Source organism: Populus trichocarpa, chromosome 5 (assembly GCF_000002775.5).
Source record: "Populus trichocarpa isolate Nisqually-1 chromosome 5, P.trichocarpa_v4.1, whole genome shotgun sequence".
Taxonomy (NCBI): domain Eukaryota; kingdom Viridiplantae; phylum Streptophyta; class Magnoliopsida; order Malpighiales; family Salicaceae; genus Populus; species Populus trichocarpa.
Genome location: NC_037289.2, coordinates 815,044 through 875,991, shown reverse-complemented (window position 1 = coordinate 875,991; position 60,948 = coordinate 815,044). Strand labels below are relative to the sequence as shown.

General features: G+C 36.0%; 3 protein-coding genes and 1 pseudogene across 8 annotated transcripts in view; 3 read left to right on the top strand and 1 right to left on the bottom strand.

Moving 5' to 3' along the window:
• Nucleotides 1-618: 618 nt before the first annotated feature.
• LOC18098552 (helicase protein MOM1) lies at nt 619-8,423 on the bottom strand. 4 transcript variants are annotated; one of them, XM_052453031.1, is made up of 7 exons: nt 8,194-8,421; nt 6,761-7,579; nt 6,361-6,605; nt 5,364-5,468; nt 2,004-4,169; nt 1,700-1,913; nt 619-1,568 (listed from the first exon to the last, which is right to left on the bottom strand). In XM_052453031.1, the coding sequence occupies exons 2-7, from the start codon at nt 7,569-7,571 to the stop codon at nt 796-798; spliced, it is 4,314 nt and encodes a 1,437-aa protein (XP_052308991.1). In that variant the 5' UTR covers nt 7,572-7,579; nt 8,194-8,421; the 3' UTR covers nt 619-795. The 4 variants fall into 4 exon arrangements, with proteins under 4 accessions (XP_052308991.1, XP_006382355.3, XP_024457261.2 ...); XM_006382293.3 differs by having other exon boundaries at nt 8,199-8,421; XM_024601493.2 differs by having other exon boundaries at nt 8,224-8,421.
• Nucleotides 8,424-21,471: 13,048 nt separating this feature from the next.
• On the top strand, nt 21,472-28,515 carry LOC18098540 (receptor-like protein 13). 3 transcript variants are annotated; one of them, XM_024602111.2, is made up of 10 exons: nt 21,472-21,904; nt 22,041-22,184; nt 22,310-22,456; nt 22,582-22,728; nt 22,854-23,015; nt 24,291-24,449; nt 24,815-24,952; nt 25,313-25,447; nt 25,519-25,665; nt 26,068-28,515. In XM_024602111.2, the coding sequence occupies exons 1-10, from the start codon at nt 21,541-21,543 to the stop codon at nt 28,290-28,292; spliced, it is 3,768 nt and encodes a 1,255-aa protein (XP_024457879.1). In that variant the 5' UTR covers nt 21,472-21,540; the 3' UTR covers nt 28,293-28,515. The 3 variants fall into 3 exon arrangements, with proteins under 3 accessions (XP_024457879.1, XP_052309085.1, XP_024457880.1); XM_052453125.1 differs by lacking the exon at nt 22,582-22,728 and having other exon boundaries at nt 21,473-21,904; XM_024602112.2 differs by lacking the exon at nt 24,815-24,952 and having other exon boundaries at nt 21,473-21,904.
• Nucleotides 28,516-41,150: 12,635 nt separating this feature from the next.
• On the top strand, nt 41,151-43,933 carry LOC127905351 (disease resistance protein RPM1-like; annotated as a pseudogene).
• A 16,430-nt stretch (nt 43,934-60,363) lies between these two features.
• Nucleotides 60,364-60,948, top strand: part of LOC18098533 (receptor-like protein 15) — a 5,320-nt gene continuing 4,735 nt past the window's right edge. Inside the window, exons 1-2 of the mRNA XM_024602115.2 lie at nt 60,364-60,773; nt 60,906-60,948. The exon at nt 60,906-60,948 is cut by the window's right edge and continues 119 nt beyond it. Of these exons, the coding sequence (XP_024457883.1) occupies nt 60,398-60,773; nt 60,906-60,948 (419 nt within the window). The 5' untranslated portion in view covers nt 60,364-60,397. The remainder of the gene's footprint in view (nt 60,774-60,905) is intronic.

The window sequence follows — 60,948 nt, the reverse complement described above, 5'->3', positions numbered from 1 at the left end:
TTTTCATACTACAATCACAAAAACTACTGTAATACCAATTACAGTATGTGTTTGTAATAAATGTGTGATTAGCTTTTTTATTAAAAATACAATCCTTTAAAGCACAAATCACACCTCACAGAAATAAAGAATACATACATGCTTCTTTATATAGATTCCACAAAATAAAAACTAACTACACCTCGACTGACCCAGAGCCCATCGGTATCTGACCGAAACACCTCTATGATCATAAAGACAGAAACGGTGTCTCTATTCCAAGTAATAACCAATCGCTACCACCATGTTCATGTTCAACTCGACTATTGAAAACACTTGGAAACATTTCTAAACAATCTATCATAATACTTGCAATGAACTTCCCTGAGAACCAATCATAACTATTTCTTGTAGAGATGACTTCCATAACAATTTTCGAAATCTTCGGTAAAATTTCAACTTTGGATAAAAAGTTACACTGATGAAATCAAAAAATGATTAATTCCACACTCAATGCAAAGTCATTTTGATTAGCATCTTAGAAGCAAAACCAGTCAAGGTAGTGCACAGATGATAAGCCTACAAGCATTATAGAAAGAAAAAAATAAAAAATAAAAACCTGAAAAAACTCAAACAGCATGAGAATGCGAATGATATGAACTTGCACATAACCTAGGAGAAGCATTCAACTATGTACAGCCACAAATTCTGCAGCAAAAAGGTTAGCAACACAATGAGGACTCTCGGAAGTAGTGCTCCAAAAAACAAAACTACACATTATGATCTACACTACGAAGATGAAACTAACCGACCACATCAATCATCATCTGATAAACAAACAACCTCACTTTCTTGAACCAATGGGTTTATGTTATAATTCAAATCTGTTAGCGGGGGAAAACTGCAGGGCTGAGTTGCATCTGTACTTGTTTGATTATCTACATCCAATAACGATTCTGGTCTGGAGAGGGATGTTCTAGAAGGAAAAATTCCCATGCTTTCAAGCAAATTTGTCATAATCTGAGGACCAGATTGTTGCACAGTTGCAGGAGCTACGGAAGGAATCTCTGTGCTCGTTTGATTATCTACATCCATTAACGATTCTGGTCTGGGGAAGGATGTTCTAGAAGGAAAAACTCCCATGCTTTTGAGCAAATTTGTCATAATCCGAGGACCAGGTTGTTGCACAGTTGCTGGAGCTAGAGAAGGAAACTCAGAAAGTGTGGGAGAAGTTGTAGGTATATGTTGAAGGATCCCACTTGGGAAGGCAGAAAGACTAGTTGCCGACATGGATGCTGAAGGTCTAAAATGTTGCAGGTGTGGAGCAGGTGCTCGAATCTCAGTACCAACTTGGAGATTGCTTGTGGTAGGAGAGATGGAGCTGATATGTGGTGGTCTGGTTGGGGTGGCTGAAAAAAGTGCAGAGCAATGAACAGCCTGTACAGGTGGGGCAGGAAGGGAAGATGTGGGAGTTGTCTGCAGACTAACTGCAGGAAGACCAGTTGAATACGGGCCAGTAACAATAGAAGGTCTCTGTGTAGAAGGTTGGGATGGCTGAAGCAGCTGCTGCATAACACCAGAGGTCATCTCTGCATGCCACCAACATTTCAACCAGGTTTAGGTTCAACCGAGACTCAAATGGATTCATAATTACATTTTCATGACTCATGTTTACCTTAGTATTATTTTAATATTTTTAATAGAAGGACATGTTACCCACCTTGCTGCCTAGATGCCCTATTATCCTTGCACTTGGTCCTGAATGCCTCAGCCAATATCTTATTCATGAGAACTTTGCTTTGATTGTCATCCATCTCTTTCTTCTTACGAAGGAATTCATATTCTAAATCCTTAAGTTTAAAATCATACGTTCTGCGAATTTGAGCGACAACTTCCTGTATCTCCTTCTCACAATCAGATTTCAGCCGCAGCTTCTGCAAAATAGAAAAGAAATTTTCACATGAAAGGCAAAACCCAAGGTGTGTTTTGAGCACAGAATACAACTAGGTCAAAAGAAAACAGACTGTATCTTCGTGGATCTTGATAATTTGGTCTGTTTCTGTGCGTATTCTATCCAATTCATTTTGCAGTGGATCTTGAGACGTGGATACAGGCATTCGAACAGCAGGTGCAGTTGCAGAATGATTGCTAATTCTAGAAGTAACAGGTTCTGTCCTCATGTTTGATATATGAGTCTGTGGTCCACCAACAGCTATCAAATCAATAGGCACATGTTGCGCAAATGAAGTTGTAAGCTGTGAACTAGTAGGGGAGTCGATGGATGGTAACAAATGCAGCGTATGCTCTCTGACAGGTGCATCATTTGGAGATTGATTGGACACTACAACAGGTTGGGATGCTGAGGCATCACTTTGTTGAAAAGCAATCCAGTTATCACAAAATTGTGCAGCTCTATCTTGCAATCTAAAGGGTTCAGTTGGTTGACTACTATCTGAGGCTACAGCAGGCATTCTGTCAATCTCTCTCGAAGTGGGGCCACTCCCCACTTCTGCAACAGTAGCAGTTTCAAAACCTCCTGATGGAAGCACTCCAGCCTGCTGATCAACTCCAGTACCACAAGCCAAGGTGGTAACACAAACTCTACTTTTCTCTTGACCAGTGGTACCACTCCCTACCACTGGAGTTTCGCAAACCCCTGATGGAACCACTTCATCCGACTGGTTGACTCTATTGTTTTCAGACACTTCTAACAGAGACTCTCCATTTTGCAGGTTGACTGCTGCTACATCACGGTGAGACTCTTGATTAAGAATACAGACTGCACCATTCTGCTTATCAACTTCAATGGCATTACCCAATTCCATACTGGCTACTCCATCTTTATCCAAAGCTGTGTTAACGGCCTCCTCAGCTTCCGGAGGGGCTGTTTCAGGCACTTCCAATAAAACTTCTCTTCCATCAATGCAAGACGTGGTTCTGGCAGAAGTTTGTCCTTCAGAAGGTGAAGGACTTAAAGCAGAATTCTCCATGCCACCGGTGGAACTGACAATCTCAGTCACTCCCAATGGAAATTCTCTATCAGGCACCATTAATGCAACTCTACCAGAACCGTCTTCAGATGATGATTTATGAATGCTGTTCTCAGGACCATCATTACAGCTGTTAGCCTCAGGTATTCCCAATGTAATCTTCAAATCAGGAATTTGTTCTTCACATGGAGATGAATTTACAGACACAACATCCTCTGAAACATCCCTCGCACTTGCAGTCTGAGGCACTTCCAAGGGAACCTCTTGGTCAAGCATGCTGGATGCAGCTCCATCGGACATTGGTTTGGAAGCAGCCATTACCCCAGGAAGTACATCCTCATTTGAACTCACAGTTTCAGTAACTTCCAGTGGAACATCTCCATCTGGCATGCTTTGGACTCGTTTGGGAGTCTGTTCTCTGGAACAAGAATTCAAAGTGACAGTGTTTTCTTGATCATATCCAGACTCATTTGCAGGTGGTTTACTTATTAATTCAGCATGTGCCCAGGACTTCACTCCTTCAATCCATTGAGCCTTCCTCTCTTGCAACTTGTTCCTTGTAGCCAGTTGCAACTTCAAAAGATTATTAAGACGCATATCCATCTGCCGTTTAAGTTTTTCGAACTCTTTTGCATACACATTATCCAGCATCTTAAGTTTATCCACTGAACTATTACTGTGTAAACGAATAACAGCTGCCTCTGTTCTTTGCTTATGTTCGAGCTCTGCCTTGTCTTGCTCATACTTCTTTTCAAACTCTTCCCTTTCTTCTTGTTGCCTCTGCAATAGCTTCCTCATCTGTTTATCACATTTCTTTTCAATGTCTTTGATACTTTTTGAGTAATCTTTTTGTGCCAATTCCAGATGAGAAAGGACCTGATTAATGGAGAACTCCTGACCAGATCTGAGGTTTTCAACCTCCATTCTCACTTTTTGCTTGTTAGATGGTGTTGACAGTGAAGATCTTCCATTTGACTGATTCTGACCGAAATCTTCTAATGAAAAACCTGAAGCTTTTGGAGAGCCAGCTACCTTACAAGTCCCAGTGCGATAAAGAAATAATTTCCTCAGACATCGCAACTTTGAGTAAACGAAATCTGCCTCGTCTTTCTTGCAGCTGAAATTCAAATGCTCTTTTGCAAGTGCAAGTGATTCTTTGTGATCAAGTTTGTGCTTTAGCATGGAAGCTGCAGTCCAACACTGCAATATGAACAGCACAAAGTAAAGCAGGCCGTCAGCAAAAGGTATTGAACATTTATGTGATCACTCACCAGCACAGTTCACAGGCAAGGAAAAAAGAAGGCATGCTCAGTAATTATCACAGATATAGAAAATGCAGAAGCACCAAAAAGCAAGGGATGAACAGAAACATGGAGAGAGAGAGACAGACCGCTGAAGTCAAGAATGTCAACACCAAATTTTTTAAATCCAATTAGTATGAAAAACAAAAGGAAAATAATCCATTGACACTGTAGTTTCCATCCTATGATAAAGATCTTACAAGTAGAGGGCAAACTAACCTGTTTTAGTTTGCTTTAGGCACTTTCCCATTAAATTATTTTCTTTCCTGGATAAATAGATAGGACCTAAGAAACAAGAATCATATCTTCCAAGTGTGATTAGAATTTCACATTTCTAATCGACTTATTTCATGTTTACAATTCTTTTTTATCCAGGTCTTCCTACTATTCTTAAATAGAGGATGTAGTAGAATATGAAAGATTTTTTTCATCTTCAAAATAATCAGATAGGATAAATTCCAACCTCAATTCAGATAAAAAACCCGCTCCATAATCCTTCATTACACTGAAACAATCACCTTATTCACAAGGAGTAAATAAATGCATTCAACAAAAAGCATACTAGAATGTTTGATATAGGTATTTTTTAAAAATACCTCCCTTCAATTTCCTCAATATGTCAGGTCATATTTTTGGCTGAAAATCTTGTATCCCTAGCGATCCCTCCTCTTTTTAATTCCTACATACTATTGCTTTAGATTGAAGGTGTAAACTGACCCCAACAGAGGATACAAAAGCTTCAACTCTGCTTGTTAGTTTTTGAAACTCAGTCAATTTACACTTCTTAAAACAACCAGTCGCATTGCAAAAATAGGAATTAACAATTTAGAAAAGGTAGATAACATGTCATGCATTTAGAGATCTCTCATATTCAAAACCAACCAGTAAGATATTAAAGCTATTGCAAATGCAATGAACATTTCAAAATATCCTCAAATTCAACAACCACGATCCAAAATGACATGAACATGGTAAAGCATCATTTTACAGTAGTGACTGACTTATTATGTTTTAATCAGAGGGTGTAAGAGTTGTGTCACAAGTAAATTAATGATCAAACAGCAGGAAAATATAGAAAAAAGAAGGTTCTAACCAAGGATATCAGAAATCCCTGCAATAAGCTAGGTGGTTCTCTACTGACATGGTGATTATTCAGTACATATTCCCGAAACTGTTCCACCATGACTTTGACATTTTCCTGAAGGGATAGTGAAACATGTCAACATAACGACATCATAGAAGAAATACTGCTGCATAATCTTGAGATCAATTATGAAAATAATGATGTTTCCTGATACATGACCCAGCAACATCCAGCAAGTTCATAAGTCCAGAGTAAACATGTTAATAAAGTAAAAGAACCCATCAAAGCAGTAAGCATATCATTTCCCTCACTTTTAATAGAGTGAAGATAGAATTTGGTTAATTGAGTCCTGGCAATGTAAGCCAACTAAGACCAGAGAGAGTTTTCTTCTATTTTTTAAGTTTTCCTTTTTCCTTTTATATTGTTACTCAGTGACCCATGAGATTTGCCTCTCACAACCCAGAGAAACACTAGAGGAGATGGAAAAAATAGCAGATCATCATTGTCAGAATGCTAAGAAACATGAAATATCAAACAAATTTTCCTATTTCAACAGATGACAAGGGAGAGGATTTGTGATGCCATTGAGAAAACAAGAAATTAACAAATAAAAATAAAATTCAAACGCGACATTTGATGGTGATGATATTCCATTTCAAATAGGAATTGAGTGAAATTGAAATTCAATAGTGCCCAATAATGCAATGCTCTCTAGGCCAAGAAATTCATAGTATCTTTATCTCATTAAGATCTAAAACAGTTATTTCAATCCAATGCCAACAGTAGGGATCATTGCAAGGTTGATGGCTTGAATGCACAAAAAGTAGGGTATTTACCAGATTTTTTCTTCTTTATTTCTATGCTTAAAATCAATTCTGAAACCAATTCAAAGTACTAAGAATAGCAGTAGATAAGCAGACCCAATACACCACATCAAAGAACCTACTGCAGCATTCATGAACAAGTGCTAGAGAAATTAACTTCTTCAGAGGGATGAGATGCATACTGGGAGTTGCAAAATTTCACAAAGTTTTGCTATCTCAGGCTTCAAAAAAAGATGGAGACTCTTCTCAGAATCATCATGCAAGTTCCTTCCTCCATTATACCCAACCATGTCGGCTTTCAGTACTTGTGATAATTTACTAGTCAACTGTGAGAAGTTGGAAACATGATTCGCATCAGTTGTGTTAAGAAGGCCAACTGAACTTGGCATGACTTGAGACATCTTATGCACTGGAGCTCCAGAAGTTCCTGCAGAAAAAGAGACATTTTATGAAGATTAATTAAAAAAATCAAGGAAATCCCACAATGTTTGCCACCTAATACTCTGAGAAGAGTACCATCTGTGCATACAGGATAAGGAACAAAACCAGAACAATTAATCAACAGTGAAACTAGCAAGTTACCTATTAAAGCAGCTTTCAGAGAAGGCGAATCAGTGTTATTGTTGGACACTTTATTGCGCTTCTTTAACCTTTGCCTTTCGGAACATGAATCCACAGAATCAGTTCTGCCGCACTCATATGGAGCTGCATCGCCATCTTCATTTGAAACCATTTCCGTAGCATCAAAATTCAAGTCGTCAATACTTCTTTTTTGTTTAGAAGACATCACTTTGCAACCACTCTTCACCTCAGTATCAACCCCAGGTGTCCTATTTACTATCAGATCTTCGCTACCTTCCAGTTTAGCTTTCTTTTGTTTCTGTTTGAACAGTTCCCTGTAAGCACGAGCATCCATTCTCTTAATTCCAACCAGGACAGTTTTGATAACAGGTTTGTCATTGTTTCCAACTTCTTCAGTTTCAAGTTGTTTCACACTCTTCTCTTTCTTGTGCTTTTCCTTCATAATTAAAGAGCCCGAGCTTTTACCACACTTCGTTGAACCAGAAGAACTAGATGACGACTGATTCTTACCCTTCTCAGGCCTTCTAGAAGGAGTCGGTAAACTTTGTTTCTCAACCAATCTCTCAGATTTCCTCGTAACAGAAGGAATTGCAGGGGGGGTCTGCTTCTCAATACGTTCAGACTTTCTACTACTTGAAGGGCTCGGAGTCAAGTTTTTCTTGAATGATGTTTCTCTAGCTGACTTTCTTAGACCAAAAGTATCATTAGCAGCACCCAAACTGCTTGATGATCTGTTACCAATGTTTCTCCCTTTTATATCATTACTTTCCTCATCCTTACCTTTACGACTAACCTTGGTATCATTTCCCATCCTGCAAGCTGTAAACCACAAACAACAACAACAACAACAACATGAGATCAAACCAGGTCAGGCTTAACATTGATGTTTCACAAGCAATTGACCAAACCAAACCGAAGTATCCCTATATTGGCAAATCAATCCCCCACTCTTCCACTTACATTCAACCCCATAAAAAAATTACTATATTTGAAGCAATCTTACAAAAACTTAGACTGGATATTCTAGGAAATTATGAACAACATTCTCATAAAGAAAAAAAAATATTAATTATTAGAATTTCCAAGTACAATATTCTCATAAAAGAAACAAAAATTGCCAAAAAAAAATTAATTCTTAGAATTTCCAAGCAAAAAGTTCTCAAAAAGAAAGAATAATAGCAAAATCAATGAAAGGCTTAGAAGACATCAACAATGTACAATCAAGGCTGCATGTTCATTTCAATCACTGCAATGCCATTCATAATCACTGAACCACAAGAACCTAACGAAAAAATCAACAGAAACTACACCAAAATTACGCTAAACAAAACCCTAAGTCACTGAAAAAATTACTTTTTTCTTTTTCAATTTCAGATTAAAAACCCTATCGGAAGGAGGGGGAGGAAAGGGGTGGATGAGATTGGAGTTCTAACTTAACGGAGAGAGAATCGTTGGGAGGTCACCGGATTTAGTCTTCCGACGGCATTTGACACTCTCCAAAGAGCTCCTTCTAGCCGGAGTCTTTAATTGCCGAGTAGAAATGAGTAAAGAGTTGATAAAACTTTACCAATGAACAGGGCCGCAGGGGAGGGGTTAATGATCAATGTCACGCTTTGTACCTGCCCGGTTGGGAGGTTACTTAGATGTTATCTTTAGTCCTACTACTTTACTTGTATTCAATTTAGTCCAACACTAGAAGGATTGGGTACCACGGTCGGACTTGGTGGCAATCATTGTTTTAAAACCTCATCTCACATTATGGTTTAATTTTTGTGATCTAAGGTCTAAACTAAGCCAGATTTTAATAAAAGTGAAAGAAGAATTGATTTGTTACGACTTGGATAAAAAGCTGATTCCTAACCTGATAAAATTCAGTAAAAATCTTTGATGTATTTTATAAATAATAATTTTATTTTTATTTTTTTATATAAAAAAATAAATTAATCAGAAATAATTTGAGTTAACATACTTGACTCCCAGTCATAAACTTGTTTTGAGTCAACCCTGAACTTTCAATTTAAAAGGGCAACTCGACAAAATAAACATAGATAAAAATTAACTCGGGAAATAGTAATATAAAAATCCATATTTAAAATCTGATTTAGAAACTTGATATTATTGAATTCATGTTATCATATGTGAAAAGCTTAAACTAAAAAATAAAAAATGAATTTTTTTAATAATATTTTCTCAATAGTCAAAGTTTTTATTGTTGACAATTGTCAATTACAAGTAAAGAGATAATTTGTCACAATTAAGAGAATTTACAAAACTCAATTAAAAAAATATGTAAAAATTATTTTACAAAAATTGCATTTCAAATTTAATTTTTTGATGAACTCCATAATATAAAACGCAGTTTGGTGTATTATCAAATACTTAACTGTATTTTTTACACCGCAAAAATTGAAGTTAAGACTAAACAAACGCACCCTTAACTACAATGTTTTTTTAATAAACTATATAACTTTAACATACATGAAAATAAAAGATAGTGGAGGTTGATAATTGATTGGATGTTAATCCACTCGACGAGTGATTCTAAACTTGCTTTGTGTCAATTGATCTGAATTAGATTTAAAAACTATAATACAAAGGTTAACTTGATAATTATAGATTGAATTAATGTTTGCATTTGCTTAAACTATATATAAAAACAAAAAATGAAAATTTTAAATAATTTTTTCATCAATAGTCAAAGTTTTAGTTGTTGACTTAACTGTCAATCACAAATGGAGACACAATTTGTCATAATTGAGGGAACAATATTTAACTACAATGTTTTTTTTTTAATATATCTTTAATATACATGAAAATGGAAGACATTGAAGGTTGACAAATGATGTTAACTCACGTACATATTTAAAATAATTATTGTTAAATCTCTTACATGTTTAAATATATGCCACATAAAATTTTAAATTTAATATTCATAAGTATAGTAATTAAAAATTAGATAAATATATACTTTGAAGATTAGCTTGTAAGGTGATTTTTTTAAATATATATCTAAATGAAAACAACAAAATAAAAATAATATGTATAAAAAAGATAAAATATAGGTGAAAAACACTTGAAACAAAAACCCTAAACATTGTAAATATTATTTTAGAAGGAAAAAAACGAGTAAATTTTTTTATTATTAATCTATAAAAAATATCAATATATCCTTAATTTAAATATAAACTAAATAACCTTATTATAATTTCTTCTTGTCCCACATCATTAATGAATATAAAATACTATGGTGTAATCTTGGGGTATAACTTAATTGGTCAGGTCCTGAATTTGCTTCTTAGAGATTATCAATTCGAGTTCTACAAACCTCAGGATCATTGGAGACTTAAATGATCGTTAACTTTAGAGCCCGTGGGATTAGTCAAAGCGTGAACAAACTAGCCCAGACACCTATAATAAACTAAAAAAAAAAACACTGTGTTGTACCTCTAATATGCTCTTGGCTTTGCAACCTTAAGTTAACATGCAAAACTACAGGAAGCAAACACATTGTAAGATGTCAGTTTACAGGAAAATATTATATATAAAACCAATTAATGACTCAATTTGATCACAACTCAAGTTTGTTTATATCTATAGAATCTGCAATTTGCTTTCCAGATCAGCTATGACCTCAGAAGTTGGCAAAAATCTGTGAAACCCCTCCAGCAAATCAGGATAGTCTGCAAACAGCTCAACCACATCCCTGTACACATCAGCCACGTCCTTGCACTTGTTTCTGTATGCACATAAAGTCATCAAAAAGTCTTTGTAGGCCTCCTTGTTGATGCGCTTCTGCACCTTCCTTACAAAACCGACAGCTTCTTCATGGTCTATAGTAACCTTCTCGGCGGCCATTGATCTTCTTAATTGATGCAATTCTGAGAAGGCTAGAAAGCCGAATAAAAGAACAGATTACCCTAATTATTATTATTATTGTTTTTGTATTAATCGGAGCACAATATTATATATATTTGTGCCCTATCAACTCTAATTAAGTCGGACTCCTATCCTGGTTATTACCTGCAGGGCATTAAGCCTATCCAATAGAGTAAGCATTAAAGAATATATATATCTGGCCCATACCCGTTAAGAAACCACCTACCTCTCAAGTCTCAACCCATGGCCCAAAGCATTTGAAGTCCTTATGTTCAAATGCTTTTCAAACTAGTTCTCTGGATCAATTTTACTATAAGTTAAAACTCTAAGAAATAAGAATATTATAAATATAGAAAGATTTTTAAAATATTTAATTTTGTTTTGATTTATTTTTATTTTTCAAAAACTTATAATAATGAATAAAATAATAATGAATAGGAAAATAAAATTAACAAAGTAAATTATTTATTTTCCTAAAAAAGTTTCTATATCAAATGTTTGTTTCTTTGTTTTTTTGCAATTAGGCTGTCAACTATAGTTATTAAATCCAACTCTACCTCTACCCAATGGTTTGACTCTTAAAATCCATGACTGGAGCAAAGTTTTGGTTTGATCTAATTTTGATATTATTCTCTAGCCAAATCCAAATAACTTTCAAATTAATATGCAACTCAATGCATATACTTATATTCAAAATTCAAATTAATGGGTCTTATCCTGATCTATTTTATTGCTCCGGAATAAATTATATTGATTTTATACCTGCTCCACGTATAATATATATTTATTTTCAGTATACTGCTCATCTATTATTTCTCATTTTGCAAAATCCTAGCCATTAACTTGAAATGTTAAGTCAAGATTTAACCAGTGTTATGTATTAGGGTATGCTTGATACGTGGGTAAAGGAGTTTTTCACCTCTTTTACTTGTGTTTATAACAATTTCAAGGGTACGGAAAAATTAATCTAAAGAAGTTTAAGATTTAATCTCAAAAGCGGAGTTAAATGGTAACTTTATGGAGGGTGGACGGGGTAAAAAAATGATTTATCAATGGGAGAGATATGGAAGTAGCTAGGTTGGAAGGGTAAAAAAATGATAATGATAAGATTTCAGAAGTAGAAAATAATGTCAATTATAATACGACATTAATTGTAATGGGTTTCTTTCAAGAGCAAAATTATGATTTTCGTGTTAGAAAAATAATATAAGAAAATAATTTTGGTAGGAGTAACTCTATATCAAATATTAGACCTAGAGTGGATTATAGTGATAAAAAAAAATGTTGTATTATCATGAAGAAGACTATATTCAGTATCACTGCGAGAAGGAGAAAGCCAATGTAGAAGAACTGAAGCTAAGGAGCAAGAAGTCTAGAGATGCTGCGATTGTACAAATTATAAAGATGTTCTCATGGTTTATGAAGGCGATGAGGTTTTGAGAAATTCATGAACTTTAGATTCTGCACTCTCTTTTCATACTTGTTTAAAGAAATAATGGTTTAATATTTATTAAAAAAAAATTATGGAAATTTTATCACACAACAATCTCGCTTGATCTATACCTGCAATTTTCTCAAATTTAAAGCAAATTGAGAGTTTGGATCTTTTTTACAACAACTTGAATGATGTTATTTCTCGGTAACTTACTGAAATTACCACACTAACAATTTTTAATATGGTGTATAATAACTTATCAGGTAAGACTCTCAAGAAAAATTATCAATTTGAGACCTTCGATGAAAATAATTATTAAAAAAAATGATGGAAAATTTATCACACAACAATCTTGCTTGATTTATATTTGCAATGCTCTTAAATTTGAAGCAGATAGAGAGTTTGAATCTTTCTTACAACAACTTGAATGATGTTATCTCTCGGCAACTCACTAGCAGTTTTTAGTGTGGCGCATAATAACTTATCAGGTAAGATTATCGAGAAAAAATATCAGTTTGAGACCTTCAATGAAAACAGTTATGAAAGAAATCTTTTTTTTGTGTGGATCTCCATTGCGAAATAATTGTAATGAAGAAGAATCACCATAGCAGCCAAAGGATAATGATGAACAAGAAGATGATGGTTTCATAGACATGAAGTTTTTCTACATCAGTTTTGATATATATTATATAGTTGTGGTGATGATGATGGTTTCATAGACATGGAGTTTTTCTACATCAGTTTTGATATATATTATATAGTTGTGGTGATGACGCTTCTAGCAATTCTTTACATCAATTCATATTAGCGACGCAGGTGGTTGTACTTCATTGAAAACTGCATAGATTCTTGCAATTATTTTGTGGTGGCTAGTTTTCGTAAGTTCTCCAACTTCAGAAGGTAAATTTGTTACTGGGGAGACGATTGTTCCTAGTTTGTGATGATTGTTTGTCCTGTATGTCTATCTAGTGCATGTTTTATAGTGTATTGTCTCTAAGCTCAGCCTTTTTATTTGATTAATTATTTTGGCTAAAAATGTAAGCTGGACTTCTCATTCCGGATCCATTAGGAAGGGAACTGATTTGCATGATTACTCTTTCAACTCTCGTGACTTGTCTAAAAATAAAATGAAAAGTGACCTGCGTCTGCATTCAATTCTCATTCTCGCAACTTCGTTAATTTGTAATTGATTTTTTTTTTCAAGGAGAGAGGACTTGATTAAGTTGTATAAAGGGAATGATAATACTGTAAATTGCCAAAATCACTACTAAGTACAAACAAAATATTCTATGCATGCGTGACAACACTTAATATCTGCATTTGTATCAAGGGCGACCCCACAGCAAGAAGATCCACCTTCTTCAACAGCATTCCTGGTCGTTTCTTCTAAGCTTCTTTGTTCTGCTCCTCATTTCCTCTGCTTCTCTACAGCTTCACTTTTAACATTATCTCCATGCACTGTAAGTCATTCCTTAACTCCAACACCAACTCCAGTTTTTAAAACATCGGTCACCAACTTTTCATTATGGAATTGCTCAGCAAAACATCAGTCACCATCCTCAATGAGTCACAAATGCACCTATTGCTTCATGATCAAGAATCAAAACTTGGAGTGCCCATCCTCTAATAATTAGGCCTTTGCCTTCCATTCTTCCCTCAAATCCTTCAGGTAAACAATCTTCCTTGTCTTCTTGACCCTTTTTGCTTCTTCTAACTACCCAGATAAATTGATGCCCAGAAGCTTTGAGACATGCTGCAATCTCCTTAAGCTGAGAGGCAGTGAAGTTTGCCATGCTTCCAAAGCAAATATAAACAACTGAATTTGGTTTCTTTGAGTCGAGTCACTTCAACTGAATTTGCCATGTTGAGCAATTGAGGCTTCTTTTCCTCTTCCTGCTTTATCTTCATTATCTCTATTGCATAGTGAAACCTGGCCCACGTTAATCCACACCCGCTTTAATTGACCTAACAAGATAATGTCCTAACCATACAGGTTCCTCTTTTACAGATTCACGGATCACTTTATGCAAAGCAGAGGCATGATTTTCTGGAAAAAGAGTGTCTTGGGAACTTACAGTAGATTTCGTTGGAACTCTTCTCTCAGGACGTAGCATAGCTTCTTGAATCTCTGTTTCTAATCGGAACAGGGTAGCAACGAGAAGCTTGGAGAGGTCGCAGGATGTCTTTCTTTTGTTCATGAGGCTGCCTGTAGAAACGCTGAAGATTTGCCAGCAACTTGTAGGAATCAAATCAAAGCCCCTTTTAAAAATTTAAGGACCAAAAGGAAGAAAATATAAAAAATCTGCCTTGTGTTTTAAAAAACACCTCCCTCCGTTTCCTCAACATGTCAGGTCACATTTTTGGTTGCAAATCTTGTATCCCTTGCGATCCCTCTTCTTTTTTAATTAATGTGTGCTATTGTTTTAGATCTGAGGTGTAAACTGACTCCAACAGAGGATACACTATGTAGTATGATGAAAATACATGATATTTCTTCTTACATACCAAAAAAATATTTATTTTCAGTACACTAACCTACTATTTCTTTAGTTTTCTTCTCTGGCATAATCACCAAGCCTGTATTCATGTACAATTAATCTAGAGCAATATGGAATTACATTGCAGGACTTTGGTTTCTTAGATCAATTTTCTTCAGAGTTCACAGCTATAACAATAAGCTACCAAAGACAAACATGTTCTTGAAAAATTTGGTAAACAAACTTAAATCATCTGTAACATTTACAGACTCTGATGACTGATCGGTGAAACTTCATTTTTTTAATCTGTTTGTTGAGCAAGTTCAAGCAAGCACTAGGATAACTTACTGGTGGAAAATATTAATCTACAATTTACACTTACTGATAACATGCATGTAGATATCTTATTGGTTGGGTTTTACAATTTACACTTTCTAATTTATAAAACCAGGAGTAAATCACATGTATCAGAGGTTTAGGTAGCTTCCTGCCCATGTGAAAACACAAGAATGACGGGTTAAATTTGACCACGTGTTATCCTATTGCAATATTACATGTGTTGTTGGACACATGCCAAGCACATTATCACATGAACAATGAATCAGCAGAAGGAATTTTTAGTAAGATATTAGTCTTAAGATTTAAAATTAAAAAAAAAATCATCATTTTTTAAATACCATATCAGCCCCCTAACTTAAAAAAATGACAAATGATAACACTGGCTATCGCATGCTATAGCTGGCTATATGTGAGGCCTTAATTTGCCTAGGGCCATATGGTCCACATAATAATTTTCTTAAATGAAAAAAACGTTATCTTTCATGCACAATGAATCAGCAGAAGGAATTGTTAATTAAGCTTGGAACCCTGTAACAAACATCTGAGATAGAAACTGCATCAAGGGTTTTTGTTTTTCCTTCAAATTTTTGGCGAAAGAAAAGAGATCAGGATTGGTGATTCTGGAGCAAGAAGCCATGGCCATGATCGCAGTGCAGGTGGTGCTCGAGAAACTGGCTTCCTTTGTAGCAGAAGAAACACGGTTCTTGGGAGGAGTTAGAGGGGGAATCGTTGAACTGCTGGATGATTTGTATAGCATGAAATCTTTCCTTCAGGATGCGGAAGAAAGGAGTGAGAGTGATCAAGGACTGAGAGCCTGGGTCAAACAAGTGAGAGATGTGGCTTATGATGCCGAGGACATTCTTGAAGAGTTCATGCTCCGGTTTGCTCCATCTCACGAGAGTGGTTTTATCCATCATCTTCGCAATTCATATCGTTCCATCCGTAAATTAAGTGCACGGCACCGGCTGGCAGTCCAGCTACAAAGCATTAAAGCAAGGGTGAAAGCCATTTCAGAGAGAAGAAATGCATTTTCTTTGAATAGGATAGATATGCCATCAACCTCCAGTGCTACCGTAGAGAAATGGCATGATCCCCGGTTAGCTGCTCTTTACTTAGATGAAGCTGATGTCGTGGGAATTGAGAACCCAAAACATCTACTGGTTTCGTGGCTTGTAGAAGGAGAAGAAAAGCTCTCCAGTATCTCTGTGGTTGGAATGGGTGGGTTGGGAAAAACAACCCTCGTAAAGAAAGTCTATGACAGCCACCCCATCAGAAGAAGCTTTGATACCCATTCTTGGGTTACAGTTTCCAAATCGTTTGCATCCACGGAGCTCCTACGAGTTGCTCTGCAGGGGTTTCTGGTGACAGCAAACGAACCTGTTCCGGATAATTTGCAATCAATGACTGACTTCCAATTAATTGATGCTCTAAGAAATTATCTATGGAGAAGGAGGTATGTCATTGTTTTGGATGATGTATGGAATGTAAACGCTTGGGAAACAATAAAGTATGCATTTCCTGATTGTAACTGTGGTAGTAGAATTATCTTCACTACACGTTTAAGTAACTTGGCTGAATCTATAGAGAACACTAGTCATGTTTATGAACTCCAAGCTTTATTAGAAAATGAAGCTTGGACCCTCTTTTGTATGAAAGCCTTCAGAGGGGAACATAAGGCTGTATGCCCTCCAGAACTGGAAGAGATGTCTCGAAATATCTTAAAGAAGTGTGAGGGACTGCCACTTGCAATTGTAGCAATAGGAGGCCTACTGTCGAAGAAGAAAAACGGAGGTTTGGAATGGAAGAAAGTCCATGACTGCCTAGCTACAGAATTGAAAAGTAACGACGACCTTGGGAGTCTACGTAGAATACTTCAACTAAGTTACGATAATCTTCCTTACTACCTCAAACAGTGTTATTTGTATTTAAGTGTTTTTCCAGAGGATTATTTGATAAAAAGAATGAAGTTGATCCGGCTATGGATAGTTGAAAGGTTTGTGGAAGAGAAGCAAGGCTTTACAATGGAGGAAGTAGCAGAGGAACACCTAGTTCTAGCATTTTCCCAATCCTCCAAACTAGGTGGCCCTATGTTTTTTTTATTCCCCTTTGAATCAACCTCCAAAAAGTAATTCACATACCTAGGTTCACTTTGACCTAACCTTACAAACACCTTTTCAAACTTTTCAGCAGCTTCTAACATAAGATAAGTTGAATTACATCGAGTTGCAACATCCAAACACAATGATTTCTTACACTTGATATGCAACTTTTCTGCACATTTCTTAAATGCAAGTAGCCTAGAGGGTGAAGATCTCACAAACCAAATTGCATTTCGAATCTTAACAACCGAAACATTCATCTCTTTCAAACCATCACATACAATGAGGTTTACAATGTGTGCACAACATCTAACATGCAAATGTTCATTTGACAATATATTAGTTGACCAATCTTTCATCACATTCTTTAAATATGAAATAGTAACACTATTAGAGCTTGCATTGTCTACTGTAATAGTTAAAAGTTTATCAATCCCCCAATCTAACAAACAATTCTCAATAACTTGACCAATTGTCTCACCCACATGATTGGAAACTTGACAAAAATTCAGAATTCTTTTATGCAAATTCCATTCATTATCAATCCAATGGGCCGTTAAGGACATATAGTTAATGTTTTGGATTGATGTTCATGTATCTGTTGTTAAACATAATCGTTGACCTTTAAGAGCTCTCTTTAATCTTTCCTTCTCTTCAACATAAAGTTTCAAACAATCTCTCATAACAGTGAAACGAGAAGGAATGTCAAATCTAGGCTGCAAGGTCCTAGAAAATAATCTAAATTCCTTACCCTCCACAAAATTAAAAGGCAACTCATCAATTATAACCATTTTCACTAGTGCCTTTCTGCATTCATCATAATCATAACCTATTGCCTTAAGAGTTCCCACACTTCGATCTCCTAATTCACCCCCTACTTTATTAGGTTCTAATACCAAATTGTTTTGCTTCTTATCAACCACAAAATGAAACTTTTTGCATACTTTCAAATGACTCCACATATTACTTGTCCCATTAATAATAGTATGACATGCATAATCCTTTTCACAATAATTACATTCAGCTCTAGGGGTTGTAGGATCACCATCAAGTTTTGTAAAATGATCCCAAATTTATGACTTTTTTTTATCATTAACATTTCTTTTTCTAGATGCAAGGACTTGAAGTTGTTTACCTTTATTTTCCGTGGTGGATACTGCAGTAGTTGGTGTTGGGTTAGTGTTTGAAGTTGGGGCATTGGTTGATGTTAGGATAGTGCCAGTGGATGAAGCATTTTGATTTTGAAGATTTTCCATATGTAATTACCAAATGCAAATATGTTCATTATCACTTGCACAATTCTTTTCAGCACTTAATAAACATAAAGATTAAAATCATGTTTAAAAATTAAAATGAAACAAATATTACAGAAGTAACATGTTAAAATAAGCTTAGAAAATGTGTCAAAACAAGCTTAGAAAATCTATCAATGAGGAAAAATAATTATAGAAGTAACAGAACAATGAATACAAGAATAACATGATTTTAATGAATACAAAATGCCAATCAAGATCATCCAAAACAGAATAATGAATACATTTTACAGAATGACAAAACAAAACCGAATAAAAAAAACCCATCAAAACAAAACTAGTTTGCAGAATCAAGTCAATCAACACAGGCTTATAAACATAATTTTAATCAAACTACTTGGTGTGACCTTATAAATCAACCAACACAGCAACAAAATCAACAATTCATCTGTTTTTAGTAATCAACCAACAAAGCAACAAAATCAACACAGCAACAGGCTATAACAACAGAATCAACACAACAACAACAACAGAAGCAACACAAGTTTACAGTAGCAGATATTGAAATTACATTTACAAAACAACAAAATAAACTGCAAAATTACATGTAAGATTATGAAATTACATGTACAAGACAACTCTAATCCTAAACTGCAAACAATTGTAAGAAGTAAGAACGACAATTTTGATTAAAAATAATCATAATCCTAAACTGCTAAATCTCTTCTATTCAAACAAAGGAAAAAAAAAATCGCTTTAATCACCCAAATAGCTCTAAATTCTAATTTAAACCTAAACCAAAATTCATCACCCAACAAAATTGATTAAAAATAACAATAAGCTTAACTGTATGAATTAATTAGAAAGGAGAAAAAAAAAAATAAAACTCACTGGTTTTGAGAGGCTGAGGAAATCAGGAAACGTCGGTCTGATGGAAACACCGAGTCACCGACAGTGTTGATCCAGTGGAGACTGAGGAAGAAACGTATAAACAATAAGCTTAACTGTATTAAAAATAACAATAACCTTAACCAAATTAATTAATTAATTAATTAGAAATGAGAAAAAAAATTTAAAACTCACTGGTTTTGAGAGGTTGAGGAAACGTCGGTATGATGGAAACACAGACTATTTTGGTCCAGTTGAGACCGAGGAAATGTCAATGGTCGATCTGTGTTTATGTTTTCTTAGTCAAAGGAGAGTGGAGAGGGAGAGGCGAAGAGGCGAGAGGAGACGGGTTGCGGGTGCTCTGGTACGGCGATGGCCTTAGCGGAGGCCGGAGAGGGCGGGGGGCGAGGGGGACGACGGGTGGCTCTGAGTAGTGAGAGGAGAGATTGTTTGAAAATTGAAATTGAAAGGTTTAGGGTTAGCGGAGAGTAAACTGGCGAGAAGAGAGGGGCGTGGCACAACTTTTTCTATTTATACTAGCCTAGCCTAGGGACCATTTTTTGAACCGGTCCGGTTAAACCGGTTTTTGCACTTCAAAACCGAAAACCGAACCGAACCGGGGTTTTTTCTACATAATCTAATCGGTTTAATTGGTTTTATTTTTCGGTTTGGATTTTTTCGAATAATTTATTGTCGGTTTTATCGGTTTACTCGGTTTCTCGATTTTTTTGAACACCCCTATAGATTGATGCAGTGGATAATTGGGAATCTTGACTTCACAGGTCTACGAAGAAGAAAAACAAGTGCTAGTGGATGATGAGATTAACAGTGTGGTTGTGTTTTTTTTAAATAATTTTTCGTGTTAAAATATATATTAATGATATTTTTTTTATTTTTTAAAAATTATTTTTGATATTAGTACATTAAAATGGTTTGAAAACACTAAAAATATATTAATTTAAAGTTAATAAAAAAATAAAAAAAATTTAATTTTTTTAAAAATACTTTTAAAATATAAAAACAAACAGAATTAAAAACTTTTAGAAAATCAAATGTTCGAACAAATGACTTCCCAAGTCTACGAAGAAAAAAACAAAGTAGCTTACACAACAAGTTGGAGGAACACCCCGTTCCACAAGCTTGAAGAAAAACATTAACAGACTAACGAAAATAATTGTGGGGCCAAGATCAAATCAATTGCTCAAACAGTAATCACAATTTATTTTAATTTTGTTAAATTTTTATGTTAAAGAGTTTATGTTGAAAAATAATTTTTAATATTAAAAGTAAGCGGGGTTTGTTTTTTATTTGACTTTAAATATATCAATTAATCATATTTTAGATAATGTTTTCATCAAATAATTCAATATTACAGGATTAAGTTTAGTTAATCAAGTAATTTAACATATAGATAAATTTAACATAAAACTTTTTTTTTTTTTTTTTGCAAGCCATTGATATTGTCTTTCGTTTTCAATTTTATTGGCCCACACGGTGTTTACGATGGTCATCTCTGCCCTAACTTTCTTCATTCAAACACATCAATAATATTTTAATCAATGCATATTTTTCTTCTTTCGTAGTTATATAAATATATTTATAAAAAAGAAAATGAATTTGTTTTGAATGGACTAATATCATTCAGATTAAGAATATTCAAACAATAATTAATATGGAAGTAAATCAGCCTAACAGATAGTTCATTGGGAATCTTGACTTCACAAGTCTACGAAGAAAAAGAAGTGCAAGTGGATGATGAAGCTACCGGGAAATCACTTCATTCCATGAAAAAAGTTGAGGAAGAATTTTTGTATTCCACAAGATCAAATCAATTGTTCAGAACACATGACTTTCCATGTCTATATATGAAGAAAAACCAAAGTAGTTTACGCAACAAGTTGGAGGAATTAACTGTCACTGACAGTGATTGTGGAGCCCTAGACTTGATGCATGCATCTATTGGATCCTCATAAATAAGAAAAAAGACAACCACTCACATGGACTTGGTGCATCTAGTACTGGAACCTAATATGTCAAAAAATAAAATAATGAATTTTCTTAATCACAAACTCACATTGACTTGGTGCATCTAGTGCTTTTTTTTTTAGTATTGTAGTTTAATCACAAATCCACGGAGTAATTTTTTTTTCATTTTTACTATGTGTCAAAGTCAATTGACTGTATGAAGAGAGCCAAAGTGGACAGTATTCACAGTCCCAAATACACATAACACTGCTTAGTTCTCGCTACTGTGCTCATTAACATTCACTATTTATTGAAAAGTTGATTTAAATTGAACAGAATTTATATGTCAAACGTAGTATAAATAGGACCTCTATGGTTGCCCGAATGCACATATGACATAACAAACAACAATATTCTACGTAGTACTTCCTAGAATTATCTATCTAAGATGATGATGAAAAAAATGGGGGCTTGGATGTTGCTAGCATTATTGACTTTGGTTGGCGACTGGTGTGGTCGTTGTTATGGGTGTTTGGAGGAAGAGAGAATTGGTCTCTTAGAGATCAAGCCTTTGTTCGACCCAAACAGCATTTACATGAGAGATTGGGTGGAGTACAGTAGTAATTGTTGTGAGTGGTATGGCATCGAGTGTGATAACACTACAAGGCGAGTGATCCACCTCTCTCTTTGGGATGCAACGGATTTCCTCTTGGGGGATTGGGTTCTCAACGCATCTTTGTTTCTGCCTTTTAAGGAATTGCAAAGTCTTGATTTGAGTTTTAATGGATTAGTTGGTTGCTCTGAGAATGAGGGTCGGTTCAATGCTTCTGTTCTTATAATCATAAAATAAATTCATATCATTGTGTGAATCTTATACTGAAATTACGCTGATGAAGTGGCTAGCTGGTGTTTAATGACAATTATCTTGCTTTGATGTTTCTCTTCCAGGCTTCGAAGTCCTACCATCAAAACTGGAGGTACTTGACCTAACTCGGAACCGATTTAATAATGATAAAGGCATTTTATCATGCTTCAATGGGATTTCCGCTCTCAAGTCTTTGGACCTGTCAGACAATCAGCTGACAGGGTCAGGTAGCTTCTATGATAACCGTTTAATTATTTAGCTTTGAAACATTTTCTTTTCTCCTTGTCATATGATTTAGCTTCTATGCGTTTATTTCCTTCCAATATGCTTAATTTTGAGAAACATCATGCAGGTCTCAAAGTCTTGTCATCAAGGTTGAAAAAGCTGGAGAACCTTCACCTGAGTGCCAATCAATGCAACGATAGCATTTTTTCATCTATAACTGGATTTTCATCTCTCAAGTCTTTGGATCTGTCATACAATGAGGTGACAGGGTCAGGTAGCTTCTATGGTGACCGTTTAATTATTTAGCTTTGAAACATTTTCTTTTCTCCTTGTCATATGATTTAGCTTCTATGCGTTTATTTCCTTCCAATATGCTTAATTTTGAGAAACATCATGCAGGTCTCAAAGTCTTGTCATCAAGGTTGCAAAAGCTGGAGAACCTTCACCTAAGTGGGAATCAGTGCAACGATAGCATTTTTTCATCTATAACTGGGTTTTCATCTCTCAAGTCTTTGGACCTGTCAGACAATCAGGTGACAGGATCAGGTAGCTTCGATGGTGACCGTTTAATTATTTAGCTTTGAAACATTTTCTTTTCTCCTTCTCATATGATTTAGCTTCTATGCGTTTATTTCCTTCCAATATGCTTAATTTTGAGAAACATCATGCAGGTCTCAAAGTCTTGTCATCAAGGTTGAAAAGGCTGGAGAACCTTGACCTAAGTGGGAATCAGTGCAACGATAGCATTTTTTCATCTCTAAGTGGGTTTTCATCCCTCAAGTATTTAAATCTATCAAAGAATCAGCTGACAGGATCATCTACTGGTATCAATAGTAAGTTGCATTCTCTTAAGAAAATTGAGGACTTTATATCTACTTAGTAATTAATGATAGCATTAATTTCATCTCTAAAGATTTATAAATTGTTTTTCTAATAAGACCGGAAGAGATCAAAATTAGGATGATTAAAAATTACTTTTTGACAATTAGGATGATTAAAGGTATTGTTACAGCTGTTATTATGGTCACTGTTAGTGCAGATTAATTACGGTAGCTGGCAGATGCATGGACACGTGTTAGAAGTTGTTAAGAGTCTGTTAGAGTTAGTTAACAATATAATAAATCGTGTAATGCATGTGGGGAAGTATATATGCACGTGTTGGATTACGCACGCAAGAAATAACAGAATCATTCCTCTCTGCTTCATTCTGTTAGTTAACAATACACAAAATGGATACTTCCACTCTATCCTTCTTGACCAAAAAACGCAATCTTAATTAAGGCATAAAATCAGTACCTAGCTTGACGTTGAAGATATCTTTTGAGGGGTTGATATAGACTTGTTTTCGGCGGCATGATGTCGTAAAATGACAGATATTTGGATTTCCTAACCAGGGCGTTTTTGTATTTTTTTTATATGATAACGTTGATACAGTAGCAATTTAGTACTTTTATAAATAAAAATATTATTTTTAAAAAATAATTGACACACGTTTTAGCATGTGAGCTGTTCCATGCAATCTGGGTAATCTGTAAAGGAGTGTTAGGCGGCTAATTATTAATTTTTATTATAATTTTTTCTTAATTTCATTTTTTTTTAAAATGAATTTGGATTTAAAACTTCACATATTGTGAGTTCAGGAGATTAATCTAGATTTAAAAAATTCAATTATAATTGCTTGATTTTTTTTTAACTTAATATTTTTTAAATTTTATCCTTTAATATTTATTTAAATAAAAGAAAAAACCCAGCTTGTGGCATAGCATTGACCAAAACTATCTGGTTTAAATTAGAACTAAAGCTTAAATTATGACGAGGAAAAAAAATGTAAGATTGTATCATGCTCGTTTCTTTTGATTTTTTTTTAATTCGATGAAAATAAAAGTCCAAAGGCCAAAGACCCATGGAGAAGCAATATGATCCAGGCCTTTTTAAGAATTAATTTATATTGGATTTCAATTTGCAAGTTGGGCTATTTTTACTCTTAAATCAATAATTCGGTATTTTTGGAACTTCGGATACTTCTGAGGAGAAGAACGGCTATTATTCATTTTTACAATACACGAAATGGATACTTCCACTCTATCCTTCTGACAATTTTCTTTCAGGTTTTCAAGTGCTAGTTTCAGGGTTGAGGAATTTGGAGGAACTTCATCTTTATTCCAATAAATTGAACAACAACATTTTATCATCTCTCAGTGGATTTTCAACTCTCAAATCTCTAGATTTATCAGACAACATGTTCACAGGATCAACTGGTCTCAATGGTAAAGTTGTAAATCATTCCTACCTTAAGATAACATTCCCTAGTAAGGTTTAATAATTACATGTGTATTAACCCTTAAGTAATTATTTGGATGAAACCTTAAAAAGGCTTTATATAATTAATTCTTTATCGAGTGAAATAATTTGAAACTTACGGACATATACACGCTATTAACTTTTGTTCAATTTCTTAATTTATTTTTAAAATAAATGAAGGTGAATATTTAATTAATAAAATTTTAATATTATATTAAACAATTATTTTAATTTAAAAACTTAAACTATGTCTTGTATATTAACTCTAACATTATAAATGATATAATTATTGTAAATAATTATTATTGATTAATTGTTCTCTCTATCACAGGTTTAAGGAATTTGGAGGAACTTTATCTGGGTTCCAATAAATTTAACGACAGCATTTTATTATCTCTCAGTGGATTTTCAACTCTCAAATCTCTAGATCTGTCAAACAATAGCTTCACGGGATCAACTGGTCTCAATGGTAAAGTTGTAAATCATTTCTACCTCAAGATAACATTCCCTAGTAAGGTTTAATAATTACATGTGTATTAACCCTTAAGTAATTGTTTGGATGAAGCCTTAAAAAGGCTTTATATAATTAATTCTTTAACGAGTGAAATAATTTGAAACTTACGTACATATACATGCTATTAACTTTTGTTCAATTTCTTAATTTATTTTTAAAATAAATGAAGGTGAATATTTAATTAATAAAATTTTAATATCACATCAAAAATTATTTTAATTTTAAAAATTAAGCTATGTCTTGTATATTAACTCTAACATTATAAATTATTTAAATATTGTAAATCATTATTATTGATTGTTCTCTCTATCACAGGTTTAAGGAATTTAGAAACGTTGTATCTGGATTCAACTGACTTCAAGGAAAGCATTTTGATAGAGTCATTGGGAGCGTTGCCATCCCTCAAGACCTTAGATGCAAGTTATAGTAATTTTACACACTTTGGGAAAGGTCAGTGACAGTTTTGGTGCCTAATACAATACGATATTTTATAATATATTGATGGATTTATTTGACCACAGGGTTGTGTAATTCGTCTAGCCTTGAAGAAGTGTTCCTCGATGATTCTTCACTCCCAGCAAGCTTTCTTAGGAACATTGGACCCTTGTCTACTCTTAAAGTCCTATCCTTGGCCGGAGTTGACTTCAATAGCACCCTACCTGCTCAAGGTAATTAAAAAATCTGATCTTTATACAATTCCATGGAAGAACAACAAATCTATTGAAGAACCAGTTGTTCATTAATATTTGACATGAACATAGATATTTGTGTTATATCTATGTTTTATTAAACTAAAAGTTTACTCCTAATGTTACGTATAGAGATTCTCAATCTCTAAAATTTCTCAATCTTAAATTATAGAAAAAACTTTCAATTAAAAAATTTATGAATATCAATAATCTAGACAATTAATCTCTAAAAAAACTAACAAACAAAGTTGTTTAAATAAAATCTAAAACCGACATAGCTATTGAAACAAAAATCAACTAAAACTTTAAAACCTCACTAAGCAATTACATAATTAATATATTCCTATTCCCTTAACATGAACATATGAATATATTCTGCAGGTTGGTGTGAACTGAAGAATCTTGAAGAGCTATATCTCTCAGGAAACAATCTAAAGGGCGTACTCCCTCCTTGTTTGGGAAATCTATCATTTCTACAAATCTTGGATTTATCTCACAATCAATTGGAGGGAAATATTGCCTTTAGTTACCTTTCCCATCTTAAGCAGCTCAGATCCCTCTCAATTAAAAATAACTACTTTCAAGTTCCAATATCATTTGGTTCATTTATGAACCTCTCCAACCTCAAGCTCATTGCATGCGATAACAATGAGCTAATAGCTGCACCCAGTTTTCAGCCTTCAGCTCCCAAGTTCCAGCTTCTTTTCTTTAGTGCTTCAAACTGTACTCCAAAACCACTCAAGGCTGGATTTACAAACTTCCTGCATAGCCAATACGATTTGATGTTTGTTGATCTATCCCACAACAAATTCGTTGGAGAACCTTTCCCATCTTGGCTGTTTGAGAATAATAGAAAGTTAAATCGACTATATTTGAGAGACACCTCAATTACAGGTCCTTTGCAGCTGCCACAACATCCAACACCCTACCTTCAGACAGTAGATATTTCTGGCAACACCATACATGGTCAAATTGCAAGGAACATATGTTCGATTTTTCCACGTTTGAAGAACTTCTTGATGGCTAACAATAGCCTCACAGGTTGCATTCCTCGTTGTTTTGGGAATATGAGCTCTCTCGAATTCTTGGATCTTTCCAACAATCACATGTCTTGTGAACTGCTTGAGCATAATTTGCCAACAGTAGGCTCGTTGTGGTCCTTACAGCTGTCCAACAACAACTTCAGTGGGCGATTACCACCATCTGTGTTCAACATGACTTACCTACTTTACCTCCTTCTAGATGGAAACAAATTTGTAGGAGAAGTACCAGGTACCTTTTCTCTTGAATCATCACTTTTGTGGTTGGATATCAGTAACAATCTTTTGTCAGGCATGCTTCCAAGGGGAATAGGGAACTCTTCAAAAAACCAACTTGATGGAATTGATTTGTCCAGAAATCATTTTGAAGGTACCATTCCAATAGAATATTTCAATTCTTCTGGGCTTGAATTTGTAGATCTTTCTGAAAACAATCTGTCTGGGTCATTACCGTTGGGCTTCCATGCATTAGATTTACGCTATGTCCACCTATACGGAAATAGATTGAGCGGTCCACTGCCATATGATTTTTATAATCTCTCTTCGTTGGTGACATTAGATCTCGGCGATAACAACTTAACTGGGCCCATTCCAAATTGGATTGATAGCCTTTCAGAATTGAGCATTTTTGTTCTCAAATCTAATCAATTCAATGGGAAACTTCCTCATCAGTTATGCTTGTTAAGGAAATTAAGCATATTGGATCTTTCAGAAAATAATTTTTCTGGTCTGTTACCCTCATGTTTGAGCAATTTAAATCTTACGGCATCAGATGAAAAAACTTCGGTTGAACCTGATTGGGGGTCACGAGATTATTGGAGCGAGGAAGAAATGTTTTCATCCATGGGGGGAAGAGGATTTTCTCCTTCTGACACAATGTTGTGGCCAGAGATCAGTGTAAAAATAGCTGTGGAGCTTACAGCAAAGAAAAATTTCTACACTTACGAAGGCGGTATCCTTCGTTACATGTCTGCTTTGGATCTTTCTTGTAACAGATTCACTGGAGAAATCCCGACAGAATGGGGAAACTTAAGTGGGATATATTCTCTAAATCTGTCACAAAATAATCTCACTGGATTGATCCCTTCATCTTTCTCCAATCTGAAGCACATAGAGAGCTTGGATCTTTCTCACAACAACTTGAATGGGAGAATTCCTGCACAACTCGTTGAACTGACCTTTCTAGCTGTTTTCAACGTGTCGTACAATAATTTGTCAGGAAGAACACCGGAGATGAAAAATCAATTTGGTACCTTTGATGAAAGCAGTTATAAAGGGAATCCTCTTCTTTGTGGACCTCCATTGCAAAACAGTTGCGACAAAACAGAATCACCATCAGCGAGAGTGCCTAATGATTGCAATGGAGATGGTGGCTTCATAGACATGTACAGTTTCTATGCCAGTTTTGGTGTGTGTTACATAATTGCGGTGTTGACAATTGCAGCAGTACTGTGCATAAATCCGCATTGGCGACGCAGGTGGTTTTACTTCATTGAAGAATGCATCGACACTTGCTTCTGCTTTTTGGCTATAAACTTTCGCAAGTTGTCCAGATTCAGAAGGTGATTGGGTCTTATCATGAGCGTGTGGGCTGCTTTCTGAATTTGTTGCAATCCTCTGTAGGGAAGCAGTCGCATTCCAAACCAATGGTTGCTCACAACATGTTTAGCAATTTGCCTGTGAGAAGTGTTCCGTCGAAGTGTCTGGTTCTTGTTGCTTAGCCTTTCTGTTTTGACATGACTTGTGTTTGTCCTTGTGCTTATATCCATATTTGTTTGTTTCGTTGTTATGTCTTAATTATGTTGCGTTTTGGTCTTAGATAAGCAACCAACCAATATTTCTTGGCTTCTTGTGATTTCTATATCCCTAATAATATTGGAATTTATTCACAATTGTAATAGTTTACAGTATCGTATTTTCTCAATTAAAAAAATAATTGATAGAACCGAAGGAATGTGGTAAAGCAAAAAATTCGTTTGCTGAAAGAACATAAGTCTAAACTTAAAACAAGGCAATATTTTATTTATTTATTGAATAATCAGTATTTATCTATTTTGGCAATTTTCTCGGCCCTAGCTATTTAAGCCTTACTTGTGGGTTATTTTGAACATCAAGAGTTTATTTCAGATTTTTCTCTCGTGTTGGGTCTCTTTCAAGCCCATTTTGCACTTAATTTTGAATTTTTTTAATTAAATCGGTTTTAAACTTTTATATCAACAATTGGAGTATTGTTTTAAGATTAGATTATTTAATTGTAATTTTTCTGAAAAATACGAGAGTTTTTTTTCTTTATTCCTCTATAATTTCAAGGCTATAAGAGAACCCTAATTCATTCACGCCTCATGAAATTCAATTTGGCCAGTAGTGGTATAAGGAAATGAAAAGGTTGTTAGAAAAGTTAAGATTTTTGAATGTTTCATTTTACAATGTTCACTACTTCTTAACTTCACCTGTTTGTTTCCTGTTCCAATCTTATGCTTGGCTCCTCCAAGCTGCAATTAATTAAGGGGAAATGTAAATATATTAAAGGCTCTAGTCCTATCACATGTCAAAAGATTAGAGAATGAAATGGTTAGAATACTGTTAGTAGCTGTTAGTCTTGTTTGTCAGTTAAGAAAATCAGTTAGTATTGTTTAGTGAAGAATAGATAACGTGAATAAGCTTGCTACTGTAACAATATATAAACTGATGTCAAATAAAGGAACAACATTCAATTAATAAAACAGATAATCAAAACAGAATTTCTTCTTTCTCTTTGTTTAACAGAATTCTTCTTTGCTTTTCTTCATCTCTCTCTGTTCCTTTTTCTGTGTAAATCTTACTATCCTAACAGCTGTATGCCCTCCAGAACTGGAAGAGATGTGTCGAAATATCGTAAAGAAGTGCGAGGGACTGCCACTTGCAATTGTAGCAATAGGAGGCCTACTGTCGAAGAAGAAAAATGGAGGTTTGGAATGGAAGAAAGTCCATGACTGCCTAGCTACAGAATTGAAAAGTAACGACGACCTTGGGAGTCTACGTAGAATACTTCAACTAAGTTACGATAATCTTCCTTACTACCTCAAACAGTGTTATTTGTATTTAAGTGTTTTTCCAGAGGATTATTTGATAAAGTTGATCCGGCTATGGATAGTTGAAAGGTTTGTGGAAGAGAAGCAAGGCTTTACAATGGAGGAAGTAGCAGAGGAATACATTAATGAACTCGTGAATAGGAGTTTTTTTTTGTTATAAATCGGGGCTAAAGCCCAAAATTAAATTAAACGAGGGAACATCGTTCCAATCAAGTCATAGTATAAAAACCAATATAAGCCCTCTAGAGGGTCATTAATAATCGAATCCTTCTTAAAAAGTGGATGCCTGGAAAGCTCAAAGTTAGCAAGCCAATCAACAGTAGCATTCGCCTCCCTGTAAGAATGTTGCACTTGGACTACCTAATCTCTACTTAGAGCTTCACGAGCTCTGTTAACCAAGGCAAAGTTAGTATCAGCTTTCACGGATTGTTTCAAGAGCAGACCCACCACAACCAAAGAATCAGATTTCAAAATAATCTTGCGAAAGCCCAAAGACCAAGCCAACTCTAGCCCTGTAATCACCGTCCATAACTCAGCACGAACTAAAGTACAAATCCCTGTATTAATAGAAAAACCTCTAATCTAAGAGCCCATGCAATCCCTAATTAATCGTCCTGCCGCTGCTAAACCTGGGTTGCCTTTACTACATCCATCTACATTTAATTTCATCCAATTCGGAGGGGGGTAATTCCATCCCACAACATTCATCTTCTTAGAAATCAAAGTATTAAGCTCCTCATGGAGTCCAGCTCCCATTATGTCTTTGGTCAAACCCCAAATAGCCATTAAAGGATGGCCTGCCACTTTTGGAGTCTCCCTAAAAATGCGACAATTCATGTACTTCCAAAGGAACCACACAGTAACACCAAACAAGATTGACCAGCACCAACCTTCCTTCGTATTAACTATGCTTGACAAGTTAAACAGCAACCATACATGTAATGTAATAGCCCGGCTTTTTCAAGCCCAAAACAACAGAAAGTTTTTTTTTTCTTGACACACATCGTGTCGGTAATCGGCGAACATGTTCCCTTCACATCATCAATATATAATCCATACATCAACAACAATCAACATTTCATTTAAAAATGAATCTTACATAAACTTATAATATTATGTTTGCATGATTAGAAGTTCGCATTTAAAATATATATGCATAGTCATGAGTTTGTATTCTATCCTACAAATAGTCATCACAAATTTAATCTAAAAGGATCTAATAATAGTTATACATTCAGTACATTGATTCATATAAAATACATCATGATTTAGAATGCAACTACATGATTCCTTGTAAAAGTAGGTTCCCATGTATCGGGTTTCCTAGGCACCTTGTTGGTATGACGTCCCTACTGCAGTACAAAACATTTACAAGAATGCAATTACTTATTAATAATAATAATAATAACAATAAGAAAATGGTCTGGCATTTTAACGAAGCATTAACATTATCTCATGTTTAAAGCGTGACATTTGTAGTTCCTTCATGTTCTTGGTATACATAACTTGCGGTATATATATATAGACACCAATTCTTGCAATCAACTATAATCTTAAATCCGGCCATTCTTTTAAGACATCATTTGTCGAGGTTAACTATTCACTCACCCCGGCCATCCCCTTCGAATTCCATCAGCCAAAACTAATCAACAGTTTGTCCCGGTCATCCCTTTGGATGCCATTAGCCGAAGCTAATCGTTCATTTATTCCAGTCATCCATTCGGATGCTATTAGCTGAAGCTAATTAATCATTTTTCCCGGTCATCCCTTTAGATGCCATTACCGAAGCTAATCATTCATTTGTCCCGGTCATCCATTCGGATGCCATTAGCCGAAGCTAATCAATAGTTTGTCCCGGTCATCCCTTCGGATGCTATTAGCCGAAGCTAATCAATCGTTTGTCGCCAAAGCTAATCAATCGTTTGTCCCGGTCATCCCTTCGGATGCCATTAGCCGAAGCTAATCAATTGTTTGTCTCGGTCATCCCTTCGGATGCCATTAGCCGAAGCTAATCAATCGTTTGTCAACATTTAAGCATTTGGCAATCTGATATCTGAATTAACACAATACGACAACGTTCATGATAAGGTATTTCATTGTTCAAGGTCATCTCTTCAGATGCCCTTAGCCGAAGCTAATCGTTCATTTATTAACATTTAAGCATTTGACAGTCTGATATCTGAATTAACACAATACAATAATATTCATGATAAAGCATTTTCATTATTCAACATTATTTAAAAGGAAGGTGAAAGTCACCTACCAGCAATAGAAGCTCTACTCGTGCTCCCTTGTTGTTGCTGTTGCACCACATCGGTGGTCCCTCCTGCAGTCACAGACTCATCTCATAAATTTTCCTCATTCAAGGATATGTTTTATAATAATCATATCAATAGCTAATAAATCTTTCTTTATATCTTATGTTTTTCTCATTACACCCATTAATGTTGTCATCCTTTATCCAACCATAGTTATCATTCCTTCAGGCCGATATTATAGAGAATCCATATTCATCCATTACTCATATGTTACTTTCTTATGCATGTTCATATCCTCATAATAACATACATACATATATCATGTATATTTTCAGAGTTAGTATCTCAATGTGCAAGTGTTCGTATGACTCAATTCCTTTATATAATATTCACGTGAAAGTCTACTGTTACTGTTTGACTTTTCCAACCGTTACTGTTTGACTTTTCCAATTGTTACTGTTTGACTTTTCCAACCGTTACTGTTTGACTTTTCCAACTGTTACTGTTTAGACATTTGAACTGTTACTGTCTACACTTTGAACTGTTACTGTCTAGACATTGAACTGTTACTGTCTACACTTTGAACTGTTACTGTCTAGACATTTGAACTGTTACTGTCTACACTTTGAACTGTTACTGTCTACACATTGAACTGTTACTGTCTGAACACTCATCAGATTTTTTACTATATCTAGACTTATAGAACTCTGTTTCAAGCGAGATTAGTCTCGTTGGAAAGCTAATACACGAGGCTACAAGTTCTTTGAAGGAAGGAGAACCCAGTTCTGCCTTTGAAATAGTTAAAATTGCTCATCAACAAACACTACCCTACAGGGTCTGTCAAGACCCAATCTCGGTTGATGACCCATAACTGGGGTTCTACAGCTCCACATGGAGCAAGACCAATTTCTTAGTTAGCTAACATCTAAAAGTACAATTACTATGAGAAACTTGATCTTAATTCTCTCATCCTTCTACTCAAATTCTCTCCAAAAGTTAGGAGACGAATCTGTCCAGATTTATCAACCTTTCCATTTACACACAACATCCACAATTTAACCTTTTCTCTATAATCTCAATCCCCTAGTCATATCACATATCGTTTAAGACTGTAAAAAAAATATCTTTATAAGAGCCAATTTATCTTATTTATTTCAATCTTCCCTCTTAACGTCAAAATAAAACATTCTTGTCGATTTTACAAACTTTCCAAACAATATTCTTCTAAACACAATCCTTGACACAGTTCCTATAAACCATAAATAACAAATGAATAATATTCCAAACAATCTATACTGTCAAGTTATAATGCATTATTATGAGTATAACATATCCAAATATTAACTTCATCAAATGGTGAAATTTCCAGAAACATGGGTTTAACCGAACTGACCTCAAACTTGCAGACCTACTGTGCGAGATACACAACTTCTATACCAAATGTTTGTTTCAGATCTCCACCGTTTAGAATCTAGACAAAATCAGGAAGAACAACATATCCAACATACTTACAAGCGCTCCATACACTACACAAAAATATAAGGAGATAAATGGTTCCCTTGACGAATTCCTCTAGTGGGGAGGAATTTTTTAAAAGGAATCCCATTCCACAAGACGCTTAAGGATGTAGTTTCAATGCACTTCATAATGAGATCCACTATGCTTCTTGGAATTCCTATTAATGTAAGAGTGTCTCTAATAAAATAACGGAGCCTATCATAGGCTTTTTCCAAATCCACTTTAATAGCCATCACCCCCTTTTTTCTTTTTTAATTGCGCATAGAGTGGATAATTTCCCGTGCTATAACGATATTATCAACAATCTGCTTACCAGGAACAAAGCGGCTTTGGTTCATAAAAACAAGCTTCTGCATAAGTGGCTTTAACCTGTTAACCAAAAGTTTTGTGAGGGTTTTATAAATTACATTACATAACCCTATTGGCCTGAATTGGTGGATATATTCAGGTTTTGGAACTTTGGGAATGAGCACCAAGTATGAATGAATCACCTCCGCAACCTCCTGTTTGTTGGCAAAAACCTCCTTAATGAACCTACATAGATCACCCCCCACAACACTCCATTGGGTCTGGAAGAAATAAGGTTGGAAACCATCAGGGCCGGGAGCTTTAAGAGGTTTCATATCAAAGATAGCCTTGCGAATCTCCTCATCCGAAACCTTTTCAAGAAGACCAGTACTGTAACTATTCTCCAAGTCAGAGAAAGCCGAAAAAAAGGAAATCTCATCATTTGGAACCTCATCTTCCATGAACAAGTGTTTATAAAAATCTACTGTCAACTTTTTGAGTTTATCTTCTTCCCACACCCAATTGTTACCAGAATCTTTCAGACACCCAATCATGTTCCTCTGTCTCCTAATAATAGTTTTTGTATGGAAGTAAGATGTGTTTCTATCCCCAAAATTAATCCAATTACACCGATACTTTTGAGCCTAAAAAATTTCTTCTTGTTGTAGAATCTGATTGTATTCCTTCAACAGAGTCTTCTATAGATTAATTAAAAAACTGTTATGTCCCCCATTCAAATGCTTTTGAACTCCTCCAAGCCTAGCCAGAACTCTCTTCTTACGCTGAAAAATACTCCCAAAAACTTCCCAATTCCAATCCTTCAACTTCAAAGTTAGATTATCTAAGGCAGTAATGAAGTTTGAACTAGACCTCCATCCAGTCTTTAACAAATCCGCAAAGGAATCATGTGTTGTCCATGCCACTTCAAAACAAAAGGGTCTAACAAGTTTCTGACCATTGTCACACTTGGTCATAAAATCAGCTAATAATGGGTGATGATCTGATTTCACCCTAGGCAGTACACGTATACTAAGCTCTGGGAACTGGATTCTGAAAGATTGATTACTAAAACCTCTATCTAACCTCTCGAATACTCTCCCGTAACCTCTATTTTCTGCCACTCTCCAGGTAAATTTAGGTCCCAAACTACCCAAATAATTTAACCCACACTTTTGCACCCGCTTATTAAACCTCAAACATCTCCTCATATCTATTGGTGCACTCTTTTCTGCCGCCCTCATAATCTCATTAAAATCACCTACAATCATCCACGGTAATGATATAGAGCTCGCTAAATCCTTGATATCCTCAACAAGCTCTTTTTAATTGATCATTCGGGTTGGCATATACAAAGCTACATAGCCAAGGACATGAACCCCCTTCATCAAAGACCACATGAATGATGCGTTCATTCCTACGTGGGTAAATGCATGGGGCAGGGACGTGGGACGAATAAGGAATGAGTCTTTGTTAGTTACTAGTAACGTGGGGTGAATGAAGAATGAGTCTTTGTTAGTTACTGGTCATGGCTGAAAACTAGTGTAGTGGGAGGAGTATTTCCTTATTATTAGCTTCATATTGTTAGTGCTTTCCTATTCTTAAGCAGGTAGTTTATTCTTCTCAGTTTAGTCGGCTATAAAATATAGTCAATAGGTTGTTTTGAATTATGCAGAAAATAAATAACATCCTTCCTACTCCGTCTCTTCTTCCCTTCTGTCTTGATTCTTTCATAGTTGATAGAAAATTACTTATCAATTGGTATCAGAGCCTGGTTTCAACATGGACACCAGAGGAAAATCTAATGCTGAGTTCCGCAGTGAGGTCAATGAAGCTTTGGCTAGACACGAAACCAACTTCGATCAGGTGCATGGCACTTTACAAACGATACTGACTGAGTTACAAGCCTTACGCGTCTCTAGGAGCCCAAGAATGAATCCTCCGGAGTTGAACCCATTTGCTCCTGCTGAATCATCAGGCCACAACTCAGGAAACCATCAATCTTCACTTAAACTGAATTTTTCAAAATTCAGCGGGGAAAGATCCTATGGGGTGGATTTACAAATCTGAGCAGTATTTTGAGTACAATAACGTCCCACCTGTTCAACGAGTACCGCTTGCATCCTTCCACCTAGAGGGAATAGCCTTACAATGGTATCGATGGATGACTAAATTCCAGGGACCATTAACATGGGAAGAATTCACCAAAGCCCTTCTCCGATGTTTTGGCCCAACTGATTTTGAAGACCCCTCTGAAGCTCTTTCAAGACTGCGACAAACTTCTACCATTGCAGCCTATCAAGAAGAGTTTGAAAAACTCTCCCATCAAGTTGATGGCCTTCCAGAAACCTTTCTTATCGGCTGTTTCATTGCAGGTCTAAGAGATGACATTCGCTTGGATGTCAAGATTAAGCATCCAACCACACTATCAGATACCATCGGTGTCGCAAGGTTGATTGAAGAACGAAACCAACTTCAAAAGAAGGTGACACACCCTTTCCGGATCCAACCAACCGCAACTACAACAAAGCCAAGCATGAGTAATACTGTCGGGGTGCTTGGACCTCCACCAAATCTGCGGCAGAGCATGAATTCCACGTCAAATGCCAGACGTATTTCCACCCAGGAAGCACGAGAACGGCGAGAAAAAGGTTTATGTTACTATTGTGATGAGAAATTCAGTCCGGGTCATCGCTGCTAACGACCCCAATTATTCATGATTTGTGACTCAAATGATCAGGAGTCTGTGGAACAATCGGAGATACTACCCGCTGCAGAGGACCAGGAAGCTTTTCCTGAAATTTCCTTCCATGCAATTATAGGTACGTCTCACCCCCAAACCCTTCGGGTGATGGGAAGATTGAGGAGCAAAGAAGTCATGGTATTGATAGACGGTGGAAGCACACACAATTTCATTGATCAGTCCATAGTCCACAAATATGAATTACTTGTGATTCCTGATAAAAAATTCCAAGTGACAATAGCCAATGGGGAGAAGATAGATTACACTGGATTGTGTCCATCACTCACCATCTTGATACAAGGACAGATTGTTACAGCAGATTACTTTATTCTTCCAGTAGCAGCGTGCCCAGTAGTGTTGGGCGTGCAGTGGCTGGTGACACTGGGACCGGTGGAGACCGATTACAAGAGACTCATAATGTCTTTCAAAAAAGATGGAAATTTATATGTGTTCCAAGGGCTGAAACAATCCGGCCTACAAGAGTTGACAGAGAAGGAGTTCAATACTATGTACGTATCTAGCCAATTCTTTGCTATCATTCCAGTAGGCTCTACTACCCAGCCAAAGTCACAATCCTCTGAAATAGCCCAACTCTTATCCAATTTCTCTCACGTTTTCAACCCTCCTACAGCCTTACCACCTAAACGACCACATGACCACCAAATTATGCTGCAGCCCAACATCCAGCCAGTCAATGTAAGACCTTACAAATATCCATATTATCAAAAGTCTGAGATTGAACGGATGGTAAAAGAGCTACTACACGCAGGGTTCATACGTCCCAGCCATAGCCCATTCTCTTCACCGGTCTTGTTGGTCAGGAAAGCAGATGGGGATTGGCGTTTCTGCATAGACTATTGAGCTCTAAATGATCTTACCATCAAGGATAAATATCCTATTCCAGTCATCGATGAACTTCTTGACGAATTACATGGAGCCAAATTTTTTTCCAAGCTCGATCTTCGTGCAGGTTATCACCAAATCAAAGTACAGGAAGAAGACATCCCTAAAGGCCACTATGAGTTTGTTGTCATGCCGTTTGGACTTACTAACGTACCTGCAACCTTCCAAGGTCTTATGAATGATCTCTTTCGTTCTCATTTACGGAAATTCATTCTTGTCTTCTTTGATGACATTTTGGTGTATTCAAAATCTTGGGAGGATCATTTAAGTCACCTCCACACTATTTTGACAATCTTGTCTACTAACATTTTATTGGCAAAGGAATCTAAATGCAGGTTTGGGGTTACTTCAGTGGATTATTTAGGCCATGTTATATCAGAACAAGGAGTTTCTGTCGATCCGTCCAAAATCATAGCAGTTCTGGAATGGCCTACTCCAACCACCGTTAAAGGGGTCCGAGGATTTTTGGGTTTAGCCGGGTACTACCGAAAATTTATTCGGAATTTTAGTACCATTGCTGCTCCCCTCAACCAGTTGTTATCCAAGGATGGTTTCAAATGGAACGATATGGCAGAAAAGGCGTTCAATGATTTGAAACAAGCATTAACATCTCCTCCCGTTTTGGCTCTACCAGATTTTACACAGCCGTTTGTCATTGAGTGTGATGCTTGCGGAGTTGGCCTAGGAGCTGTGCTGTCTCAAAACAATCGTCCCATAGCTTACTATAGTGAGGCTCTGAAAGGTTCAACGCTAATTCTCTCTACATATGAAAAAGAGATGTTAGCAATTGTGAAGTCCATTAAGAAATGGAGACCCTACTTGCTTGGCAAACCATTCATTGTGCGCACAGACCAACAAAGTCTCAAATATTTGTTGGAGCAGCGCATTACTACACCAGCTCAGACTCGTTGGTTACCGAAGATTATGGGATATGACTATATTATCGAGTACAAGAAAGGAGTTGACAATCAGGCAGCTGATTCTCTTTCACGGGTAGCTGAATGTCAGTTTCTTTCCATCTCTACTCCACATGTTGATTGGTGGCAGAAGCTTCAATATGAAGTGTCACATGATCCATTCTTTACACCTTTGGCTGACAGTACAACTTCCACTGCTGCATTTTCATACCAAAATGGAGTTTGGTTCAAAAAGGGTAAGATTTATTTAAGTCCCACTTCTTCTTTACTTCAAGATATCATTACAGAATGTCATTCTTCTCCTACGGGAGGACATTTTGGTTATCATAAAACCCTATCCCGACTCAAACAAAGCTTTTCCTGGCCGCAAATGCGTGGCACAGTCAAAGAATTTTTGTGAAGCTGTGATGTTTGTCAGCGATACAAGACAGATTCCATGCGACCTGCTGGATTACTTCAGCCTCTATCAATTCCTGACAGGATATGGGTTGACATATCCATGGATTTCATTGAAGGGTTACCACCATCCAGTGGTCATACGGTGGTTATGGTGGTTGTTGATCGTTTGTCTAAATATGCACATTTTGTTCCCATGAAACATCCATATACAGCTACCACGGTTGCACAAGCCTTCGTTTCTCACATAGTCCGGCTGCATGGAATTCCAGCTTCAATAGTTAGTGATCGGGACAGAGTATTTATTAGTTCTTTTTAGCGCACACTGTTTCGACTTCAGGGCACGAAGTTAGGCATGAGTTCAAGTTACCACCCTCAAACAGACGGGCAGACTGAGGTGATTAATCGTGTCTTGGAGCAGTACTTGCAGTGTTTTGCAGGGGACCAACCACGCAAATGGATTGACTGGATTCCATGGGCACAATTTAGTTATAACACCTTAGTCCATTCAGCAACCAAAATGACACCATTTGAGGCAGTGTATAGAGTTCCACCTCCAACCTTATTGATGTATGTCCCTGGAACTTCCAACGTACAGGTTGTGGATGGATACTTGCGTAATCGAGATGCCATCCTCTGTGAGTTGAGAAAGAATCTCTCATTAGCTCAAGCGCGGATGAAATGCCAAGCAGATCAGTGGCGCCGTGAGGTTAACTATGAAGTGGGCGACTTTGTCTACTTGAAACTGCAACCATACCGACAGACTTCGGTGGCCTTTCGCAGTTCTTTGAAGCTATCACCTCGGTATTTTGGTCCTTACCAAATTACAGAAAAAGTTGGACCAGTAGCTTATCGATTGACTTTGCCTTTGGGGTCTTTGATTCACAACGTCTTTCATGTTAGCATGTTAAAAAAACATGTTGGCCCCGTCACTACCATTTCTACTCAGCTTCCTCCTGTGAATGATGAAGCCAATATTCTGCCTCAACCTGAGACAGTTCTGGATCGCAGAGTCATCCAAAAAGGCCAATATCGTCCAAAGGTTGAAGTTCTCATTAAATGGACAGGCGCCTCACTTGATGATGCCACTTGGGAAGATGAACGCCGATTGGCTAAGTCCTATCCTGCATTCCTTGCGGACAAGGAATCCTAAGGGTGGGGAATTGATGCGTTCATTCCTACGTGGGTAAATGCATGGGGCAGGGACGTGGGACGAATGAGGAATGGGTCTTTGTTAGTTACTAGTAACATGGGGTGAATAAAGAATGAGTCTTTGTTAGTTACTGGTCATGGCTGAAAACTAGTGTAGTGGGAGGAGTATTTCCTTATTATTAGTTTCGTATTGTTAGTGCTTTCCTATTCTTAAGCAGGTAGTTTATTCTTCTCAGTTTAGTCGGCTATAAAATATAGCCAATAGGTTGTTTTGAATTATGCAGAAAATAAATAACATCCATCCTACTCTGTCTCTTCTTCCCTTCTGTCTTAATTCTTTCATAGTTGATAGAAAATTACTTATCAATGAATGAGGTGTCTAGCGGTTTTTAACACTTTCAAATCATCCTTAGAACCATTCCATAATAACCAGATGCCACCCGACCTTCCCACTGCTTCAACTCTAACACTGTTTTCAAGTTTCAATTTCCCAATCACTCTATCTGCTATTAAACCACTAACTCTTGTTTCAACCACAGCTAACACATTAAAATTATGGATTCTCTTATAATTCAACACTAAGGAACAAAAATGATTACTATTCGCACCCCTACAATTCCAAATCATAATCTTCATCATAAATTAGGATAAAAATAAAGTTATTACGTGCAGCCCATATGGCCACGAACCATTTCCTCAGTTGTCTCATCTTCGTCTTCAGCTATTCTCGTGTCTTCATCCTCTTCTGGTTCCACGCTTACCTCAATATTTGTGGACTCCCCAAAAGTTACCTCTAACACTAGCTCACAATCTGGAGGTCGCGGGGAATGAGATTTGAAAGGCTCAACATTCAAATTTTTTCCACGAAGAACACCCACAATCTCTCTCTCTTCGTTTGCAGTAAGGAGTTTCTTCATATTAGAGTCGGATTGATTTGGGTTTCTCAAGATAATTTGTTTTTGAACAGGGGTGCGTTCTCTATTCACATGGTCTAGCAACTGGGTATTTCTCTATGAATTAATCTTTCGGCCTGGTTGTAACTCATGATGGGCCTGCTGCATATTAGATCCATTAACCTTATCCTTACTGTTAGGCACCCACTTACCCTGGGCCTTTATTCTCTCCTCATGTTTAAAATTCACCACGTCCATATTTTCCTTACAAAATCTGTTTTCACCCTTTGGCCTGCTTAGTCCTGGGATCTCTGCCCTCAATTCCTGGCTCCCTAAATCGTGGGATTCTACATATAAACCATTAAGCGCAGTAAAGCGTGATCCTCCCCCAATCTCTGTTTCCTTAAGATTCTCCCGTAGACTACTCCTTTTACCACCTTGTGAGAGATTTCCAAAGATTGGGGCAATCGAAATTGATTGGAATCCGTTTTCATGCTAAACTTTCGCCCCCCTACGGGCCACCATCCACCGGCCGTAATTCTCCGCCACCTCTGGTCTGACCACCGTATCCTCAGCTGGAACTGTTGGATCTCTTCCCTTCTCATTATTCGATGAGACCTGCTGCTCATCGTTACGCCTTATTCATGGAATAGGGGCACACCTCATGTTTGTGTCCATATTGACCACAACCAAAACAAATCATGTGCAACCCTTCATAGCTAATGTGTCGAATTCTACGTCTTAGTTTGAATTTGGATAACAATGGTTTAGTGAGATCCACTTCCACACATATGCGTGCATAGTTTCCGCGAATGTGCACAGAGGTTGTTCTGTCCACCTTCAAAGTCTTTCCGATATGGTTCCCAATCTTCCATAACACTGTGTTATCATAATACTCCATTGCCAAATCTGGTAGCCTAATCCACACTGCTACTTTTTCAATGGTTGCCACGTTAGGGTCGAAATTTGGGTGCCAAGATCGCATAGTAAGATAGTGGTCTGCCACCATCCAAGGTCCCCCAGACATGGCAGACTCTCGGTCTTCTTTGTTAGAAAATCTAGCTAGGAAGAAATCATTACCGAGATCCACCAAGTTCAAATCACCTTGAATCTTCCATATTATTTGCAGTCGCTTCAGTAAGAAGGTATAACTGACACGACACCCCAACACCTTTATGATTAAGGTTTGGCGCCATGGTTCTCTGATTCTTTTTTTCTCCTCCATAAAGAGCCTAATAACTGGGCAATCCTCCTCCTCTTCATCCTCCTCATCATCATCAGATGCAAAATCTTCCTGCTCTGGAATAGAGAAATTTGATTGTCCTCGAAAAGCCGATCCAATGAGAGACTCTTTGTAGCTGAAAGTTCCCCTCACATCATTCTCTGCATTCGTAGAATCAGACGTATCCATGTCGCTGACTTTGAGAACGTTGTTAATATGTTTTGATCTTTTTGTTCGAGCGTACCAGTAGATCTTTTTCTTCGGTGGAGACTTCCATCTTCAATTAGGGGTCCGGGTTGAAAAAAATAGTTGAGATAGCATATTAAGATACTTTCCAATCTTTAAGATTAAACGGCAACTCGTGAATAGGAGTTTGATCCAAGTGGTGGAGAAGAATTATTTTAATAGGGTCAAGACATGTCGTGTTCATGATCTAATGCGAGAAATCATTCAAATGAAATCCAGGGAAGAATCTTTTGTTATGATAGCAAACGGAACAAGAATCAGCAAGAATGAGAAAGTTCGGCGTCTATCAATCCATGAGAACTCTGAGGAAGTACAATCAGATATGAGATTTCCTTATCTGTGGTCTTTTTTGTCATTTTCTTCACATCATTCTTTTGAGCATGGTTTTCGCAATTACAATCTGTTGAGAGTATTGAATTTAGATCGAGCTCCCCTTTCCAGCTTCCTACCTGAATTGATTGAACTGATTCATTTGAGATACTTAAGTTTGAGATGGACCATGATAAGGGAGCTTCCAGAGTCCATAAGGAAGCTCAAGTACTTGGAAATACTTGATTTGAAAGGGAGTCCTGTGTCTTCTTTGCCTGCTGGGATCACTCAATTGACATGTCTTTGCCAGCTCCGTAACTATCGACACAGTTTCCAGTCATCATCGTTCTTCCCTGACACTCATGGAATGAGAGTTCCATCAGGAATAGGAAGATTGACTAACCTGCAGACATTGGGAAGCGTTGAAGTGAAAGAAGATTATGAGTTAGTCAGGGAGTTGGGAAAGCTAACTCAGTTGAGAAGGCTGGGCATTTTAAAGCTAAGAGAAGAGCAGGGAATGGATCTCTGTTATACTTTGGACAGGTTGAAACACCTTACTGCTTTTATCTTGTTTCACTAAACAACACTGAATTCTTACAATTTGACTCTCTTTCATCTCCTCCAAAATATCTCCAACGACTAAATCTCAAAGGTAGTCTTCCAGCTTTACCAGGATGGATAGCTTCACTCCAGTATATTTCCAAGCTAGTGCTTCAATAGTCTAATTTGAAATGTGATCCTCTCAAGGCCCTCCAGAAATTGCCCAGTTTGGTGGTGCTTGAACTCCGTCAAGCTTATGCAGGGGAAGAACTGTGTTGTGATCCTAGTGGATTTTCAAAGCTGAAGAGGCTGGGTCTCCATGAACTGGAGAGATTGCGGCGCATCAGAATAGCAAAGGGATCAATGCCTGGGTTAGAGAGGCTAGACATCACAGCATGCACGGTGCTAGAAACTGTGCCGGATGGGATTGAAAACCTGAAAAATATAGGAGACCTGGTTCTGTGGTATATGCCTTCAACATTCATCAAGACAATAGAGAGGTACCGCGGTGAAGATTTCTGGAGAGTTCAACATATCACAACAATCACCCGTATCTACGAGAGCCAGGGGATATAAAACTTTCTTCTTCTTCTTTTTGCAAGCCATTGATATTGTCTTTTGTTTTCATTTTATTGGCCCACACGGTGTCTATTATAATCCATGGTTGCCTGGGCATGCATTTCTTCAAACATAGAATATACCATCAGAGTATAAAATTAACGGATCATGTTATCGGGTTTCTTAATAATGTTTACCCTCTCATTTCCTTAATAATCCATTGATATAGTAAATACGCAAATAACTGTTGGCACTGTCCATCTAAAGGTATCATTAGTAAATTGAAAACCAGGAACGGAATATTAATATTTATGGATCAATGAAGTGAAAGTGTTTGGTTGTTTATTTATCTAGTTTTTTTTTTTTTTTGGAGGAACTGTTGCTGATATTGGAAAGTTTTTGAAAATAAAAAAAAAAAAGTTTACATTAGATTTATTTTTCGTTACCAATTCTATCAATTTATTTATTTTTCCAAAATGGTTTTCGATTCATATTTGAGTGAGCAAAAGAAGGGAATATTTTCCCTTTCCTTTTTAATTTGCTTTTGTAGTTGATTTTAATGTATGGAATAGAGTCCTCTGTTTTGGTTTTTGGAGGTTAGGTATATAGCTAGAATAAGGTACGGTGTAGGTTAGGTATTTAAAGCTTCGATCACAGCAACGGTGTTGCATGAATGGATGGATTTTAGCAATTCTTTTATGCTGGTTTTGTTTTATTCGTTTTGTCGTGTCATATAATTTTCATAGAATTAATTCAACTAAAAATCTTAAGCCATTAAGTGAGGTTTCAAAATATAATTTATATTAATTTTTATCAAATAAATAAAGATAGTGAGATTCGAACTCGTAACCGCTTGGTAATCAAGACTCTAATACCATGTCAAAGAACCAATTCAATCCAAAAACTTAAGCTGTAAGGTAAGATCTCAGAATATGATTTATATTATTCTCTATCCTGTAGTAATTTATTTATATTTTTTAATTTTATAAAAAATGATGAGAAAAAATAAAAATAACCAAAGATTCAAAAAGAAAAAAAAATAGAGATAGAGTTCTGATCTTGATCCAAGTGTGATAAGATTTTTCAAAAGATATGTAGATGTGAAAGAGAGACGCAATATTGCCTCTTGGACCAGGTGATGGAATACAAGGAGACCTATGAATAAATGACATAACCAGTCCAGGGAAAGTTAACAGCTTCAAGCCCTCGTCTGTACAATTTTACTATTAAAAAAGAAAAAAAGGTTCCAAACCTATGAAGTAGAAGATCATTGTTCATTGGATTAGTACTTTGAAATCCTAAACAGTATAAAAAACTGTTATTAGAACAAAAGGGAAAACCCACCTTTTGACTTTGTAACGTAGAAGCAGAGTATCCAACTTTGAGCCATGAAGACAGTCTGAGGCGAAAAAAAATGAGAAGCCAATAGTATAAAAAACTTTATAATCGTATCAGATTTCAAACATCGTTTTAGTAATGGAAAAAGAAGCCTCTACCACTCACAAGCAACCAACCACAGCAAAGAAGCCTCTACTCTGCCACCACAAGATCTTGTTGGGAAAATTAAGGAGTAGAGAAGATACTTGCAAGTAAAAAAATATCCTGAATGAAATGTGTGTATTGTGGTGGAAGAGGCTGAGTGGGTACGACGTGACGAACATCTTTTAATCAACTTGTCTCTCTTTTAAGAAGTATTATTGACGGTGAGCACCCCTCACATAACTCACTTCATGCATCTATTGGATCCTCATAAATAAGAATAAAGACAACCACTCACATTGACTTGGTGCATCTAGTACTGGAACCTAATATGTCCAAAAAAAATAAAATAATGAATTCTCTTAATCATAAATCCACATATGGCTTTTTTAGTACTGTAGTTTTTTTCCAAGTTTAATCACAAATCCACAGGGTTGGTATATTTAGTATTGTAGTTTAATCACAAATCCACATAGTAAAAACTGTTCATTTGCTCATACAGTAGCATAGTTTCTTGAATCTCTGTTTCTAATCGGAACAGGGGAGCAACGAGAAGATTGGAGTGGTCGCAGATTGTCTTTCTTTTGCTCATGACGCTGCCTGCCGAAACGCTGAAGATTTTCCCGCAGCTTGTAGGAGTCAAACCAAAGCCCATTCAAAGATTGTATAAGATCTGTTTGCATTAGGTTGGATTTCATGTTGACAAAACCGAACCTCCATTCCTTCAAATGGATTTGCGCAGTTTCTGCTTTTTGTTGAAAATTGCCGTTGTAGGAGTGTATTTGAGTTTCAACATTAACCCCAGCTTCCGCAAATCAGGTGTTATTCTTTTCTTCCACATTGTCAGTTAATACTGTAGAAATTTGCCGATGCATTTTGCTATTCTTTTCTTCCACCTTATCAATAATTTGCTTCTCTTTTCAGTTGTTCTGATATCTTCAGAGCTATTTTCTTTATTGGCTATTAGATCTCTGTAACAAATAATTTATCCACGAAAAATAAAGAACTACAGCATAGCAAACAAATTTAATGACCAAAAGGAAGAAATTTAATGACTGTGATTGTGCTTCTTCAGAATTTTACTTTTGCCCCAAATTCATTTTGATGGGATAGAGGTTGATGCAGTGGATAATTGGGAATCTTGACTTCACAGGCCGGCGAAGAAGAAAAACAAGTGCTAGTGGATGATGAGATTAAGAGACTTGTCAGAAAATCAGTTGTTCGAACAAATGACTTCCCAAGTCTATGAAGAAAAAAGCAAAGTAGCTTACACAACAAGTTGGAGGAACACCCTGTTCCACAAGCTTGAAAAGAAAACAATAACAAATAATAGACTAATGAAAATAATTGTAAGGGCCAAGATCAAATCAACTGCTCGAAAAATCACAATTTATTTTAATTATGTTAAAGAGTTTATGTTAAAAAATAATTTTTAACATTAAAAATAAAAGGAGTTTATTTTTTATTTGACTTTAAATATGTTTATTAACCATGTTTTAAATAATTTTTTCATCAAATAGAATCAATATTACAGGATTATGTTTAGTTAATCGTGTAATTTATAATAAAGATAAATTTAACATAGAACATTTTTTTTTGGCAAGCCATTGATAAATTTAAAATAGAATCATTTTATTGGCGACAGGCGGTGGTTGCTGCCTTTCTCCTCCACTGTTCAGAGACACACGGATCTCCTTTTTTTTCTTTCTCTCTTCTGCTTTTATTTATATTATTTCCACTCCCTGTCTCTTTTCTGTTTCTTCCCTCCTGGTTCTTCTTTTTTCTGTTTTTTTTTCTTTCCTCTTCTCTTCCCCTCCTCTGTTCTCCCCTGTTTTTCTTCCAACTCTCAAAATTCCCCCCTCCTGTTCTTTCGTCTCTGCCTGTCTCATTTACCTCCCCAAAACCATTCCTCCTCTAAAACGTCCCCAGCGTCTGTTATTTATAAGGACAGGGGAGAGGTAGCCACCCTATCATGTCCAAGCTCAGGGTAAGGTGACATGGGTTGATCTCTGTTTTTTTTTTTTAAACAATGTGTGAATCAATGATGATGTGGTCAAAACGAGCTGTTTTATTTAAAAGAAAATAGCATCAAATTGTGTCCATTTTCAAATTAATTTTTTATTTTTTATTTGTTCAATCAAGTTTTTAATTACAATTTTGATTTTAAAAATAAATTCAATTATATCCCTGCCAAATTCTAGCCCTAATATTGGCTAATGTTTTCACTTTAGTCCTTGATCTCGGATTTATGCAATTTGACCCTTAATTGATCAACAAACTTTCAATTTTTTCAATTTAGTGCATGATTTGAACAATTTCAGTTCCTCTATTTATGTGCATTTTCTAGTTTGATCCTTGGTTTCAGATTTCTTTAATCAAGTTCTTAAATGGTCATCAAACTTTAATATTTATGCAATTAAGCCCTGATTTGACTAAATCAACTCTTAAAAATTATATTTTGACCTCTGAACTTTAATTTTTCAAATTAAAGCCCAAATTGACTTTAAAATCAAATTTTCTTGTAATCAAACCCTTTATAAATTCAATTAAACATTCAATAAAATTTAATTAAGTCTATAAACATCTGATTTTGGACTTTTTTTTCCTCAAATTGAATTTTTTTTGTTAGCAAAGCTTTCGTTAGTAAAGAATATACTGTCAAATTTTAATTTTTATATTTTTAAACCTTCTCAATTAATTGTTAGTTATTTTTTGGATGCTCTGACATCCTCTTCTCACTACTATTATTTTTTGTTTTTTTTAATTTTTTTTTTTTTTTTGTGTTTTCTTCTTTTTTTGTGAGGGAACCAAAAATAAGAGACAAGAAGCTGAATAAAAGAACAACCCTAATTATTATTATAATTTTTTTTTTTGTATTAATCTTAGCACATTATATATATTTGTGCCCTATCAACTCTAATTAAGTCGGACTCCTATCCTGGTTATTATCAGGGCATTAAGCCTATCCAATAGAGTAAGCATTAAATAAAATAAAATATTTGGCCCATATTCGTTAAGAAACAACCTCTCAAGTCTCAACCCATGGCTAAAAGCATTTGAAGTCCTGATGTTCAAAAGCTTTTCAAACTAGGTACCTAGATAAATGTTGACTAAGGCAAACTGAGAATAAAGGGTTTATTATAAATTAAAATTTTTAAAATTCAAGAACATTATAAATATAATTTTTTTTAAATACTCAATTTTTTTTTGCTCTTTTTTTATTTGTCAAAAGGCTAATAAATGTTCATATAAAAAATAAACTAGAAAACCTTAATAATACTGAATAAAAAAAATAAATTAGGAAAAAAAATATCCTTAAAAGGGAAAAAACTATAAAATCATAATATGAATAAAAAAAATAAAATTAACTAAGTAAAATATCTATTTTCCTAAAAAAAATTCCTACATCAAATGTTTCTCTTTTTTTTTTCTTTGTTTTTTTTTCTAATTAGGTTGCGAGCTATAGTTATTTAATCCAACTTTGGTTTGACTCTTAAAATAATTTGAACTAATTTGGTTCTTAAATTAATTTAAACTAATTTAGACATTCATCTAACCATACTCGGGTAAGCTTCAAATTGATATGCAACTCAATACATATATTTATATTCAAAATCCAAATTAATGTCTCTCTCTCTCTCTCATTGTACATGCTTAGGATGTATTTATTGCTCCAGAATAAGTGATACTGACTTTATACCAGCTTCACATATAATATTTTATTTACATACAAAAAAATATTTATTTTCAGTATAGTACTCATCTACTATTTCTCATTTTACAATCAGCAGAGGAGAGAGAATGAGAATGAGAATGATAAAAATTAAGATTTATTTCCAACTCTAAATATTTCCTTTTTTATACGCTATTTATTTTAGTAGTTACATTTTTACTTGCTATTTGTTTATTGATATGATATTTAATTAACTTCATAAAAAAAAATCCACTAAACAAAATCCTAGCCATTAATTAACTTGAAATGTTATGTCAAGATTTAACTAGTGTTATGTAACGTCTAGGGTATGCTCGATACGTGGGTAAAGGAGTTTTCATCTCTTTTACTTATGTTCATAACAATTTCAAGGGTAGGAAAAAATCTAAAGAAGTTTAAGATTTAATCTCGAAAGTGGACTTAAATGATAACTTTATGGAGGGAGGGAGGGGTAAAAAAATAATGATTTATCAATTATAATACGACATTAATTGTATATGACCATCTAATTATGATTTTCGTGTTAGAAAAATATTATAAGAAAATAATTTTGGTAGAAGTAACTCTAGATCAAATTTTAGACCTAGAGTGGATTATAGTGATAGAAAATGTTGTATTATCATGAAAAAGAGTATATTCAGTATCACTGTGAGAAGAAGAAAGCCAATATAGAAGAACTGAAGCTAAGGAGCAAGAAGTCTAGAGATGCTGCGATAATGTTTGTGAGGACAAAACTAATGATTTTATTTTTTCTTGTTTTTTCAAGCCATTGATAATGTCCCCCCCCTTAATTATAGACGTCATCTCTGCCCTAAATTTCTTCATTCAAACACATCCATGTTTTAAATCTCATCATCCACTAGCACTTGTTTTTCTTCTTCGTAGACCTGTTAAGTCAAGATTCCCAACTATCCACTGCATCAATCTCTATCCCATCATCCTCTAGCACTTGTTTTCCTTCTTCGTAGACCTGTGAAGTCAAGATTCCCAATTATCCACTGCATCAAATCTCTATCCCATCAAAATGAATTTGGTGCAAGTTGGAGGAACACCCGTTCCTCTAGCTTGAAGAGAACCATTAACAGACTAATGAAAATAATTGTAGGGCCCAGGATCAAATCAATTGCTCTAACAGTAATCACAATTTATTTTAATTATGTTAAACTTGTACGTTAAAGAACTTATGTTGGAAAATCATTTTTAATATTAAAAATAAGCGGGGTTTGTTTTTTATTTGACTTTAAATATGTTAATTAATCATGTTTTAGATAATATTTTCATCATATAATTCAATATTACATGATTAAGTTTAGTTAATCAAGTAATTTAACATATGGATAAATTTAACATAAAACTTTTTTTTTTTTGGGCAAGCCATTGATATTATCTTTTGTTTTCAATTTTATTGGCCCACACGGTGTCTATGATGGCCATCTCTGCCCTTACTTCCTTCATTCAAACACATCAATAATACTTTAATCAATGCATTTTCTTTTTTCGTAGTTATATAAATATATTTATATAAAAAAAAGAAAATGAATTTGTTTTGAATGGACTAATATCATTCAGATTAAGAATCCAACAATAATGAATATGGAAGTAAATCAGCCTAACATATATTTCTTTCTTAAACCAAATTAGCAACAATTGATGATGTTCAGAAATTTTTTTATTCCACGAGATCAAATCAATTGTTCAGAACACATGACTTTCCATGTCTATATATGAAGAAAAAGCAAAGTAGTTTACTCAACAAGTTGGAGGAGTTGAGTAGTTAGATGTCTCAATTTTGTTTTTGGTTCAACAGTGACGAACATCTTATAATCAATTATGTGATATTAGCCTCTCTTTTAAGAAGTATTATGGACGGTGAGCACCCCTCACATAACTCATTTCATGCATCTATTGAATGCAACTCCGGTCCCATGTTTGAATCAGATGGTATAGGGTGTATTTAGGGTTGGGGTGAAATCAACTTTTTATTAAATTTTAATTTTTTCTGTTTTAATATTTTTTTATTTTTTAAATTATTTTGATACATTGATATTAAAATAATATAAAAAATAAAAAAAATATTATTTTAATGTATTTCTAAAAAAAACAACTACTTTCACTATCACACTCCTAATAAACTAATGAAAATAATTGTAAGGGCCAAGATCAAATCAACTGCTCGAACAATCACAATTTATTTTAATTATATTAAAGAATTTATATTAAAAAATAATTTTTAACATTAAAAATAAGAGGAGTATATTTTTTATTTGACTTTAAATATGTCTGTTAATCATGTTTTAAATAATTTTTTCGTCAAATAGAATGAATATTACAGGATTATATTTAGTTAATCGTGTAATTTAAAATAAAGATAAATTTAACATAAAACTTTTTTTTTTTTTGCAAGCCATTGATATTGTCTTTTGTTTTCATTTTATTGGCCCCCACGGTGTCTATTATAATCCATGGTTGCCTGGGCATGCATTTCTTCAATCATAGAATATATCAGAGTATAAAATTAACGGAACATGTTATCGAGTTTCTTAATAATGTTTACCCTCTCATTTCCTTCTAATACTAATTTGCAGCAGCTAGTCGAATGCGTGTCCAAAAATGTTTCTTATTGACAGTACTCTTGTTCAGCTGTGACCAATAATTGAGACCAAATATATCAGCTGACATTCAATCAACAGAGAACTAATCCACCAAACCTTTAGGCTGATATATTAGCTTAGCCATGGCGTGATCTGTGGTGAAATTTAAGCATCAATGGACAATAACTTAGGTCTCTTCTGGTAAGCCACTATCTTTCCTGTAATCATGGTTGTAAGGTTTGGTTTCAGCCATGAAAAGATGATTGATAACAACTTAACAAGTTTCAGCATGTTGCTTGAATTGTCAGAGATAAATTATGATTATTTGCTTGCAGAAATTATAGTGCTTTAGAATTCACAGATAATTAATGGGTTTTTATTTTTATTTATGTCACATAATATGAAGTTCAAGGGTTACATATCCAATGTATTAACAATAATTAAGAATTCAAATTGTTTCCATCAGTTCAGATTAAGAAGTTAGAACCACTCTAAAATTCAGATTAAGAATCCAACAATAATTAATATGGAAGTAAATCAGCCTAAAAGATATTTCTTTCTTCAACCAAATTAGCAACAATTGATGATGTTGATAATATATTGGGAATCTTGACCGACTTCACAAGTCTACGGAGAAAAAGAAGTGCAAGTGGATGATGAAGCTATCGGCAAATCACTTCATTCCATGAAAAAAGTTGAGGAAGAAATATTTTTATTCCACAAGATCAAATCAATTGTTCAGAACACATGACTTTCCATGTCTATGTATGAAGAAAAAGCAAAGTAGTTTACACAACAAGTTGGAGGAATTGACTAGTGACAGTGATTGTGGAGCCTTAGATCGACTTGATGCATCTATTGGATCCTCATAAAAAAGAAAAAAGACAACCACTCACATTCTAGTGGAACCTAATATGTCAAAAAATAAAAAAAATAAATGATTTTTCTTAATTACAAATTCACATATGGCTTTTTAAGTATTGTAGTTTTTTTCCAAGTTTAATCACAAATCCTCAGAGTGGGTATATTTAGTATTGTAGTTTAATCACAAATCCACGTAGTAAAAGTTTTTCATTTTTATTATGTGTCAACGTCAATTGACTGTATGAAGAGAGCCAAAGTGTACAGTATTCACAGTCCCAAATACACATAACACCGCTTAGTTCTCGCTACTGTGCTCATTGACATTAACTATTTATTGAAAAGTTGATTTAAATTGAAACCAAATAAAGTTGATGACGATATATAGCACTCTTTTTTTTTGGGTTTTATATTAAAAAGTGTTATCGAATTAGCTTATATGTGAACTTAAACTAAATATTTTTTTTAAAACAATCTTAAATATGCATAAGGAGAAATCCAAGTGACTCCGTTAATAGTTGGCTTGAATAAATACTTAACTACAATTTATTGACTATTTATTTTTATATAAAAAAACAATATTATATATATATATATATATATATATATATATATATATATATATATATATATTAGAGTTGATCTAAGTTAATTTGGTGAACTAAAAAATAATGACACGAGTCTTATCCCTGCTTAACTCCGAGCCCAGTCTAACAAGGGTTGTTTATAAAATAAAGAATTGCAGAGTCTTGATTAGGGCTTCAATACATTAGTTGGTTGCTTTGAGAATCAAGGTTGGTTCAATGTTTCTCTGTTCTTATAATCATAAAATAAATTTATATTATTGTGTGAATCTTATACTAAAATTACGCTGATGAAGTGGCTGGTGTTTGATGTCAATTATTTCACGGGTTTATTTTGTCAAAGAATCATTTCAATTTAATAGTTTAAATTATTAAATAAGATATCAAGATATGATTTATATTATTTTCTAATATATTTTCTCAAGTGAAAGCTATTTGGGTTTGAAACTTACACAGATCCACATTACCTTACTAATTTCTATTAATTATATATAAAAATAATAATTAATATGGGAGTAAATCAGCCCAACAGATATTTCATCTTCCACCAAATTAGCAACAATTGATGATGTTGATAATATATTGAGAATCTTGACTGACTTCACAGGTCTACGGAGAAAAAGAAGTGCAAGTGGATGATGAAGCTATTGGCAAATCACTTCATTCCATGAAAAAAGTTCGGGAATAAATTTTTTTATTCCACAAGATCAAATCAATTGCTCAGAACACATGACTTTCCATGTTTATATATGAAGAAAAAGCAAAGAAGTTTACACAACAAGTCGGAGGAATTGACTAGTGACAGTGATTGTGGAGCCTTGGATCGAATCAGTTGTTCATCGACGAGTCGTGAGGGAAGGACTTGGGTGCAAAAAAAAAAAAAAACAATTTCTTCGCATAAGAAGCATAGCAAGCGAAGTAAGCGCTACGGCCAACCACATTAAAAATTAATAAACTAAAACGAAAGGGGCAAAAACAGTGTTTTTTATACTGTAGTTCTAGACTGAGATTGCAGTAATAAAATCACGACTATGCCGTGGTGTATAAAAAACTCTATTAACTAAGCCACGGGTGACGAACATCTTCTGTATATATTATGGACGATGAGCACCCCTCACATGTTTTAATCAATGCATTTTCTTTCCTTCTTTATATATATATATACACATACATACAGAAACTGTCTTACATGCATGTAGATATCTTATTGGTTGGGTTTTTTTGTGGAGGTTCATATGTGAAGTGAAGACCGCCAAAAAGGGTGCAACAGTTCATCGACAACCGCGCTTAATACTTTATGGTATGTTCATGTTGGGTTGGTTGCCATTAATGTGCAACAACCATTGACAATTGCAGCAGCTGCAGCTGGAGTTGCACCAACCATGTGCACCCACCCAAGATGTCAAAGGTTGGCAGCCACCATTGTTGAAGAAGAGCTGGAGTTGGCAGCCACCTTTGTTGAAGAAGTGTTGGAGCTGGTGGCACCATTCTTGCCTATAAATAGGCAGCAAGAGAGTAGAGCAAAATGTAAGAGAGGTGTGAGAATGTGAAGAGTATAGAGAGAAAGTGGAGAGCTGCAATGGCAGCAAGGCTGCTGCCATTGCAGCAGCTGCAAGTGCAACAATGAGAGTTGGGAGTAGAGTTAGAGTGAAGTGATCCTCCTCCTCCATGTATTTGTTTTGTATCCTTTCTCTAATCTCTAATAAAATGGACTCTCTCCCGTGGATGTAGGCGGTTTTGCCGAACCACGTAAAATATTGTGTCAGTGTGCTTTACCCTCCTATGAGCAAATATCAGTACACCCCCGGTCCGCGCATGGGGGAGCCGGAATCCCCAACAATTGGTATCAGAGCACATGGTTTAAAGGGGTGTTTGATTTTTGCTCAAAAATGAAAGTTCTCAAAATGGTGTTTTGACCATACCACTGTGTAGAGGAGGCCGAGACGAAGCCACTGGTGAAAACGACGTCAAAATCGGACGTCGGACATGGCCGCACTCTCCATCACTCTCCGGCAGGGCGTCTGCCCACGCGCGCAGACGCGCCCCACGCGTCTTCTTCGCCCGGATGGGCTGACCCGACCCGAATACCAGTTGACCCGACCCACATGGCTGACCCGGATATGAATGATGTCAGCATGACATAATTGTGATGTCAGCATGCACAGTAGGCATGCTAGGGATGACATCAGCCTGATGTAAGTGTGATGTCAGCATGCACAGTAGGCATGCCATGTCAGCACCCACGTCATAGACCAGTCAACAGACATGCAGCGACTAGTCAGCAGCCACGTCATCAAAGTGGGTCCCACCTGCCACGTCACCAGACGCGAGCCGAGCTGAGCCGAGCCGTTTTGAAGCCGAGCCGAGCCACGAGCCGAGGGATAAGATTCTGTGCAGCAGAGTCTACGTGCAACCGGATCTGAGATTGAATCTGGGCCGCTTATCAGGCCAGAATTGTTTTGATCAAATCGTAGCCGTCTGAAATGCGATTTGGACGATTTCAGACTTGTTTCCAGCTAATTTGATCATTCCGGATGCAATGGTACGGTCCGATCATTGAGATTTGAGACCAAAAATGGCAGTGGTGAATTAATCAAAGAGATTGCCCGATCAGGAGACATCTGAAGGTCATCATGGTGGTCGATGGAGATGAAGAAGAAGAAGGTGCACATATTTACCCAATTATATGTGTTGAACTGCTAAGTGGGGAGAATTTTAGTTGCCTTGAAGAAAGGCAAAATTGGGACACTCTGGACACCCGATCATGTGGACAATTAGAGGTGTAGAGTGAAAATTGATGAAGACCAATCTTGACGAATCTAAGCACTGGTAGTCTCGCCAGATGTTGAGAAATCATGTATTAAACCAGTATATTCCAGATCACTTGTAAAGGAAAGCCGCAACAAAGCTAGCAAATGGTTGTATATACGGAAAGACAGTACGATGGATAGATATGGCCTAAGAAGTTCTGTCTAGGAGATTGGGTTTTAAGCGGGACCAGTGTGACCCCTCCAATCTTTCCTGGGAACTTGCTTAGTGGAAGGATTATCCATATGGTACTATTTTCGTATATATAGCAGTTTGTAATGAAACAGTTGAAGACTAGCAGGATGGCGGCACAAGGGAACAGTTGGGTTCCAAAAGTTCAAGGATCTGATGGAGTGGTGATTTCTCCAAAGAAGTTAGATTCGGTGACTGTGATTTCTTGAGGGAGAATTGAAGAAGACCCTGATAATGGAAGAGAAATACAGCAGGGGATAAAGATTGGCACCCTATTTTGACTTGGACAGGTGTTATGACAGGATGAACTGCTGTCAAACATAAGCAAGGAATAGGGAGAAATCTGGAGAACAGAAATTGCACGAGTGCACATGGAGATTGTGCATGAGTACCCGTAAGATCCAACGAGGTACTGTAATGAGACAACAGGTGCAAGGAGAAGAAGAGTTCCCAGATGAAGCTCAGAGCAGAGACTGTTAAAGTTTGTACAACAAGAAGTCTCTTGTGCTCTTGATGAAGACAACAAGCGAAGACCTTTCCAATGCATGCAAGGATGGAAAGAGAGCTGTTGCAGAGGCATCTAATTGAGGGGGTGCAAATGCCTGTGATAAAAGGCGACCGCCTATGATGAAAGGCGAAGACACCAAAGAGAGTTGGTGTAGGTGGAGCTGTCAAGCAAAAAGGCGCAGAAGCTCCAAACATAGAAATCGAGGTGGAGGATTGCGAGGAGTATACCGCAACTTTCTCTTTCTATGTAGTCAGTGGCAGTAATCTCTCCCATAGTGCACATGGTGGTAGAGAATCTTAAAGCCACTTTGATGCATCCCAGCTGAAGGAGGATGCGGCCACCTATGAAAGGTGAAGACACCTTAGATGAAAGGTGTGTGAGGGCCATGATAGGAGCCCAGTTCAGACCGCCCCATGACAACGGGCGAAGACACCTTAGAGAAGGTGTAAGGGCCATGATAGGAGCCCCAGTTCAGACCGCCCCATGACAACGGGCGAAGACACCTAAGGAGAAGGTGTGTGGGCCACGATAGGAGCCCAAGTTCAGAACAACCCCAGAGCCAATGTGATGGCTGGATATGAGTGGACAGATGGATAGCCAATGAAGTGGCTATGATGAGTATGAAGACAAATGCAGGATTGACTTTCATGGATATTGCCCCCATGCTAAAGATCAATGAGCTAGAAGACATTTGCCTTGGACAATAAGTGGATGACTTGTGGAGCATTAAGACGCGGCTGCTATGAAGGAGCAGAGGGCATGCGCAGGTTCCGGGAACAAGTTGACTCTTGTCAAGGTGGTGAGCTTGGAGAAGGCATTGTAATACTCAGTATCAAGACATATATGGATCAACCTTTAATGGGCTGCCCCCATAGGTGAAGGTGGAGAGTTACCTGGACTCTTGAGACTAAGAGCGAGAGACTCACGGAGAAGTAAGGCGTGGTTCCTAGGGTGGAACAGAGGGCAGACGCAACTCCTGGATGAGTAGACTCTTGGAAGAGTGGTGAGCTCGTGATCATATTGAGATACTCAGATAATGACTGTCGCACTTGGAAAAAGAAATTTCCGTTTGAGGGGGTGTTGTAAGCCTTGGTGTAAGGCTTGATGAATCATTCCGGACCGAGCATGGTTGATACGCTCGAAGGGGAATGCAGTGTGTCCCAGAGACAAGCGTTAACACTCTTCAGATGTGAAGTGGCAGACCATCTGGTTGTAGTGATCCTTTTGTGTGAGAAAAGGTGTGCTTTGGTGACTCTGGTGATTGAAAGGTTTGGCGAGTACCTGTAAACTTGGCCACAGACGCTCTCGGAATGGTAAGCTTGGAAGAGCTGCAGGATGCAAGCCTGTGCTGAAGAAGCAAGAGGACAGTTGCCCTACATGAATGGCAAAGGGGGTGATTGTTGGGTTGGTTGCCATTAATGTGCAACAACCATTGACAATTGCAGCAGCTGCAGCTGGAGTTGCACCAACCATGTGCACCCACCCAAGATGTCAAAGGTTGGCAGCCACCATTGTTGAAGAAGAGCTGGAGTTGGCAGCCACCTTTGTTGAAGAAGTGTTGGAGCTGGTGGCACCATTCTTGCCTATAAATAGGCAGCAAGAGAGTAGAGCAAAATGTAAGAGAGGTGTGAGAATGTGAAGAGTATAGAGAGAAAGTGGAGAGCTGCAATGGCAGCAAGGCTGCTGCCATTGCAGCAGCTGCAAGTGCAACAATGAGAGTTGGGAGTAGAGTTAGAGTGAAGTGATCCTCCTCCTCCATGTATTTGTTTTGTATCCTTTCTCTAATCTCTAATAAAATGGACTCTCTCCCGTGGATGTAGGCGGTTTTGCCGAACCACGTAAAATATTGTGTCAGTGTGCTTTACCCTCCTATGAGCAAATATCAGTACACCCCCGGTCCGCGCATGGGGGAGCCGGAATCCCCAACAGTTCATTCAATCATTTTTTTTGTAAGTTATTATTTTCTTGAATGTAATTTGTTGATTTTAGTTTTTATTTTCAGGAGATATATAACAGCCGGTTAAGGGAAAGATACGGGGATGATCCTTCGACCCAGATGTTGATCCGGATTTATAGATGGAGACAGGATCGTCTAGTGGACCCAATAGAAATCGGGTATACAGAGTCTCTAACACTACGATCAAGAACTTGCAAACGACCCATAGTGTCTTAATCGTTAGGAGCTCGCAATCGGTATCGAGCACCCAATCTCAGGAGTTCGCAGCCTTGCAAGAACATTCGGTCAATCTCACCGAAAAATATGAACGACTCTCAACGGACATGAGATCACATATGGGTGTACATGTGCGCTCTTTTTTTGGCTGTTTGGTCCTGGGAACGACCAACCTCCTCCTCCTCCTCCTCCAGTGTCGTCATTGTTCTAGTTTAATTTTATTTGAACATATAAATTTGTAATGAATATTTGGATTTATATTATTCAAATTTATTTTTACATACTTGAATACAATTTTATTTTTTTAATTTTTTTCTTTTTTTGTTCAAAAGATTTTTTAAAAAATATATTTTTTAATTATTATAGATGAATATACCGACGGACACAATCCGTCGGTATATTCCAAAGAGTTTGAAACAATTTACTCCATATGCCACTATCACTAACGGAATAATTATGTAGGTGTTTTACATAAGGTTGGAATAAAATTACAATAAATGCCATTACCAATCACCAACGAAATTATTTCGTCAGTATATTAAAACGGGTAATTTTTTTGGTGTGTATTTTATATCTGTAAAACCATCAGGGTTTTTTTTTACCGACAAAAATGAAATTACCGATGAAAGGTTTACCGACAAACAATTTTCATCCGTGAATCTATCGGTAAAATTCTTGCTAATGGAATGGTAGTATAAATACCAACAGAAAATTCTGTCAATAAAACTGTTAAATGTGATTGTGTTTGTGTATACTCAATTAGCTGTTGTAATCCTCAATATTTAATAGTGAAGTTCTGTAAAGTAACCATGTCATAATTTTATATCCTTTTTATTTTATCTTAATGTTTGATTTGAGTGGGTTTTGAACTACACAAATTAAGAATTCCCTTTTCAGTTAAAATATCTTTTATTTTCTATTATTCTTCCAATGTTTTTTTAAAACATTGTTGCCACTCTAATTAATTAATTAAGAATTGCAAATTGAATTAGCTTGAAATGTTACTGCTCTACTTTCTTGCTAAATTTTCTAATTAACTAACATTATAAACTGAAATGTTGATCAATACACTTTGATTGGAAATAAATTGAATTATTTTATGTGTCGCTGCCTAATAATATAAACAACATTGCATGTGAAGTATCAACAGCATTAGTTGAAATGACGAAACGTTGATGATGGCTTTTTTTCTATGGTAAATAAAAAAGGCACCCCGCAAGCCAAGCATCGGCATGCACGACATTTTCTGCTTTAACTCAATTTAACTAATAAAAAAAAAATGAAAACAAGTCATTTTCTTCTTTTTTTACAGATAAAATTCATCTAAGAACACCAAAACAGAACAGTGGAAGAAACCCTTAATGTTCAACCTCTAAAATCATTTTTTTATTAACTCAATTCATCTTCTTTTATAGATAAAATTAATTTTTTTATAGATATATATATTTTTTTGTGACTTTGAGTGAAATTTGTGCATAACTTATACTATCATATATACACATCTAAACACGGCTAAATAATAATTGGTGTACAACAGTTTAATTTTAAATATTTTTAAATGCGGCCAGATTGTGACTTTTCAAAGTCTCTCCAACAATGCACCCATCATTCACAGCTCAGCAAAGAAAATTCAATTGAATGCACGAAGAGTACGTACCAAAGTGCAGTATAAGTAGGACTTCTTTTGTTGCCCCAATACACATAACAATCAACAATATTCTATCGTAGTGCTTCGTAGAATTATCCAAGACGATGATGAAAAAAATGTGGGCTTGGATGTTGCTAACATTATTGACCTCCGTTGGCCAATGGTATGGTCATTGCCACGGGTGTCTGGAGGAAGAGAGAATTGGTCTCTTAGAGATCAAAGCTTTGATCGATCCAAACAACGTTCAATGGCAATTGAGCGACTGGATGGTCAATCAAGAGGATATTGCTGATTGTTGTGGGTGGGATGGGATCGAGTGTGACAACACTACAAGACGAGTGATCCAACTCTCTCTTGGGGGTGCAAGGGATCAGAGTTTGGGCGATTGGGTTCTCAACGCGTCTTTGTTTCTGCCTTTTAAAGAATTGCAAAGTCTTGATTTGAAGGCTAATGAATTAGTTGGGTGCTTTGAGAATCAAGGTTGGTTCAATGTTTATCTTCTTATAATCATAAAATAAATTTATATCATTGTGTAAATCGTATACTGAAATTACGCTGATGAAGTGGCTGGTGTTTAATGTCTATTATCTTGCTTTGATGTTTCTCTTCCAGGCTTCGAAGTCCTATCATCAAAACTGACGAAACTGAATGTCCT

Bases quoted from the DNA above. Each gene is read 5' to 3' on its own strand.
- LOC18098552 (XM_052453031.1), bottom strand. From the start codon at position 7,571: ATGGGAAATGATACCAAGGTTAGTCGTAAAGGTAAGGATGAGGAAAGT. The intron at 6,606-6,760 runs GTAACTTGCTAG...CTTTTTCTGCAG, and splicing joins TCTGAAAGCTGCTTTAATAG to GAACTTCTGGAGCTCCAGTG. The intron at 4,170-5,363 runs GTTAGAACCTTC...TTCATATTGCAG, and splicing joins AGGGATTTCTGATATCCTTG to TGTTGGACTGCAGCTTCCAT.
- LOC18098540 (XM_024602111.2), top strand. From the start codon at position 21,541: ATGATGATGAAAAAAATGGGGGCTTGGATGTTGCTAGCATTATTGACT. The intron at 21,905-22,040 runs GTCGGTTCAATG...TTTCTCTTCCAG, and splicing joins TGGTTGCTCTGAGAATGAGG to GCTTCGAAGTCCTACCATCA. The intron at 22,185-22,309 runs GTAGCTTCTATG...AACATCATGCAG, and splicing joins CAATCAGCTGACAGGGTCAG to GTCTCAAAGTCTTGTCATCA.